General features: G+C 35.2%; 1 protein-coding gene and 1 pseudogene across 1 annotated transcript; one reads left to right on the top strand and one right to left on the bottom strand.

The window, feature by feature from the left end:
• The first annotated feature begins 10860 nt into the window (after positions 1-10860).
• Positions 10861-11501, top strand: LOC113178534 (B-cell CLL/lymphoma 7 protein family member A pseudogene; annotated as a pseudogene).
• A 26541-nt stretch (positions 11502-38042) lies between these two features.
• LOC144256538 (uncharacterized) lies at positions 38043-66686 on the bottom strand. The gene is given in 6 exon segments (XM_077801651.1): positions 38043-39232; positions 39234-39658; positions 39661-39804; positions 39806-41700; positions 46372-46498; positions 66577-66686. Coding segments are annotated over 6 exon segments (2913 nt in total). The 5' UTR covers positions 66637-66686; the 3' UTR covers positions 38043-38970.
• Positions 66687-72089: the final 5403 nt, after the last annotated feature.

Genomic DNA, 72089 nt, shown 5'->3' with positions numbered 1-72089 from the left:
AATGCATTCACAAAAGAGGAAAATAAAAATTTAAGCTTTTATTATGCATTTGTAGAAACTGTTTTGTAATCAAATGTATGATACACCCACACAATAAACAGAGTCTAAAATTACAGTGACTGTACATATGAGAATACAGCCATATTCTTCCAGAGTTGAAACAAAGGGGCATGGTTAAAGAGGAAGAAATAATTATTAAATTTTATAAATAGTAAATTCTAGAAGCTAGAATTTTTCTGATGTATTATATCCAGTTTGACAAACAGTATAAAATACCATGTATGTTTTATGCTGATGTCACATGAATATTGCATTTCATATGCAAGTATACTTAAAAAAGGAATATGCAGTATTTGAGAAAATAAAAATACAGAAAAAGCACATAAAAGACTCAAATATTCAACATATTTACAAAGAAACCTATTATAAAAATGACCATTTTCCCTAATTTAACCTATAATAATAACTGGTCAAAATTTTACCATGATTTACTTTTTGTTAAAGAAGAAATCAAAACAAAAACTTCTAAAATTCTCCTGGAAATTTAAATGTATATAAAATTAGCCAAGAACTCTCTCATATAAAAGAGCAAATGAATTAGTGATCATTACCTGACACTAATACATGTTATAATATTAAAATAGTGTAGTAATTTTAAGATAAAGAAATCATAATACAGAAAACTACATAGGGTAATTCATATGTATGCAAATATCATTTTATTGTTAAGTCTTGTAAGTATATTAATCAAAACATATCAATAAAAGTATTTAGTGTGAATGAATGCTACAATCCAACCTCAAAGTAGATGTTAGAACAAGAGACACAGATCACAAGTAGGGACTTGTGTGCAGAATGTGTGTAACACTGGAATTACACACAAGCATTCACCAAACAGCAGATATAAAGAAAGATAATTTTTAAAAAGATAAAATAAAAATAAAAGCAGGATACAAACCTCCCTCCATTTATGGATACACCAAATAAATATATTTGAGTCCTTCTTAAAACTGTAAAGGAATTATAGGCACACACGTTGGAAAACTGAAAAAAAAAAAAAAATCTACCAAGAGCTGAGTAGAATGCACTTGAGCATCATCCTGATTTGAGCAATATGCCATATTACTAGAACAAAATGCCCAAATCCAGTTTTAATAGGAATAAAGGAAGACTGATTTGGGTTTGAAATACAGCATATTTAACTCTAAATTTCCTATAGTCTAGCACAGTGTTTCCTTCTTCCATATCCATAATTGGAGTACTACTTACTCTTCCACTTTTTGAGAGTAGCCATTCTAACAGCTGTGCTCAAGCTGCAGAAGATCTTATAGTTGGCTGGTGCACTAAAATTCTGATGCAAGCTTTTTAGATTCCAGGTTTGAATGCTAATTTATCTGTACACACAGAGGAAGGAATAAGATGTATACAAGTATCAACTCCAGGAGGAAAAAAATGTAAGTGGTTTTCTAAGGCCATGCAAGATCCATGAGCTTTTTTCCATTAGACCAGAGTGGAAGAGGTGTTAAATCTTAAGGGAACCTTTAATCCCTTAGAGGGATTTGCCAACATTCTCTAAAAATGCAAAGAGCTGTTGCTGATAGTTGAATGTTTATCTAGACAGTACCAAATAATTAACAGAAAAATACAGACTACCACTGAAATCCAAAGTGGCAGTTTAGCACTTCCTGAGCTCTCGCACCCAGCTCACTTCAGTAATAACACCAGACCTAACCAATTCTTTCTGTAAGTAAGTTGTCCCGATATTAACTTTTTACATTCAATGGACTAAATCTGAAACCTCAAAGCATTGAAAGCACTGGCAACTGTGCAGGTGCAAATCTCCCTAGATCAAAAAGGAGTTGTTTCACATTGGTGTGCAAACATTGTAATGAGCTAAAATCTCTAATATTAGTGAAGAAAAATTATTAGAATCACAGATCCCTCTTTATTTCTAAAATAGGTGTACATCAATTTTTTTTCCAGTGAGCATAAGGCACCCTGGAATCTAAAAAGCTTGCATCAGAATTTTAGTGCACCAGCCAACTATAAGATCTTCTGCAGCTTGAGAACAGCTGTTAGAATGGCTACTCTGAAAAAGTGGAATAGTAAGTAGTACTCCAATTATATGAATATGGATATATATCTCCACAACATATCATTAAGTAAACAACAAATTATGTATGAATATTTCTAGGATTGGCCAAATTGTATTCCATATGATTTTATATTAAACCCCAAAATCCAGAAATAGAATTCATGATTCACTGCCAAAAATATTACAGAAAAAAAATTTTTTAAGGAGTGGATGTTTAGTGAATATGTCATTGAAGAATTTTATTACCATATGATTTTAAAGAAATTTATTCATTTTCCTGCAGCCATAGTGTAGATCAATTTCTTATTTAATTTTCCCATAGTAACTAACAAAGATAAGCCCTAGAATCAACTTTAAATAACCTACCCTTACAATCATACAAGAAACTTATAATAAATGATGAGTAAAAAAACAGTCAATTTAAAAAAAATAATTTAAACCTTTTTCTTTTTCTTGAAATCAATCTCTAGCTGCATTTTTGGATCATTTTCTCATCTTTTAAGCCAAAAAGATATAAAGGACAGAAATTTGAACTGCAAATTTATACATGAGATATGTTTATTAACTATAAAAACTCAAAATCTTTAGAAATTTAATAAATACAAAATAAAAACCCATCATGGGAAAAATTAAGTAATATTGATGAACATTTAAAACAAATTAATAATCATTAACTCAAAAGGAGTTTAAATTAGTATCTATTTGTGGAAACTATTTTGATATTGAATATACATGATACTCCCCATCACAGAGATTTACTGAAATTAGAGCATATGTGATCATGATAACATATAAGTATGCAATGATACTCACCCAAACACCTGAAACCCAAGGGCATGGCGCAATACAATATACATCTTGGAAGAGATAAATAATAATCTGTAGAAAAAATGGTCGCTAGAGCCAGTCTCATTTCATAATATATCCAGTTTAAAAAAGAGCATAAACCACTATGTATAATTTTTACATAGGTGCCTGATGCAAGTGGTATTTCACATGTGTACATTTTTAGAAACAAAATATGTAGAACTTATGAGAAAATAAAAGTCACAAAAGCACATAAAACACTGAATTATACATCCCATGTATAGATGATAAAATTAATCATTATAAAGGTGATAATTTTCCTTCAAATTAACCCACAATATATCTCACCAAAATTGCTATGTACAAATATGAATATATCACAGTGAAGTCTACTTTTATTTATATTCTATAAAGCAATAATTAAAATAAAACTATAAATAAATATATGATAGAAGAAGTAGGAGAATAAGTAAGGAAAGGGAACTACTGGATATTGAAGGGGAACATATTATATTCCATGTATTATGGTTATGTCAAAATAAACCTGACTATTAAATACAACAATGATGCAATAATAATAAAGAAAAAAAAACCAAGCTTTACTTTAAATGAAATAAGAAACCAAAGCATAAATTTTCAAAATTCATCTACAAAGTTATATGTAACTTTAGTCAAAAACCTTTTCAATTATAAGAGCAACAAAAGAACTCATCATGACCTACTACTATTCATATATATTGTGAAATTATAATATTACAATAATCATCAAAGCATCACAATATAAATAAGATCCCCATATGAATGCATATGTATGTAAAAACAGTATGTTTTATTGTAATAGCAAATTCTAGATAAATCAAACCATAACAAAAATAATCTCAGCAACTTAGATAGAATCTTTCTCAAAATAAATTTATACCTCTTAGGGCTGTTTACTGGTGAATAGTCCTTGCTTCCCCAATGCTGAAGTATAACACCAGAGAAGTGTGCCAAGGCAAGTTTAGAGTGGAAAGTAGAAGCTTTATTAAAGGACAGCAGAAAAGACTTCTCCCCAGAGGAAAAAGGGGACCCAAGAGGTGGAATCCATGAAAGGGATTTTCTTTTAACTAAGGTCTTTTTAGCTTTTTTATAGCTAAGGTTTTCCTTCAGCTATCCTGCATTCCTGTCACATTGCTGTCCTTTGTTCTGTTATCTTGCAGAGATGGAATGTAGGTGGGAAGGCCCAAAGTGTGGGGGACAGGTGGGCTGAAGGAGTTATCTGGGCAGGAAGGGCTTTTGGATTACCATTTCCATGTTTGCTGTGAGCTGCTTCATTAAAATTTCCTTGGGATGGGCTCAGGGCCGTGGGACATTTTCAATTCCCCTTTTCCTGGACTCCATTCTCAATATGGTGTTCATTCTTGATTGTATTGAATATTAGACCCAATTTACCTAACTACACTAACTACCTATCTGTAAATCTGGCTTCACTACCAAGGATATGGCTAAGTAGTACAGTATCCCTCAGTTCACCTAACTTTAACAAAATAATAACAATGAAGAAAGTAAAAATAAAAGAAAGTCAAAATGAAAATTAGCTGGCTCAAGAGGAAATTAGGTACCCAAAAATGACAGCTCCTCTCCTGCAGGAAATGGCCCTTGGAAATTTGATTTTGATAATTATTCCACCTGTCAATCTCCAGCATCTGGGCTGCAGGAACACCCCTGCCACATAGTATTTTATGCAGGTGCTGAGGATGCCCTTTGAGCATAAGGAAGGCAGCAAAGAGTCTCTGCCATTGACATGTTCCCCACCTGGTTGGCCAGTAGGACTGAGGACATAGTGGCTCAGTGGAGGACTTAAGCCTGCAGACTCCAGAGACTGCCCAGAGTCCCAATCTGCTAGCTCCTGTTTTCAACACAGCCAGTCTTGTGGTTTCAATAGTCTTTCTGCCCCAGCCTCCCTTGCTAGGCCAATGCACACTCACCATTGCCTGGTTCTCAGGAGTAGGGCTACTTGGGATCCTCAATTCCTGCACAGCAGAACAACCTGTGACTCTGAAGTGTGAGATTCAAATGGAAAAAATGGAGGACTCCAGAGATAAGAAGTGAAAGCCCACCCTCCTCCTACCTGATGACACACAGGATTGGACAGTTCCCACAAAATGCTCTTGATTGGAAGGAGCTTCAGATCATGAACATTGAATGTGAGAGAAGTGAGCCCTCTTTTTGAGTGACAGGGAATATTATCCAATTCAGGCATGAATAAGGGCTAGAATCTCAGGTCGTTTAGTGCTGCTTTTTTTTTTTTTTAATCTGAGAAATGTACCCTAGGCTGCTGTTATTTTAAGGCAAGGTTTTTTCCCATAAGTGGGAACTAACCCAACCAACAGAACATTTTCATTTAAACTTACATATAAGGTCATTTCAGTTTATGGATTATATATGCTTGTATATTATTCAGGAATTAATATAAAATAATGACAATAACTATCAAATTTTATTTAAATTTTTTTTTATCTCTGTTCTTTTTAGGTGACAGATTGAACTTTGAACTGGGAAGTAACCCCCTAAAGTAAAAATGACCAATAAAAACAGGTGTAAGGTGTAAGGGTCCAGCGAACGTCGGAGGAAGAGACCACCAAGAGACCGGCTCATGCAACAGCAAAAGGGGTTTATTGAGGATACAATCCAGCGCGCTGGGGCTCCAGGCTCACTCAAGAAGGGAGAGCGGCCAAGAGCCCCGAGCAGGGGTTGAGCAGTGCTTAAGTACACTTTTTGGGGAGGGCGGGGGCTTTGCATACATCAGAGCAAATCATCATGAGGCGCGGGAAAATTGGACAACTCTCAAACAGGATTAGTCCATTCATTGGCAGGAACAGGTCAGGCGGGGTTGATAGGTCAGTCCTAAGGAGGGGGGGTACATTCAAACTGATTGGTTTGGGCCCTGAATGCCTATGTGCCAAACTGCACAGGGTCCAGGTTATTTAACAACTAAATGGTCAGTACCGGGCATTGTCTTAACTGCCTCAGGAATTTCAGGTTCTGTGTGCAGTTCAGAAACTTTACAATACATAGTCCTTTACATTTTAACTCAGGCTTTGCAGATTAGAAACTTTACCCTTTCAAAGGGGCTGGATTGTGGCTCAGCAGTAGAGTGCTCACCTCTCATGTGCAAGACCCTGGGTTCAATCCTCAGTACCACATAAAAATAAATAAGTGAAATAAAGGTATTGCGTCCAGCTACAGCTAAAAAAAAAAAAAAAAAAAAGAAAAAAAAAAGACTTAAAAAAACATAAGGTACAAGGTGAGAAACCAACCTCTACCTCAGAGCAAAGACTGTCCAAGGAAGGGGGCATGACTCTTGTCCTTGCAAAGACCCACAGAGCACTCCTAGGCTCATGCCCACCCTGCTGTGTTGTTTATCTACAAATAACAGGAGAGATCTGCTGTGCCAGGTGTCCCTGACTCAGTCAGGCTAGGTGGGGACCCATAGCAACCCACTAGCACCCACCAATCAGCATGAGACAGGGAAAATTCCTGGGATTCCAAATGACCCTTCCAGTAGTTTATGGTGGTTGATAACATTTTGGGAAACCATATAGTTCAGCACATACTCTCCTCATGGCCTAAGCCAATCACTTCAAATGAATCCCCATCTTGTACTAACCAATCACCCTTACCCAACTTGTTCCCACCAGTGAATGGGCTAATCATGTTTTAGAGTTGTTTATGATTTTCCCAAGGTGTGTGATGATTTGCTAAGAGATGCTACGATGTATGTGGGGTACCTGCCTTCCCCAAAGAGTTATAAAACTGCTGCAAACCCCGGGCTCAGGGCCTCTAAGCCACCAGTTGCTGTGTGTGTAGAGGACTGAGCTAGCTTGCAATAAAAACCTCTTTGGTACTTACATCAATCTTGGTCTCTGATGGTCTTTTGGGGGTCCTGCATTTGAGCATAACAGTCTCTCCTGAAACCCATGGGAAAAGAAGATAGCACTCCAGTTCTCTAGGACTGCAGTTTCATAGCACAAAAAGTTGCAAAAGTGGGGTGTCTTGAGAACTTACACAGATAACAGGGTTTTGACAAGCATAATACAAAGGCATGTAGTAGGTTAATGGTCTAAATGGTTTAGCACTTAGGGAGTAAATTTAGATCACAACATCAGAATGTATGATGCACCACTAAAGTTTCAGAGTGAGTTGTTATTTGGTCAGGGAAAGCCAGAATTTATGAGTCATCACTAAAGTTTCAGGGAGGGTTGTTATCTCATCAGGTAAAACCAGACATGGGTGAGTTTGAGGAACTGGTAGGCATTTCAAACAAGTTTACAAATCATGGTAATTTATAATGAAGCAGAAATTAACTTTTCATGCCTTTGTGATGAGATGGCTTCCAATCTTAAAAGGAAATTAGGCTGTATTTTTCACTTGCTATAGCCATAGCTTTCAAAGTATATGTTTCATACTTTAACAAGTATGAGAATTAAATTATTAATATTAATTACTACTAATTTTCTGCAGCCTATGCAGTACTGTTGGAATGGCTATTATAAAAATCTAAATTGTTATGTATGGTGGCATATGCCTGAAATTCTAGAAGCTATGAAAAATGACACAGGAGAATTATTAGTTCAAAGGCAGCCTCATTAACATAAAAAGGCTACAATCAACTTAATGAGAGCCTGTCTCAAAATATAACATAAAAAAATGTGGATGTATCTCAGTGGTATGCACCCCTGGGTTCAATACTGAGCACCAAACCATACAAAACCAAGCAAATATCTCATAATTAATAGGGATTCCAGGGTACACAAATATGTAAAAATGTTGGTGACAATATAAATTTAATAAATACATTTTTATAAAAGTGTTAAGGTTCTTTAAAAGCCCAAAATAAAAATGCCACATAATCCACTAGTCATAATTTGGGGTAGCAGTGCAAGGTCTTACATGCCTGTACTCCCAGTGGCTTAGGAGAATAAGAGGTAGAAAACTAGGGGTTTATTCTCAAGTTAAAGACCAGCCTTAAGAACTTGGCAAGGTCCTAAGAAACTCAGTAAAACCCTCTCTCAAAAATACATAAATAAATAAAAGTGTTGGAGACTGGGTATGTAGCACACTGGTAAAGTGCCCTGGGGTTAATCTCCAGTATTTAAATAAATAAAAAGATATAAATAATAATTCTTGGTAAAAAAAAATGCCATACAATCCAGTAATAATAACTCTGGGTATATATGTAAAAAATTTGGAATCCTTTTGTTAAATATATTGCCACACGTCTATTTTTATTGTACCTTTACTCACAGAATCTAATAAAAGGAAACAAATAAAGTACCTTTTAGATAGAAAGTATATCAGAAAATGCCTTCCAGCTGCAAAGCATCCAATTAATCCATCCCTTCAGAAGCTGCACACTTAAAATTCAAACTGGTCCCTAGAAGGCAAGACTCAGAGAGTAGTGTTTTCTAAATACTCCAAAAAATTTGGAATCTCTGGGAACCTTGTTTCAGATATTCTAAAACTCAGAACTAGGTCATATGGGAGGTCAGAATGAGAACAGAAGACATAGTAAATTCTTTAATGGGGAATCTGAACTCAGATACTGTCATAATCAAAAGCAGTGTTGGAGATAAAAAATAGATTCTGTTTCACTGATTTCTGGGTTATGGATTCAAATCAAATATATATTAGAAAAAAAGTTAAGGCTACTGGTTAAAATCTATGTAAAACAGGTATTAAAAATGTTCCAGGGGCTGGGTGTGTTGGTGCAAGCCTGTAATCCCAGTTGCTGAAGATGCTGAGGAAGAAGTATCAAAAGTTCAAAGCCAGCCTCAGCAGAAGCGAGGTGCTAAGAAACTCAGTGAGATCCTGTCTCTAAATAAAGTATAAAAAAAAAAATCCTGGGGATGTGTCTTAGTAGTCAAGTGCTCCTAAGTTCAATCTTCAATATCCCCCATAAAAAATGTACCAGGGGGCTGGGGCTCAGTGGAGCTCACTTGTCTGGCACATGTGAGGCACTGGAATCAATTCTCAGCTCCACATATAAGTAAATAAAATATAAGGTCTATCAACAACTTTATATATATAGTACCAAGATATTGACATGGACTTTGATCTAATTTGCTGTGTACTTTAGCCCTTACGATTGAAGTTGGCCAGGCATGGTGGCGCATGCCTGTAATATCAGCTCTTTACAAGACTGAGACATAAGGATCATGAATTCAAAACCAGTCTCATCAATGGTGAGGCACTAAGCAACTCAGTGAAACCCTGTCTCTAAGTAAAATACAAAATAGGGGTAGGGATGTGGCTCAGTGGTAGAGTGCCCCTGACTTCAATTGCTGGTCTCCCCCCCCAAAAAAAAAATGGGGCTGAGTAAATAGCTCAGCTTGTAGAGTGCTTGCCTTCTAAGCATGAGGCCCTGGGGTCAGTCCCCAATACAGAAAGAGAGAGAGAGAGAGAGAGAGATATTGAACTTGCATGTAATTTAAATTCAAGTTAGTCCCACTTTTATTTTTTCCTGCCACACTGGAAGAAAAGAATTTCCTGAAATGTTTGGCATGTTTCTGTGGGTTACTTATTTATTTATTTATTTATTATTTACTTATTTTTATGTGGTGCTGAGGATCGAACCCAGGACCCTGCACGTGCTAGGTGAGTGCTCTTATCACTGAGTCACAACCCCAGCCCCTTCTGTGGGTTATTTTAATAAAATGGTCTGACCATTAATAAATAAACAAACAAATTAATTAATAAATAAATAAACCCTCAATTGATGACCCATTACAGTTTTTAAAAATCCTTAAATGGGACACATAAACCTCATTTAGGAGAGATTCATTCTTTTTAATGTCACCTAATTTTATTCCGCTTTCTTCTCATGTGAAAATCTCAGAATGAGAAATTAAAATATTTTAAAACTGCCCTCCAGTTCTTGAAGAAAAACATTAAGAATGATGCATACATTTGAAATAAAACATGGGAAAATAATGATTAATAATGCTGAAAGTGGAGTTTTGAGATGAACCAAAATTTCTCAGTTTGCCAATTGAATCTGGGTGCTTGTCTCATAAATTTTGAAGAAAAAAAAATCTATTTAAGCAAGAAAAAATAGAACGCCCACCATGTGGTATGAGGAATGATATCAGAAAAAAAAAAATTCATTTTTGTGTGCCATCTTAGAAGTTTACTCATGGTTTTGGGCAGAACACCAGGTAGCGGCCAGGTGTGTTTGAGTGAGGCCCATTATCCGCATTACATGGTCATTATACTATCTATTCTATTTTATACTTATTCTCTGTGAACAGAGAACCCTAGTTTTGGATATGTGAACAGAGAGCTAGAAAACTAGGGGTTATATTCTGAGACCTATGGAGAGCTAAACTGAAGTTCTGGATTTCAGATGTTTGTTCTGGATTTGAGATACTGCTTCCCCTACATTTAAAAATCTCAGGACTCATGAAGAGAATGAGTTAAAAGCCAGCATCATCAAATTTGTGAGGCCCTAAGAAATTCAAAGGGACCCTGTCTCTAAATAAAAATATTTTTTTAAAAAAGGGGTGGGAATGTGAATCAGTGGATGAACACTTCTGAGTTGAATTTCTGATACCAAAAAGAAAACCACACACACACACACACACACACACACACACACGCACACTAAATAAATATATAAACAAACAAACAAACCCTCATGAGTAACAAGCCCTAAAATCAGCAGCCTCTCTCATGCATGAGTACAACAAATGGATTTGGTGTTCTCCTGATGATCATCTCAGTCTTCACTGTGCAATCTGGAGTCATGCTGGACTCCTGGGACGTGGAAGCCCACAAAGGGCTTTAGGAAGAAGCTGAAGGCACTGGGCCCTGGCGCCAGGTGGCATCAGGCTTTGTGTGTGTGTGTGTGTGTGTGTGAGTGTGTGGTCTGTGTGTGAGTGAGTGAGCGCACTCCCCCAGCCTCTCTCCCTGCCAGAACCATGTCAGGCAGGTCAGTTCGCGCCCAGACCAGGAGCCGGGCCAAAGATGATGTCAAGAAGGTCATGGCAGCTATGGAGAAAGTGCGCAATTGGGAGAAGTGGGTGACTGTGGGTGACAGGTCCCTACGAATCTACAAATGGGTCCCTGTGATGGAGCCAAAAGTTGATGATAAAAACAAGAATAAGAAAAAAGGCCAAGACGAGAAGTGTGGCTCCCAGGTCACCACCCCAGAGAACAGCTCCTCCCTAGGATGATGGACATGCATCCCGGAGGATGGATGATAACAGCAACCAGAGCTCCCTAGCAGATGCCTCCCGCATCCCACAGGGGAACAGCAGCGACCCCAGCCCGGCCCCAGAGCCCAACCACAGACGCCCAGCTATGGCGCAGAGGCCCCAGGGACTAGGCGCAGCTGACAGAAGGAGCACTCTGGGGCCGAAGCCGCTTCTGATGAGCAGAACTCAGTCTTGGATGGAAGCTCGAGGAGCAGTTCAGAGAAAGTAGGCTGGCGGCGGAGTTGTCCACAATCTCTCAGGACTTGGAAGGAGTGCCACCCTCTAAACAGATGAAGCTGGAGCCTCTCCCAGAACTCGGAAGAGACGTAGACGCCGGCCGAGCTCGCTCCTCCTGCTCACCCTAGAAAGCGCTGTGAGCGCCATTCCTCTTGGGCGCGAACAGGACTCCTAACGTTTCAAGTTTACCAAATGCAAATCCAAGAAAACCCAGAACGGCGAACTTCTCAGACACTGAAGAACTCTGGGGTGAAGGGAAACATGCGAACCCCGAAGCGGCTGTCCTGGGAGGCGGGCTGACCGCTCAGGAGCATCCACACTGTCTTGGAAGCCAAGGTCACATAGGTGTTGCTGCTGTTTCCCCCCCCACTTCTCTATTTATCGATATCAGCTATTGGAGGGTGGTACCCATCAGGAATTCGCTTTTCTGTCAGGGGGGGGCGCTTTTCACTGTTCTACCAATTCCTTCCACTTTCTTTTTTTGTGCCTTGTGCCCTTGAGGTGACCTCTGGCATTTCCTGGTTGTTTTGCATCTCCCTTTACAAAGTGCGCTCTCAGTCCGGATGAGGCAGTGGCCACCACCTTCCTTGCCCTGCTCCTTCTGGCCCAGGACTGCTGTGGAGTGGGCAGGCTGGAGCTGCAGGACAGTAGACACTCCTCAGCTGGCCCAGTTTTGGAAAGGGGGACTTGGGCCCCCTCTGAGCCCTGAGTGGTGTTGACACCAGCCTCCAGGACTCCAGGAATTATAGGTGCCAGGGCCCAGTCCTCAAGGGCTGGCCTCCTCAGGTCCAGGCCATGCCCTTACTTCCTCAGGGGCTTGGGGGCTGGGTATTTCCAAGTTCCCAGCAGCCCAGATGGACATGCAAAGCCCTTAGATTTTTTTGGCACTTCCACCCTCTTGCCCCTACTGTCACCACCACCTCTGTCACTGCTTCCTCCTGGACCTCCGAAGACCAAGTGGCTTCTCTGGCTGACTGCGTGTTTGTCTCCTTAAGAGGATAGCAGGGCCAGGAGGTGGGAGCAGGCAGCGGGAGCAGCTGGTGCTGAACTTTCTCATGGGATGTTGCTTGGATTTCAAATCCATAGAAACCTGCTGCCCTCTGACCAGCCCCCAGCCCCATCCTTGGCCTCCCCCAGCCCCCAGAGGCAAGATTGCAATCGGAGGAAACCCACTCACTTCTGCAAAATGTTCTGACTCCCAGAGCCGACAGTTGGATGGAATCTCATTCCCAGGACATTTATGCCACCAGGGATCAGGCCTTGATGGTTGGGCCTTAAAGGCCAGAATGAAGGCACCAAGGAATTGGAAAGATTTGCACACCCTCCAGAAAGGAGCTACTGAATTCCCCTCCCTGTGACCGGCCTGCACTGGGACGGTCCTCTCAAAGCAGAGATGCCCCCTTGGATGAACTGCCTAGCTATTGAGTTTTGAGGCCTGGTTTGCTCTTAATTAACATACGGACTCCTCATCAGACCATAAACCTTTTTCTCAGCTTTCTTTACTGCACTGGAGTTCTGACTCCCTTTGAGTTGTGTGTTACTGGGGGGTGGGAGGGGGACTTCGGGTTTTGTTGGGCGTTTTTGTTTGTGTTTGTGTTTGGGTTAATTGGTCTATATTCAGGTACCACTTTGACATGTGGATCTTTCTCCTGACCACCATGGGAAGTGTCTGCCAGGTTCCATTTTCTAAGAGTTTCTGAGGGTGAAGCTCCTATTGCTTTTTGTTGTTGTTGTTGTTTTTGTTTTTTTAAGGGAGCGTATACATTTCCTGCACTTCAAGAAGAATCAAAATGAATGTTCCTGAATTTCAAATACCTCATGTAAAATGTCTCCTGAAATAAGGGAAGGAAAAAAACAAAAAAAGAAACCACTTTGAAAAATCTTAATGTTGAAGTGAGCAATGCCGAAAGGTTCTGTTTAAAAAAAAAAAAAAAAAAAAATCCTTGTACTTATCACTTTTGCCCCTCAGGCGGTCAGTTCTGCTGAGAACTGTGTTCTGTGCCTCAGTGTGGAAGTGACCCCAGGCGCCAGCAGTTGGGACCAGCTGGGCCCTGCCAAGGCCACACCAGGCAGAGCGCCAGCAGCCCTGCACTCCACACTGGCCGGAAAGGCCTTCCCTGTGGCATGGTTAGCTTCCTTCCCCAAAGCAGTCTGCTCCTTGGAGCTGCTGCTCCCCCACCCACCCTGCACCCCTCACCCTCATCCCCACGACGGAATCTAAGACCTTTTAGGCGGCGGAGCCAAGGGTGGGGGATCCTAAGCGACTGCCTTCCATGGACATCAGGCCCAGTGGCCTAATGAGCTCCCAGGGCAAACTTAACTCCCCCACAAAACTTGAAGGTAGGGGAGCTGTGCTACACATTCCACAAAGTGCTGGCACTTACACCCATAACCCAGAAGGATGATGACGGATTCATGACCTCCCATCATCAAAAGGTGTCATGGTTTGGAATGTTCATGATGGCCGAGGACCTGGTTAGAGGGATAAAGAGCTTTATTCACCGTTACCTAATTTTCCTCCCTCTTAAATGATTTTCTTCTTTGGTGTGTGGTACAGCAATATAATTTTTCACTTATTTATTCCATCAGTAGATGGTTTGTACAATGTACAATGGTTCCATTTCAGAAAGTAAAAAAAAAAAAAAAAAAAAAATTCAAAAAAAAAAGAAAGAAGCTGAAAACACCATACAATAATGAAACAACATGCCCAGGTTTTCAACTGCTGATGTAAGCCTCACTAGACTAGTAAGAGGGAGGTGAAGGCTAAGCTGCTACAGAGAGACCCTCTGGCCACAAGACTCTGGAGAGGACCAGGAGGAGTCCCTAGCCACGACTGCCAGTTTCCACCATTGCCACTCCTGTCAGCCTTAAGCCACCTTCCTCCACAGTCTCAAGATAACAAGGCACACTTACCATTTCCTGGCTTTCAGGGTTCTCAGCGGTCTCCCTGTGGTTTGTTTTCAGCTTCTCCATAGCACAGAAACCTGGGCTCCGGATGCAGGACAGAAAGCCTAAAAAAGATTGAAAAAAATGGCCAGCTCCTGAGGCGAAGGGAACGGAAATTGGTGGAAGCCCGCCCCCTCATCACCGGCTGTGAACAGATTGGACAGTTCTCGCCTAAGAGACTGATTGGCCAAGGCTTCAAGCACTGCCTCCAACCTGAGCCAAGTGGGTGCAGAATCAGTCTGAATGACAGGCTGCTCCATTGTCAATGTTAAAAGACGGCGAGCCAGGGGCTGGGACATGGCTCAAGCGGTAGCGCGCTCGCCTCGCACGCGTGAGGCCCGGGTTCGATTCTCACCCCGACCTACAGCTGCGACTGCAGAAGTACACAGGGTGTTTCTAAAAGGTTTTTTTTTTTTCTTAATTTTTTTTTAAAAAAGACTACAGATCAGGGCTGAGGATATAGCTTAGTCACTAGAGTGCTTGTTTTGCTTATATAAGGCCATGGATTCAATGCCCTGCACTACACACATACACTCCCACCAAAAAAAAAATGAATTAAGTAAAGGATTTGGGGGCTTAGGGTTATGGTTCAGTGGTAGAGTGAACCTAGCATGCTTGAGATACTGGGTTGAACACCCAGCACCACATTAAAAAGCCAACCAACAAACAAACTACTGATGGTATTGTGTCCATCTACAACAAAACCTATTCAAGAAACAATAAAGACTGTGTATTGGACTTGTGCACCCTGACTACAGAACCCGTAAACACTTTTTATAAATAATATTTACATATATGTCTTCAGACAGTGTATAAAATTCTCCTGTGATGGCTTTTCAAGTAGCTTATATTACAGGTATGTTTCACAACCCTGAAAACCCCCACACCTCACTTATTATTATTATTTGATGGCCTGTTAATTGCATTAAATGCCTCTGTATGGGGTTATTTTAAGGCAAAGTTTTCTTCCAATAATAGTACCTAACACAAGGAGAATTGCATTAACACTTATAACTGATTATAAGGTTAAAGCAATTTGTGAATAAATATGTATATATTTTATTTATTAAAATGATATTACAATTACTTTGATATTTTTTTAACTTTTCTGTTCTTTGTCTCATAATAAAAAAACAGTTTGAACTTTAAACTCATTAACAATGTCCTTATATCCCTTCCCCCCAAAAAAGTGACTCACAGGTATAATTCAAATTATTGAGACTCATAAATTTTGGATCCTTTATTTTAACTAGTGAAGTCTAAAGATTTTCTTTTTATTTTCATCTTTAAATGAAGCCCACTTTTATAGCTTTCTTGTTGTGTAACTGACCTTTAATATTCTGCAAATTTTACCCCCATTCTGATCACTTTGGACTACTGATGTTTTGATGGAGGGGATCTCAAAGTGGTCATGCACAAGGTAGGAAATGGATACAGTAAGATATAAGACTAGTGATTGCTGAGTATGTAGATTTTGCTATACAAAATAAGTATTGGTGGACGATATGGGGGTAGGGAGAAAAAGAGCAATGAAAAAAAAGAAGAAAAACTTGAACAGTAGATGGGTTCAGATGCTACAAGTCTACAATGATAGTGTGAATATATATATATATATATATATATATATACACACACAATTGTGTGTGTGTGTGTGTGTGTGTGTATGTATCATTGAATACTCACCAGGGGAACATACAAAATAACAGTAAAGCAAAAGTGAATTAAAAAAATGGAATGAATGAATGAATGAATGAATGAATAAATAAATAAATAAATAAATAAATAAATAAAATAGATGAAAAAGTACAAAGATTTTATGTGACTGGAATTTTCAAATGTTGATTGTGGCCACACAAATTTGTAAAGCTACTTGGAAATGGTTTTATACTACTTACTTAAACATACTCTGTGAATTATCAATTCCACTCCAAGGTGGGAAGAAATAAACACATAATCCATTCATCTGACTCTTTCTTTTGGGGACTGTGACAGAGTTACCTTCTTCTTTTGCTTCTACCTTATTTCTGCCTCCAAAGAAACTACCCCTTACCCTCATGCTACCATTGATCCACCACTAGACTTATTAGGTCTGAACCCTTGAGCTTGTCATTCTTTCCCTCTTTCCCTCTCAGCACTTTTGTTCTCTTCCCCTATCTACTCCAACAATACTTTTTCATGAATATTCACTACTACATACTCAGCATCCACCAATCTCACATCCTGACCCATCCCGATCCTGCCTTTTCCATGGATCACTTTGAGATCCCCTCCACTCAGACATCAATAGTCCAGAGTAAGGTCAGGTTAGGGTGTTATAGATGCAGGTTTTTAGAAGTCATTTACATAAAAATAAGCCTATAAAAAGTGGGATGTATTTTAGCTGAGGTTAAAAAGAAAATCTACAGACTGCACTGTTAAACTGAAGTGCCTAAAATTCACTAATCTCAATAATTTGGAAAAAGAAATTCTACAAACAGGAGAGTAAAGAAAAGAACATAATACATAAAGTGACAAATTTGATGACACACCAAGTATATATATCCAAAGAGTGTCATATATTGGTGCTTTCAAAAGACAAATTAATTTGAAATCAATTTGGTTAATGTGAGATGTAGTAATCATTTATTAATTATATATAATGGTAGTATATATGTATATGTACCAAATGCATCTCATATAATTATGAGTACATGTTGCAAGAAATGAACTCTACCGTAATTTTTTTAAATTTTTCTGAAACACTATAAATACCTAAATCTGGGTTTATGTATTGCCAAATATTCAGGATACATTTTATACTTTATAAAATTTATCACTGAACAATAGACCTTTTTTTCAATTTTTAAAAGGAGTAGTATTTATTTCCAATTAGAACATAATGCCATCTTTTATTTTTTATTTTTAATTACTTTTTAATTATATATGACATCAGAATTCATTACAATTCTTATTAAACATATAGAGCACAATTTTTCATTTGTCTGGTTTTATACAAAGTATATTTACACAAATTCACTTCGTTATACATGTACTTTATATAATATACATCATATTCCACCATCATTTATTTTTAATAAAGTTTTTTTTTTTTAAAGAGAGAGAGAGAGAGAATCTTTTTTTGTAGATGGACACAACACAATGCCTTTATTTTTTTGTGGTGCTGAGAATTGAACCCAAGTCCCACCCATGCTAAGTGAGCACTCTACCACTAAGCCACAACCCCAGCCCTCCACTATCATTTCTAACCCTATGAGCCCTTCCCTTCCCTCCCAACCCTCAACAGGTCATTTTGACACACACTGAAGTATGCGATGAAGTTATAGAAAAGAGTATATACCTTATAATAATATGAACAGATAAACTTTTGTAACTAATACATAGCATACTACTACTACTACTACTACTAATAATAATAATAATAATAATAATAATAAACTTTGCATATAGAAAACAATAAAGTATACATCTGGTACTACTGACATCTTTCCCCCCCCAAAAAAAAATGACATCTTTTCCAAAAAAGGGGGGGGTTGTTTGTGGGAAAAAAATGATATTCTATGCTTTCTTAATATCAAGAATAAATTATTTTCAGAAGTAATATATTTTTCAATATAAAAAATAAATAGAACAAGGTTCCATGACACACACCTCTAATCCCATTGGATTGGGAGGCTAAAGCAAGATAATCCTGAGTTCAAAACCAGCCTCAGAAATTTAGCAAAGCCCTAAGCATCTATGTGTGACCCGTCTCTGTGTGCCCCTGATTTAAATTTCCAGTAAGAAACAACAACAACCAAAAGAATACAGAGTACTGATGAGGACACAAAACAAATTCTCATGAAGAAAGATGGAGTAGAAATTGCTGTTATTTCGTCATGAAAACTGTTTATGTATATATGAAGTACTCCTCACCAAGCAGCATAGACCTGTAGAAATTATAGTATGTGTGTACCATAACAGTGTACAGTTACAGAATAGCATAAGCTTAGAGCTATACTTGTCAACACAGTGGAAATCTATGGCCTAGGAGGAAAGAGGAGGTACATTCAAAAAATAAAAATAAAAATAATAAAGTTTGAGAAAAATTGGTTTCTAGAGCCCAGAAAGATTTTTGGTTTAATTAGAGTACAAAATACCCCATAAGTTTTATATTGAAGTTACATCTGTCAAATACATTATATGTATAGTAGCTTTTGAGGAAAATATGTAGAACTTGTCAAAAACTAAATAAAAATTTACAAAAACACATAAAATACCATGTGTGTAAATAAAACTAATCATTACAAAGACAGCTATTTTAGCTATATTTAATATATAATATTTTTCCATCAAAAGTTTAGCATGTTTTTCTTTAAATACAAGAAGAGAGCTGGATGTGCTGGTGCACAATTGTAATCCCAGCACCTTGGGAGGCTGAGACAGGTTTATTGTGAGCTCAAAGCCAGCATCAGCAAAAGTGAGGCCCTAAGCAACTCAGTGAGACACTATCTCTAAACGTCATACAAAATAGGTCTGGGGATGTGGCTCAATGGCTATGTTCCCCTGAGTTTAATTCCCAGTACCAAATAAAAGAAAAGGAAAGAAGGGACCAAAAAATCATCTTGGAAATAAAATATGTAAAATACCACAAAAACTTTAATAAAAAAACAAATAATATAGTTATTGTTATGTGACACATTTAACTATATTGCAATAATACAGAAGAATAAATCATAAGATAAATCAAATCTGAAACCATATATATGTCAATAGTATTGTTAAGAGTAATAGAAAGGCATATGTAAAACCATCCATATGAAAAATAACATTAGATTGAATGAATGAATCTATCCAACCTAAAGTTAGAATTGGGACCTAGTGGCAAAGTTCACTGTAAGAGTGTGTGTGCAGAATGTGCAAGGTAGTCAGTTCCAACCTTAGCAACACTATAAAAGGCAAATGTTAAGAGGGAATGATGTTGAAAATAAAGCAGAATATTAAAATGAGACACTCTCTCTCCATCTATAGATACATTTAAGAAAAAAACTACTATATGAGTGTCTCTTTGGCAAAATTATAATGAGTAGAGAGATTTAGATACAGTGGATATTAGTCCTGTCTTGAACAATGTACCACATTTGAGACAAAATACCCAATTACCATCATCACCTCTAGTGAACAGAAAGGTGAGAGAGGGGCTGAGGATGTAGCTCAGTTTTTGGAGTGCTTGAATTGTATGCACAAGGTCCTGGGTTCAATCTCTAGCACCACAAAAAAAAAATATGGGAGAAGTGATACAAAACAATTGCAGTGATATCCAGGAGCCATAAAAGGCTTTTCAAGTGTTTCATCAGCTGTAATCAAGATACATAAATACCCAACTATCAAAGCTTTCAATTTATCTCAAAAAAACATTTGTCAGCATATTTTACCAACTGCTGATGCTGACAGATGAAGTTCACATTAGCTTGTATTTTAGGGGAAATAGGGAGGAATCCAGTAATCTACTTTTAGCTTGAGTGAGATTTTAGCACTTTCTGAATCCTGTCCCAACCCTGACACTCTAGGAATAATGCCAGAACTACTAATTGCTCCTAGAAAAAGTTGTGTGTGTATGTGTGTGTATGTGTGTACTGAATGTCTCAACTTTAACATATTGTGTTTACATTACTATGTCCTGAGGTTCCAAGCTCTGGAACAAAAGGTGACTGAGTACCACAAACTGAGCACTTTATAGAGAACAGTAGTTGATTTACCTCAGAATTCCAGGGGCCAGAAATTCCCAGGTGTGGTATCTGGTGCATCTCTGGCTGCAACACAACATGGCAGATGGCTTCCCAGGCAAGACAGGTGCTAGAGAGAGCTCACTCCAAGGCTAACCCATTAAACCATTAATTCAGGAATGGTTTAATCCACTAATTCAGGAATGGATTAACCCATGCATGAGGGTTCTGTTTCCCAAAGGCCACACCTCTGAGAATTTTTTTTAATATTTATTTTTTAGTTCTCGGCGGACACAACATCTTTGTTGGTATGTGGTGCTGAGGATCGAACCCGGGCCGCACGCATGCCAGGCGAGCGCGCTACCGCTTGAGCCACATCCCCAGCCCAAGGCCACACCTCTGAACACTATGACAAGGGTAAACAAGTTCCCTATACATGAAACTACAGACCTAAGGTTTGAGAGGAGTCACCAGCTCAGTCTTTCCCTGGAAGTCTGATGACAGCAATACAAATAGCTATTTTTTGTGGAGGACCTGCCACAGGCCAGGTACCCTGTGAAATCCTTGACAGACACATCTCCCTCTCTTTTTGAAAAAAAAAAAAACCTCATAATTCATTAAGCAGCTCATTTATTTTTATTGCCCACATACTGCATGCCAGAAACTTTCCAGGGCTCCAGGCAGACAGCAACAAGTGAAATCAATCCAAGTCTCTGTTGCCATGGGGTTGCATCCTAGTGGGGGAGAGAGATGATAGATGCATATACTGATGTCAGGTATTTATGGGGCCTGTGGGTAGAAACCAAGAAGGCCAGGGAAGCAAGAATGGCAGAATAAAATGTGGGAACTTTAGGGTATTCAGAGAGACCTCTGGTGAGGGCAAAGAGCAAGAGACTGTCCCAGGTCCAGGCAGAGAGAGCAGCAGATTTCCACTTCTATGGAGGGATACCCAGCAGCTCCAGTGTCTCTTGTTTAATGAGAGGTGATGATCCCACTACATCCCAACATGGCATCTGCTTCCCAGACCAAACAGATATGGGTGGGGGACAGCTGGGACCACATGGGGCCAGCAGCTCTGCTTGCAACCCCACACATTAGGCCAGTCTCTTAATGCCAGTACCCTGCCTGGAGACTGCCCAGGGTGGCTGAGCTCTTCTGCTCTCTGGGGACAATGGAGTAAGAGCCAGACACACAGACAGGACAGAGAGGAACTTCACAACTTTTGGGTGGTTTCTTTTTCCTTATCCTACCCCAGAGCCTCAGGCCAAACAAAGAGACACTGGAGTGTGATTTTCAGACAGTACTCAAAGAGTGACCAGGTATTCTGCAAAAAGACATAGAGATTTTTGCCACAGGTGACAGGGAGCTCATTGGCTGGAGCTCCAGGCTGCTCTACAGGACACCAGGACCTGTGTCTGCCCCACAAGGACTTTGTAAATGAGATTTCTGGGATTGGCACCATGTTTCACCAAGAGTGAAAGTGGAAGCTCTCCCTGTGAAGAGATATTTGAGGGCAGGGATGTAGTTCAGGTGAGACACTGGTCCAGTATGCCTAAGACCCTGGCTTCTATCCCTAGCACCACTACACAAATTGATAAATAAAGTAATAAAATAGAACTTAGAAATTGGCTTTAAATGTAAAGTTTCTGAAAATGTTCCCAATGGAATTAAAGCCTCCAGGGGCAGCTTTAAAGGTAGATGGTGGGCACAGCATTATTCAGGATGAGGATGCCTCTGTTCCAGGCACTCTAGGCAACCCTGATCCAAGCAAGGTTTGCAGGGGCCAAGGGGGCAAGATCACCAGGCAGCCACACCCTTTTCTCTCTACCCTGTGCACTGATGGATATGATGATGGGTGTTATGGTTTGGATGTGAGGTGTCTCCCCAAAGCTCCTGGGTTAATGCAGAAATATTAAGAGGTGAAGTGATTGGACTGTGAGAGCTGGAACCTAATCAGTCCATCCCAGTTGGAATGGACAGGCTGGGTGGTAGCTGTTGGCAGGTGGGGCATGGCTGAAGGAGCTGGGCCTTCCTGCAGCCTCTTCCCCTCCCTCTCTGTCTCTGTGCTTCCTGATCCCACCATAAACTGAGCAGATTTCTTCTCCGGGATCCTTCCCCCATGATATCCTCCAGTCTCTCCTCAGGCCTGGAGAAATGAAGTCTGCCGTCTATGGACAGGAACCTCTAAAACCATAAGCTCCTGATAAACTTCCCCTCCTTTAAGTTGTTCTCATTGGGTATTTTGTTCACAGGGATGCAAAAGCCCACTAAAACACTGGGTATGGCACAGCACATCCATGAAGGTGTACACATGTACACACACATACACAGAGAGGATTTTATGCATGGCATGAAGTTTAGTTATTTTTAAAAAAGGTTTAGTGCTTTACAATCAAAATTGGGTGAGGAAGGATTTCTTCTACTGTGTAGACTTCAGAAAGCATATAATTCTACCCTAACAAAACAAGAAGTCTTATTGATCAGGTGTATAAATAAAAGGAAGAACCTTAAAGAGATGCTAAAAGCCAGAGTTTGGTGTATAAACTACAGCTTAGAGGGAGATGATTTCCCCTCCATTTCATGTTGGAGTCTGTTTAAAAGGGTGTCTAGGGCATATCCAGGTTTTCAGGCATCTCTGGCATAGCTCAGGTGGTGCTGGGTTGTGCACCTGTGGTCCCCAAAGAGAAATACTGTGGAGTCTCCCAGCCCTCTCTTAATGGCCCAGGGAGCAGTGAACAGTCACTGGTCTCCAATGAACATTGGCTTTTTCCTCCTTTTGGTGATGACAATTTCCTACTTTGGGGGATCACATGGCTGCGAGTTAGAATTGCTTCACCCAGCCCACTGAGGCCATGGGACAAGCCATCACTGTGGGGCAAGCACTGGCAAGAATGTGCTTCTGAGTGGCCTCCTCAGATATATCTCCCCTCCTTTTCCTCCTGGGAGTGGTGATGTGGGTGAGCAGTGTGAGCCACATGCATGCACTGGCAGGAACCTTGCTAGAGGGCCAGAGAGCAGCAGGGAGCCTACTTTTGGTCTGTTTCAGCTACTTCTCTAGTTGCTATTTTGTTCCTACTTTTTTTTTGTTTAGCAATTTTTTTTCTACCCTGATCATAACCTGTTGGGTTGATAAGACACTGAAGTTCAACTTGGACCCAGAATGCTACAGTTTTGCATCCCTCTGTGCCTTCCTTGAGTGCACAGGCTGAAGGTCTGGACTGGGGTCTTCACTGCTGGCTCTGCAGCTCTCAGGCCTCTGATCCACACCACCTGCCATCAAGCCTCCAGCTTGACCGTGGCTCTTCTCAGACTGCATATTTATGTGAACCAGTGCTTCATGCTGTCTCTCCTCCCTTCTCACCTCCCCTAGTCCTTCTCCTCCTTCATCCTCCTCTTTCTCCCCCACCCTCAAATCGATTCTGATTCTTTGGGGAATTCTGACTCATGTGTGCACCACCACCATGCTCGTACACATACACAAAATCTGCATGATAAGGCCCTAAAGGCTCAGGAAATTTCGCTGTCTCTTGGAATGAAACTAATTTATGCCAAAGCTCTATGGTTTGATGGATGTTTTTGAGTCCCTGTGAAGTCCCATACTAAAACACAGGGCATCTAATGTAATGATTTTGTTGGTAAGATAAGTCAGTTCCAGGACACATGCAAATAGATAGGGAGGAAGAAGGTGCAAGCCCCAAAGCAAGTGACAGCTGGCCCAATGTCTGAAGCAGCACCATGTGGGCCACTGATGAAAAGATACACTTTATTCATATAAATATAAAAAATAGATATTAAATATATTAAGATATATCTATGTATAAATGTGTAACTGAAATGATATAATTAGCATAAATATAAAATATATAAATAGATATGTATTTATTATATAGGTCTATATACACACATGCATATACATACATGCACATGCACACATATGTGTGTGTGTATATATATATATATATATATATATATATAGTCATTAGATCAGGTTCTGCTTGGTTCCAAGGTATTTATTATGATACTAGCTTCCACCTGGGGATTTCTTTCCAGCATTTCTTGGGAAAATGATATAGGTGCATTTTTCTGAATCCCACATTCTAAGAAATTGAGCTTGGGAAGTGAGAGAAATAAGAAAAAGGATTACAGTTTTCCGCTGAGAACAAAAGAGCATCATTCCACACAGAGATGTTGCTCCTCAAAGGGACCCAGTTGTGCAAGAAGAAAGAGACAACAGGGGGCGCCAACAGGCAGAAAGGAAGGTCAGAGTCCTGGTTCCAGCCAGGGCAGGAGAGAAGGGGCCACCATGCTGGCTCTCTTTGGGGTTGTGGGCAGCCATGACCACATGATAAACACATGTCATAGGCCCTGTCTGCTGCTAAAGGTGACATCTTACAAAGTAAGCACATTAGTTAAAAACCACCCAGCAATACCTGCACGTGTGTGCCTATGTTTGTATATTCAACCCAGGCTACAGCTCTCTGTGAATAGTACCAAACATACATATGTTTCGTACTAATTACACAATTTTACTGTCTCTCATAACAAGTTAAGCACACGAAGAGTGTCAGAAGCATTTTAACAGCAATTGGTGATTTAGGTGGGTATTTAGGGGTGCCAATTCTGGTCTTTTGTTTCTAAATCCCTAACATCAATATCAGTCTGGAATTGGAATACCAACAATCACAGGAAGTGGCATCATTCAGAGAGCAAACAGGGAGATGCAGAGTATCCTTCTCAAGATGGGACATGTCTTCCCCATTCAGTGCAGGAGACTCTAAGGAAGGAAGCCAGGGAAGGCAGGGCAGTTTTGGCAGGGAGGTTGAGACAGAGACACTGTGTATTTGTGTGAGGCAGAGCTGTAAGGAAGGAAGGAAGGAGGGAAGGAAGGACAGAAAGAGTGAAGGAAGAAAGGAAGGAAGGAAGGAAGGAAGGAAGGAAGGAAGGAAGGAAGGAAGGAAGGAAGGATGAAGGGAAGGAAAGAAGATTAACTCTCTCCAGGGAGCAAGGAAACCCTTTAGAAATTCAACTTTTTTTTTTTTAACTTTGAGTGTCTAGGATTACATAACTGCTCTAACATAGCTCTCTTTTTTAAAATGTAAGAACATTTCACATTAAATAAAAAATTGCCTTGGAGACTACATTTAAAATATGCTAGAAAATTAATCTTATGGACAACATTATATTCTTAGTTGGAGATATTACCTACTGGATTACTGTCCTGGAAAAGACAGGAGTATTAACAATTATTACACCATACAAGGCATTTTCCCTGAAATATGACATTGTCATACACTTGTCCATTCAATTAGAATGTGCAGTCTCAAAATGTGAGTTGTGGTTAAATGGTAAGTAATAGGCAAAGTGCCTACTTTCATATGACTATTTTGATGTTTTACCACAGACAAAACTTAAGTAAAAACATTCAGTATAGAACATAGGCTTAAAACATCAGTTTTCAATTGAGAATACACCCTAGAAGATTTTTTTAGATATAAATATATAAATGCTAAACCCTTATCTGGTCACTTCATCTTCTTTCCTTGAGTATTTCACATAATATTCAAAGAACATACATTCTTAAACATTATGCTTTCACATTGACCATCTTGAATGTCAAGATAAGATTCAACAGATCTTAACTTTATGAACCATATAAATTTATTCACAATCAACTCTGTGAAAATGCTAAGGCTAGACTCTGGAATGAGGACTTCTTTTAGCCACTGTGCATTTTCTATCTTGCATGGTAATTGCTCTCTAATTTAGAAACTGTGTGATTACAAGCTTTTCTAAAACAATATTCTATAATTAGAAAGTTACATATAATTTCAAATTACTCATAAAAGCATATATTACATAAGTACATCTGAATAAATGAAGCATGTGAGATCACAAAACAAAAATATGGACCTAAAATTCCTCACACAGCTATGAAAAGTGCTCTAATTACAAAGCAAAATAATTGTCTTTTAGGTCCAAAGCATATGTTCTTAAAGTCCTGTAGCTATCAAATGTCTATACCTTCTTTATTCCAAATTTATTGCTGTGCATGGATTATTATAATTTTTTTGAAGGATCATGTGTTGATCTAGTGTTTCATTTCAAACAACTCCCTTAAAAGTACAAAGATTTTTTTCTTGTAAAATCCATCACTAATTGTATTAGTACCATAGTTATATGATGATTTTTGAGCCTACAGGAGAAATTTATTTAGAATTTTTAAATTCTGTGTCACTGAAAAGGAGAAAATATATTAAAGCTGACCTTATTGTGTAGGAAATAGAAATATTCAAAAGAAATTATTTCCAAGTATTTAGTCATTTGAGGTACTGAACTGTGTATAATAAGTAAAATTTAATTGTATTTGCAGATTTATGGAACTATGCTTCAAAATAAATGTGCCTTGAGAGAGAATATTAGTATATTTAGCTTCTACATCTATGTCTAGAAAATTTACATAATATCATAAAATTACATGATTTGTATAAAAATGCTATTCACTGTATCTTTGTAGTATTTTGAGGAGATTCATGGATTTGGTATATTTGCTTCAAATATATTTTGTCAAAAATAAACAGAACTTGGTCATAAAGCTTTTTGCTTTATATTATATCATTAATTTATGGTGACTTTATTATTCTCTTTCAAACATAACTATATATAAAAAATAGTGGGTTTTTTTTTTTTTTGGTGCCATGTTATCTTCCAAAATTCCTATCCTTTGTGAAAAACAATGATAACTTTGTAGTGCAGAATTACATCCTTATAAAGCCTGTTTTATTTTCTCCAATTTTAATCATGGATCTAAATTTATATTAAAATGCATTGAACATTTTTGACTGTGTATTATAAGCCCATAAACTAAACTAACTATTTTACTTAGAGATCTGGATCTTCAAATATATAAGTCTATTTTACCCACAATGAATTAAAGTAACAGTCAAAGAGAAACATAAAATGAGATAAACACCTACAATGAAAAGAAGAGGTGATCTCCAGTGATAAAAGACTTCAAAGAACTTCTGGAAAACAGAAAGTCTGGAAGTAAATGAAGGATGCATTTGAGTTCTAACTAGGGCTCCTCAGGAGGTAGATTAAGACCATGACTAGGCATCTTGGAAGTCTATAAGTGAGTGTGCTTCAGATCTGCACAATGGAAACAAAGGGAAGGAAGCACGTTTGGGCACACAGAATCTGGGGTTGCAGTCTAATCTCAAAGGAGGCTTCTGCTTACTCAAACTGAAGTTTTGGAGCTGTCTTGCACTTTATTTCTTTTTTGAGAGAGAGAGAAATTTTTTAATATTTATTTTTTAGTTCTTGGAGGACACAACATCTTTGTTTGTATGTGGTGCTGAGGATCAAACCAGGGCAGCACGCATGCCAGGCAAGCGCACTACCGGTTGAGCCACATCCCCAGCCCTGTCTTGTACTTTAATATTTGTTCCTACTTGAGACATGGAGTGTGATTTACATGAGTCTCAAACAGTCTTGAGTGTAGGAAGCCTTGCATGGTCATAGCCAGGAAAACTCTCTTCTAGTAATGAAAATATTTTGAAAAGACCACTTTAATCAATTGTCTGGAAAATGGATCCTTCAGTCCTAATCGTGCCATAAGGCACAGTTCCCTATAGTGACACCACAAAAATTCACTTTTCAGTCTAAGTTCTGTACTTAGTTTATGGTCTGGTGAGACTCTATTCCTGAAAAAAAAACTTATAAGAAGGGAAAACACTGCAATTAATTACACTTTTGACAGCTGTGTAGACTGAATGTCAAATTAATGGTCATCTTGTGTCTCTTCTGCTGTTCATTTAAAGCCCCTAAATGTACTTCTTTTGGTCTCTATAATTTAGCTAATTGAGTGAAACTCATATTCATCCCCAAATCATTTGAGCCTCCTCACCATAATTTTCTCAAGACACAACTACTGTACTGGTCCTTTTACAATTCCTGTAGTGCAAGTGAGTACTAAAAATTAGAGAATTGGATCATCCGTTTTCAAATTGAATCATCTGATTTTTATCTCCATTGCAACATTGAATCAATTTCCTTCTGGTAAAAGAGTGAATTGGCCTAGCTAGGATTGTAATTTCTCCTCATGCTTTATGTTTTCTTAGTACATAGAATTTAGAGTCCTCAGTTGCAGTTTAAATTTTAGTTGGAATCTTGTTAGACATCCTGTTGGAAAAGTGACCTCTTAAATAATTAAGATTTCTAAAACTGAAGGATGCAGAGGCATGGCATAAGAAAATATAATTGCCAAGTGGGTTAATGGAAGTGATCGTGAATGAAGACTCTTCAAATTTGATACTCTGGTTCCTGGATCTATGTAGTCTATATCTTGGTAGCAAAACCTGATATAATGATGTGAAATTTAAGAAGTGTTAGCAACACCATCACCTGTTCCAGAATTCTACCAGGCCAGCAGCTTTTTGTTTCTTTTGAAGATGATAATACAGTGGATACCATGGTCATAGACCAATAGTAATTAATATCTTTATTTTTGGTAAGTGTAGTCTGATTCAATTTTAGGCATGATCCATTGGCATTTTATTAGTGGTGCTTGCTTAGCATTTATTGTCTGTAAAAGCAAAATGTAAAAAAAAAAAGTTTGGGTTTTTCTGGTTAAAATTATTTCTGCATTAAAAGAGGTCCACTTGTTAATTTATTATAAGAGAATGATGAAAAGAATGATGCTGTCACAAGAACCAAGAGACAGACTTCTCCTCCTAGCTGGCTGGATATTTGGAAGAATCATTTGATAGATAAAATGCAGTGACTGGAAATCACTATGGTACTCACTCCTGGATAAAAACAACTAGTAAAGTCAAGTTGTCAATTTTGTTGTCTTGTACAATGTCCATGATGTTTGTGCTTTGGTATGTGATAGCATGAAATCCCATAATATTTACACTGCATTGTCTCTCTCAGAGACCAACCTGATTACTGTACCCTCCAAATTTTATACACTTCAAAATTTCTTTCTAGACCCTTGACCAGGTCTTGATCTTCCTATTAGTTTATATACCTTCTTACCTGAGGAAACTTTTTTTTCCATGTGAAATTAAGGAGGAAGTGTGCTGCCAAGTATTCTGCTCTTTGGAAAGAGGTTTTATTTTAATTAATTAATTTATTTTTTTTTTATCTTTCAAGGTTAACCCTGAAAGATACTGTACAATGGTGTTATTTCAGTTTACTTCTAAATGAAGCTAACTCATATTTATTTCTAGTAACATTTTGATAAAGGTTGCCCAATTTCCTCTTCTATCTGATTCACAAAAGGGACTTTTTCCAAAAGAAGGAAATGAATAGGTGTTGTATCACTTCTTTGCTCTGAAATTGATTGGTGTTTTCTGAGAAAGAGTGTAACCTCAGTGATTATCTTCTTGGTTAGTTATTTGCTTAGTTATTGGTCACATTCTGCAAGTGTGACCTCAGGTGAAATGCCAAGGAAGATAGAGAGTAAAATAAGTAGAAGCTATCAACAGATTATACTTTTGTAACTGAAGTAAGGTTTTTGAAGTAATATATGACTTGCATATCTCTCTGCCTTCCGTTTAAAATCAAATTATAAAATTCATCTTTATTTTTTATGTATCACCAATAAACTTCTAAAAATAAAATTTACATCAAGTTTTTTCTAATCCTGTTAATGATTTCTCTATTTTATTCATTATATAATTTTTTTATAACTGATTCTAACTTGATAATCTGTGTCATTTCCTGGTTTACAAATATTTATTGATTTTTTATTCTTTTTAGTTATAGTTGGCCTCCAGTGACTAAGGGAAAGACCCCTTCCTGTTTGCTCCTCCCAGCCCTGCTCCAGACTCTCAACTTCCCAGACCCTCATGCAAGTGGTTGTAAATTTTTCCAGAAGCTGTTTTACTGTCTACTTTTCAGAACTAAAAAAAAAAAAAATCAAAAATTAAAAAAAAATTTAAAAGGCAAAATATGGAGGGAGAAAGCAGCAAGATATTTTTTGATAATTAGGCTTTTAAAAAAAATTTTAACATTTGTCTGTTTTTAATTGTGAGTCAGCCACTGATAGTTCATCAAAATAACAGTTTCTTTGCTGAGCTCAGGTGACCAAGGCATAGCCACACCCTCAGAACAAAATAAAACACACACTCAGACACACACACACACACACACACACGCACAGAATTATCTTTAACCTAACTTTTTATATGATGTCTCAGATCCCCGTAACTCTGCACACAAGCTTCTGTGTTCAGTTGAATTGTAACTGCTTTTTGTATTTGGAGAGAGTGTGACTATTGAACTTGAAACTTGAGAGTCTTGGTGGTTTCTTGTGAGGTTAAGTGGGTGAGAGGGTGAAAGGAAAGTGGGGGGTTCTTTATGATCATAACAGGAAATTTCCCCCATAGTCTGCTCTCAGGTGCCAGACCTCAAGTTTTTCTACAGTGGTATACTTTGATTATTCTTACTTCCCCTTTACCCATAAGTTTTAACAGCATTTTATCAAACTGCACTTATTAAGAACAATTTTAAAAATAAAGTTATAGTTCCCCTCACCAGTCTGCACTTATTGCTTATGGTTTCACTCACCTGCTATCCCTGTTTTTGGTGTCTGAAAAACAGACATATTATTTTCCATATTTTATCCTGTTTCCTACATGTATATGCTGGAAAGAAAATCAGGTCTGGAAATATTCCATTTTGATTGAATGCTATAATCAAGAAAATAATATTTAAATATGATAAATATATATCCAGAATTTCTCAAGTAGCTATGCTTAAAACAAAGAGAATATTCTGAAAAGAAAAACCACGGTCAGCTTCAAGAAAGCAAGAATAGAACCCAAGTACTTATCATTAATGATGGCTTATAGATGATAAATAAATAATAACCTCAAGATTTAAAGGACCTGTATTCTAAACTGAAGCAGACTGTCCATCAATGATGAATAAAAATAGATTTTCATAAATGATAAAATTCTAAAAAGCTATTTTCTGTGCCTCATTTAAAAGAGAGTTACTCAATATAGAAGAAATATAAAACAAAGGGAATAGAGTTTGTGGACAGAAACAATGGCTCTAACTTCAGAGCTCAATAAAGTTATGCTGATTCTGCAGTAGACCTTGAAAATAGCTGTGTTAGCATATCTCAGTCCTACCTTTAAAATGATGGTTTAATAGTAATATTAGCTAGTGAGTATTAAAGTGATTGAATGTAGTAAAAGATAGAAGATTCTAGTGATCTATTTTCCTCACCACAAAAAATTGAATATTAGAAAATACAGGAAAAACAAAGTGATGAAAAAGAAAGCAAAAACCCATTAAACACAAATAATGAAAAGTCAAGTTCTGCATATGAAACCCAGTAAAATGTGCACTTTTTGTAACATTTAATGGAATAGAAGAAAGTAGTATTGATTTTTCTTGATGGTAAGAACATCCCTCCATGAGCAGCATTCATGTCCTGATATTGGATGTCAGAAAGGCTAATAAATTAGAGGAAAAAAATTATTCTTATTTCTGGTGTGTGTTTTGTGATGAAAACTATTTTAAAGTAAAATTTGTGAAAATGCTTACTGTTTTTTAACCTTCATAAATTTTCTGTTGACAAAGAATGCAACACATAATTATTTTTAAAAGAGAATAGCTAACTGATGAAGCATGAATGCAGGGAATTGTAACTATTAAAAAATAGAGTGGGGTGTGGTGGTCTGTACAGATGCTGATACTCAGAAATAATAGTGTCCAACATAGATTAAGCATGAAATCACAGAACACATATCATTATGATTACATAAATGATAATCAATTAAACACTAAAGCCTTTTAATATTTGATTCATTAGGCCTGAAGAGAAAGAAGTGGCCCCATAAGCTAAACTGGTTTTCCTCCCTCTCTTATTATAATTAGAAAAAATAATGGGAACACCGAATACATTGTGAAGGGTATTCTATGTATACATTTCAAGATTATGGTCAATATCAGACAACTAGTAGTAGTTATGGCTAAATTTAGTTGCCTATGAGAACTTTACATTGTTTCAGATAGAGTGGAGGTGGCTGATTTGTGTGTAAATTTTGGAAACTACTGTTTTATATGGTCCTGGGGATTGAACTCAGGGGTGCTTTATCACTCATATATATTCACAGTTCTTTGATATTTTGAGAGCTCTTCTCACTTAGTTACCAAGGCTGGCCTTGAAGTTGTGATCCTTCTGCCTCAGCCTCTATAATTTTTGAGATTGCAGGTATGTACCACCGTATCAGGCCTGGACACTACCTTTTTATTTTTTAAATGCATCTAATAACAAAATTATTTTAATTATTCCTGCCTTTACTTTTATATAAAATATTTCATGTTACCTTTCCAAATTGGTTTTCACCCTCACATTCTTTTCTTCAAAAGGCCAATCTTCATGTTGAGTAGCTATACTTTTTTTTTTAACCATAACAAAATATACTCATTAGATTCTATTCTGAGTTAGCAAGTCAATTTTATATATGTTTTAGAAAAACAAATTGCCATAAATTTTTCTGGTCATACTCTTAATAGAAGTACCTTCCTCTTAGTCATCATCAAAAGAAAGATAGGAGGAAATTTAGCAAAGTCAAAAGCTAAGATCCAACAGTTAACCAGTTCTTGTTTCAACCAGGTGTTTATGATTTGATGGTTTTTCTTTTAAATTTCTTCTTCTGATTACTGGGGTGGCCTTTCCTATGATATTTAATAGTCAGTTCCATTTAAAAGCACTAGTTTATGTAAAAAGTGGATACTAAGAGAAATAAATATCTGGAACAAATTAATCATACTCAATATGTTTCTCATGATTATATACAGCTTCCTCCCACAATTCTGGGATTGCAATTCATAGAACTTTAAATGACTTATATTTCTCACTATATTTTAATAATCAGCACATGCAGAAATAATTCCTCAACAAATTTATATTAAATAAGTAACAATTTAGAGAAAACCAGATATAATTTACACCTGTGAAATTGAAACAATATATTTGGCAGTTTGCCAAAGAATACTTGTCATATTCAAAGAATAAAATAAAAGATTTTTACCAGAATTGTTGCTTTCCTTTATGTGATAGGGCACAGTTTATTTTCATGTTGTTTTCAAAAGACATTGACAGTTTCCTTATGAAAAAATAGTTGTTATTCTTTAACATGGATTTTACTTGAATTTTTTTTATTTTTAACCCATTTATCTTGCACACTGAGAGGGTATTTGCTGGGGACAAACGCAGTGAGATGCTGATCAATCAATTTTAGTTTTAACTAATGTTGCAAAATGCATCTCTGACACATTTGTAATTGTTTTCATTTTATATAATAGCATCATGCACATTCAGCATGAGAAGAGGTTGCTCATTAATTTTGGTATCAATAGTGGGTTAGGTACATTGAATAGATGTTGAGAAAATTACATCTATAATGGTGGAATCTCCCAATTCTTTGTTTTCATTTTTCCTGTGGTGCTTCTGCTATTAATATTACTATGTTAACTTTAATCTGCATTGTCCATACAGTTTCTTAAAACAAAAGACACTTAGAATTGTGTAAATCACATATAGCAAGTTTATTTCATAAACTGATATGACTCAATGAAAGACTTCAGCATTATTAATGTACATTTTATCAAAATTCCATTTTATCACAATGTGACATACAGTATTAAAATTTTATATAGCTAAAAGCTTTTTAACAATGAATGATAGGCACCCTAAGCCAGTATGTAGTTTCAATTATTCATTTACTGAGCTTCATTCATCCATAATATAATAGTTGACAAAAACCACACATCAGAGTGTCTGTTTTTGAAAATATTTTTTGGTGAATTACTAACAATGCAGCATGCAATTTTTATATATTATTGTTTCATCATACCCACATCTCACTCACATAGTAAGATTGTTATAATATTCAATAATTTGTAGCTACAATCATGAAATACCACATACCACATTGTATAGATTATATAAATGCTCTTATTATTTCTTCATCATTTTCACAAATATTTATCAGGCACTTACTATATGCTAATTAGAAATAAGTCCATTATAATTATTTCAGATATTTCAAAAAAAAAAAAAAAACCTGCAAGACCTCATTTGAAAAGAGCAATATAGATTTCAGAAGTAACTACTGTTTCTCTAGTGAATAATGTGTATAGAAATCTGCTAAGGTCTTGGGGTATGTAAATATATTTGAGTTGCATCAGAGAGTACATATGAAAAAACAGTACTATTTATCATGTTATATAAATGAAGTGAAATATCATACCAAAAGGTTAAAAAAATAACTTTTGGGGGAAAAAGCAAAAGGGTACACTATTATTTGAAATAAGGTAATAATAATTTTTACTATAATTAGTTGTTTGAGTCTCATTTCACTCTTTAATTATCTATCCATTTTGTTAAGAACTCCTATAGGTGTTAAACTATATAAGGTACATATACTGTGGTGTGAGGTGTTATTGGAAAATATTGGCATTTAGTGAATAATGCCATCAACTTTCTGTTCTGCAATATTAAAGAACTATTTCAGATTTATTGCAATGGATAGTTTTGTTTAAAGGTAACAGTAGTTTTTCAATGTAGAAATTACTAAGATAAATTTAGATGTTCTCAAAAAGTCTGAAACAACCATTTTTGATGAACTTTGTGTCATAGTGTATAAGAAAAGTTAGTTCCCTACCCCAAACCAGACATCATTGGAATAACCTTGTGTAGTACCAGCACATACAAGTTTAGATGAGGACTTTTGCATCTTTTCTCCTTTTACTTCCCACCTACTACCTGGCTTTTTTTTTCATAAGCAAATTTCTATGCTTGTTCAACCTCTCGCACATCTCAGAATTCACTAGGAGGGATCCCTGACAATCTAGAAACAAACATATATGAGATAGTGTATAGATTAATATATGAAGAAGTTCAAGAAAATATTGATCTGGCCATGAGATGGTGAGGTAACTATATAGAAAGCTAAAAATTGAAATTGAAAGAAAGATAATACTCCTGAGAGTTACTATGAATCATGTAGTATTTGGAAGCAGGTATTTTAAGTAGGAAGTTTTTGAGACTGATGTCCACAGCATCTTTCATATGAATATTTGCTCTGGTTTTGAGGGCCACCAGATTTTAGTCAGTAAAATTTGGCTTGATATAGCATAATCAGAAACCCCAGCATTCTCTTTTTATACCTAGGCATGGTTTACTAAACATCCATTGAGTTTTTGCACAGACTTTTCCCTTATTTTAATATACCTAGCCCATTAGTCTTGTCACATTCAAATTCATTCATTCTTCAAAAAGTAATTTAGTGAAATTCTCTATTGTCTTTAAAATATCAAAATAAAATAATTTCTATACTCTAAAGCATTTTATTGTAGTATCTAGAATCTTTATAACTACTAAGAAATGACATTCTATGTCTCATTTTTACCATTCTCTCTCTCATATTACTTTCATTATGATTTGAGTATGTCCCCCAAATGCTCATGTGTTTGGAACTTATTTTCAAAGGGAGAGATTTGGAAAATAGTGGAATGTTTAAGAAGTGAGATCTAGTAAATTGTGGTTAGATCATTGGGGGAGATGCTCTTGGAAAGAGTTAATGGAACTTTCATGGGACACAAGATAGTTCTTATTAAAGCTGGTTGTTACGAAAAGAGCAAGTCTTCTTTCTGAATTTCTCTGACTTCCTTTCTCATTATGTTCTCTCTACTTCTCAAATGAGCCCTCACCATAATGCCATCTCAAATGTAATGCAGGTGAAGGGGATGTCACAGGAGCTGAGAAGATTCTGGTACAATGCACTTAAATTTTCAGAACTATGTACTCAAAAAATATTTTTATTTATTTATAAGTTGTAGTTGAACACAATACCTTTATTTTATTTATTTATTCATTTTTATGTGGTGCTGAGAATTAAACCCAACTTCTTGCATGTGACAGGTGAGCACTCTACCACTGAGCCACAATGCCAGCCCCTCAGAAAATATTTTTATGCATTTATATCTCTTTATACATTGGCCTGTTTCTGGCATTTTGTATAGCATTATAAAACAGACTAAAAAAGTTCTGTCTTATTTCTAAAGAAGACAGGTGAGACTTTGCAATGTATTATCAAAAAATTCTGTAAAAGCTTTAGAATAAGAAGTGTTATGCATTCACTGAGTGATCTTTAGTGAGTGATTAAATATCTTTGAGTTTAAGGCCTCTTACTATGAGAGTGAGTAGAACATCTAAGATTACAATTTAAAAGCTCTGGGATAGTTTAGATGATAATGGCTTAGCATTTATGATTCTTATTTTTTTTATATAATTCAAAGGTGATATGTTGTATTTCTTATATTCCTCATGGTGCTTAGGTTAATGTATTGCCATTTACTTTGGGACTCAAATATGTTGAATTTATTTTGTTTAGTAAAGCAAAAGCAAGAGTTGTTCCTTGGAATATAGCAAAGACTCTATGAGAATGTTTTTATTTTTAATGGGAAGAACTGTCTCATTGCTACTGATCAGAGGGAATTTACACCTTGATGACACCCATTAATCAGAAATGGTCTGAACTGACTAGATCAAAACCATTAGAAAACCATGAATAAAGAGGCAGATTAAAAAAATAGGTTTGTCTAGCACCATTTTGAGTCTGCTATTAGAGTACAAATTACAGTAATTTTTACCAGTGAAAGGACTCAAAGACATGTAGCTGCATTTTAAGCCTCCTGTTATTACACAAGTCACCATCAATCATAATACCATTGTAGGAAGAGAAATATAGATCTTCACAGGCAGAAAAATCAAATACAAAAAGTGCAATTTGCCTTATTCAAAAAAAGACCTCGTTATTTATGTTATACTTCTTTTAGCTGCCAGGTTCCATATCTTTGGGCTCAATATATTCAACCAGAAGAAAGTGGATTTGTTTTATGCAAGATGAGTTAAGAACTGGTATAATTAGATTGTAGAGAAAACATATTTTAACTTGGGGTTCAGTTGTTTTAAGTATGATGGCTTGCTCAGGAAAGCAATGCAGGAGATTTTGTCCTCAACTTCACCCAAATTGTATGGAAAATAATTATTTTTTTAAATTAAAAGTGGAAGCCACAGGCAATTTACAGCAGATATTGTAATGTCATGATGAGACACCAAACTGCAGTTGTTTTTCTCATCTTTTTTGTATCATTGATTGCTGTGGGAATTGATTTGAATGTTTTAAAATATAAAAACCATATTTAAAAATAAACATTATTTTTTTTTAATTTTAAGGTAATTTAACGTTCATAGCCTAACGTCATAGTACACAGTATAATTACCTCATATTTTTCTAATGTAATCCCAAGACAAAGGAGTTGGGATATATTTTTCATGAAAAAAATGTTTACTAAGTAAAATTATGTTGTTCCATGTATCATACTTTTCTATGCAGTATATGTTTGGCCTTAAGATTAAAAGAAGTGAATGCCTTGATGGGGCTGCCAAAAGGTTTATATTATCTTGCCCTGGTGAATATTGTGGCAGAATATATGGAAGATGAACCAGAAGATTTCTGAAATTGTGTATTTTTGTGGCTGGAAACTGTTGACAGGTGCATCATTGTGAAGTTGAGTAGTTTCAGAAGTTTAAATTCAGTCTCAGCAACTTAGTGTGGTTTCAAGCAACTTAAGACAGTCTCAAAATTTGAAAAAGTGGAGAGGGCTTAGGAATGTGGGTCAGTGTTTAAAAATACCTAAATTTAAACTAAAATTTTAAAAAAATAAAGTTTAAAATATTACACTTCAGTGTTAAACATCAAAAATAGATTTCATATAATTCTTTTATCAGTATTCAAAAGTGAAAAAGTAAATATTGATTTAGAAAAACAACTATATTCTTTCAAAGATGAGGTTTCTTCACTATTCATGTATGGTATTTATGACTGATATTTCTACAAAATAACTTGAAAATGCTTAATAAATTTAAGCAAAAGTTAAAGACAACTACTTATTTTCTAAACTTAAATTTTGAGTTCTGTATTTTACTGATCCTCATATACATCAAGGTGTAATGTATAGATAATAAATTTACTATACTCTCACATTTATTATAAATGTTTCATTGTTATATAAGGCATACATTTTGGACAAAATCTGTTCAATGTTCACTACTAGTATGAGTTTTCAGATGTTCAATGAATTTAAAATTTAAATACGTTTTGGAAATATTATTTAACTTTTTAGGGTTTCTGGGCACAATGAATTCTCCAAAAATAAGCAGTGTTTAAGAAACATGTGGCTACAATTTTTTTTCCCATTTGTATTTTCTCTAACCAGTATGTATCCACAGGTACTGAGTATTGGTGAATAAATTTTGGAGGCATTGTCACATTGTCAATTTTCACATTTCAAAACTTTCTCTATGCTATGGTTATTGTGTTGATGATTAAATGTTGTCCCTTTCTTAGAGTAATGGTACAATGGTCTCATTTGTAGAGCTTCTCTCCAGTGTTTTCTCTGATGTCTAGTAATGTATGATATATAACTTAAAATGTTTCTACATTCTCTACATTTACATGTCTTCTTTCCAGAATAAATAGCCTAGTGGTGAAATGAATTGATTTCTTATTAAGATATTTGCTGTGTTGTTTTAATTTGTAGGGGTTCTTTTCTGTATAAATTCTGTAGTTAATAAGGTTTAGTCTTTCTTTTTTTAGTGTTTATTTTTTAGTTGTAGTTGAACACAATACCTTTATTTCACTTATTTATTTTATGTGGTACTGAGGATTGAACCAGGATCTCACAAATGTGAGGCTAGCACTCTACCACTGAACCACAACCCCAGCCCCAAGGTTTAGTTTTTCTTTAAAAGTTATTATCACTTTATTCACATTTCACATTCACCAGGATGTCCTCTGTTGTGGTGAATAAAGTTTTATTTTTTATTAAAAGTGTTGCCACATTATTTACATTTGTAGGGCTATTCTTCAGTGTTAGTTCTGTTGTGGTGTATAAGGCCTGTTTTATTGCTAAAAGCTTTGCCACATTCCTTATATTTGTAAGGCTTCTCTCCAGTGTGAGTTCTGTTGTGGAAAATAAGGTGTGATTTTTGACTGAATGCTTTGCCACATTCTTTGCATTTGTAAGGCTTCTCTCTAGTGTGAGTTCTCCTGTGGCAAATAAAACCTGTTTTCTGAGAAAATGCTTTGCCACATTCTTTACATTTGTAGGGCTTCTCTCCAGTGAGATCTGTTGTGGCGAATAAGGCCTATTTTTTGACCAAAAGCTTTGCCACATTCTGTACATTTGTAGGGGTTCTCTCCACTGTGAGTTCTTCTGTGGTTAACAAGGTGTGATTTGTGACGAAAAGCTTTGCCACAATCTTTACATTTGTAGGACATCACCCCAGTGTGATTTCTGCTGTGGTAAATAAGGCCTTCTTTTCTACTGAAAGCTTTGCCACATTCTTTACATTTGTAGGGCTTCTCTCCAGTGTGAGTTTTCCTGTGGCGAATAAGGTGTGATTTTTGACCAAAAGCTTTGCCACATTCTTTACATTTGTAGGGCTTCTCCCCAGTGTGAGTTCTCCTGTGGTAAATAAGGCCTACTTTTTGACTGAAAGCTTTGCCACATTCTTTACATTTGTAGGGCTTCTCTCCAGTGTGTGTGTTCTGCTGTGGCAAATAAGGGGTGACTTTACACTGAAAGCTTTGCCACATTCTTTACATTTGTAGGGCTTCTCTCCAGTGTGTGTTCTGCTGTGGCAAATAAGGGGTGACTTTACACTGAAAGCTTTGCCACATTCTTTACATTTTGTAGGGCTTCTCTCCAGTATGAGTTCTGCTGTGGCGAAGAAGGTATGATTTTAGACTGAAAGCTTTGCTACAATCTTTACATTTGTAGGGCTTCTCTCCACTGTGAGTTCTGCTGTGCCTAAAAAGGTCTGTTTTTTGACCAAAAGCTTTGCCACATTCTTTACATTTGTAGGGCTTCTCTCCACTGTGAGTTCTGCTGTGCCTAAAAAGGTCTGTTTTTTGACCAAAAGCTTTGCCACATTCATTACATTTGTAGGGCTTCTCTCCAGTATGAGTTCTGCTGTGGCCAATAAGGTGTGATTGTAGACTGAAAGCTTTGCCACATTCTTTACATTTGTAAGGCTTCTCTCCAGTGTGAGTTCTGATGTGGCAAGTGAGGTTTGATTTTCGACCGAAAGCTTTGCCACATTCTGTACATTTGTAGGGCTTCTCTCCAGTATGAGTTATGCTGTGGCGAAGAAGGTATGATTTTAGACTGAAAGCTTTGCTACAATCTTTACATTTGTAGGGCTTCTCTCCACTGTGAGTTCTGCTGTGCTTAAAAAGGTCTGTTTTTTGACCAAAAGATTTGCCACATTCTGTACATTTGTAGGGCTTCTCTCCACTGTGAGTTCTGCTGTGCCTAAAAAGGTCTGTTTTTTGACGAAAAGGTTTGCCACATTCATTACATTTGTAGGGCTTCTCTCCAGTATGAGTTCTGCTGTGGCCAATAAGGCGTGATTTTAGACTGAAAGCTTTGCCACATTCTTTACATTTGTAAGGCTTCTCTCCAGTGTGAGTTCTGATGTGGCAAGTGAGGCATGATTTTCGACCGAAAGCTTTGCCACATTCTGTACATTTGTAGGGCTTCTCTCCAGTGTGAGTTCTCCTGTGGCAAATAAGGTTTGATTTTCGACCAAAAGCTTTGCCACATTTTTTACATTTGTAGGGCTTCTCTCCAGAGTGAGTTCTCCTGTGGCAAATTAGGATTGATTTTAGACTGAAAGCTTTGCCACATTCTGTACATTTGTAGGGCTTCTCTCCACTGTGAGTTCTGCTGTGGTGAGTAAGGTTTAATTTGGCAACAAAAGCTTTGCCACATTCTGTGCATTTGTAGGGCTTCTCTCCACTGTGAGTTCTGCTGTGGTGAGTAAGGTTTAATTTGGCAACAAAAGCTTTGCCACATTCTGTGCATTTGTAGGGCTTCTCTCCACTGTGAGTTCTGCTGTGCCTAAAAAGGTCTGTTTTTTGACGAAAAGCTTTGCCACATTCTTTACATTTGTAGGGCTTCTCTCCAGTGTGAATTCTGCTGTGGTAAATAAGGTATGATTTTCGACCAAAAGCTTTGCCACAATCTTTACATTTGTAGGGCTTCTCTCCAGTGTGAATTCTGCTGTGGTAAATAAGGTATGATTTTCGACCAAAAGCTTTGCCACAATCTTTACATTTGTAGGACATCTCCCCAGTGTGACTTCTGCTGTGGTAAATAAGGCCTTCTTTTTGACTGAAAGCTTTGCCACATTCTTTACATTTGTAGGGTTTCTCTCCAGTGTGAGTTCTGCTGTGGCGAATAAAATTTGATTTTCGACCAAAAGCTTTGCCACATTCTTTACATTTGTAGAGCTTCTCTCCATTGTGGGTTCCTCTGTGGTAAATAAGACCTTTTTTTTTACTAAAAGCTTTGCAACATTTTTCATATTTGTAGGACTTCTCTCCAGTATAAATTCTCTGGTGGTGAACAAGGCCTGATTTTTTATATGATTTCTGGTGTTCACTCTCATTGGTAGTTTTCCATATTTTCTTTTGTTGTAAATAGTCAAGATCACAACTTCTATATTTTGCACTTATCACTTCATGAAATATATGTTTTAGGCCCTTTTCTGGTGAATATTCTTGGATGGGATTAGAAGTCATGGCTGAAAGAAACAAAAATTAAAAAAAAAACCACAATGCCTATTAGACTGGGATAAGTATATTTTGCATACATAACATGAAATTAAGGTAAAATAAGTACATCAGGAATGTAGCAGATTAGTAAGTCCAAAGTCACCATAAATCCAAAAAAATATATTACTTCAATAAAAATGTACAGACAAAATTACCTTGAGAATATTACCCAAATTCTTGTAGAGACCACAGTATCCAAGAGGAGTACATCATGAAGAAGAGTACTATAATAAAGTGTAGTTAACAAACTTTTGTCCTTCGTAAGATAGTATTGTGTATTTAGGAAATATCTACCAGCTACCTTCACTGTCAGTAGAATAAGAGAAATGTAAAACATATACAAACATTTCTGGCTTTTTCAAATAGTGTCCAAAAAATGGTTTTTGTCTACCGTGACATAGAGACATGAAAATAACTAGTAGATTTTGAGTGATAATACCATAAATATTCAACAAGGGTAAAGAGGCAATGGACTCTTAAAAAGAAATATGAACAAAAAATTTACTAAGAAATATATACATATATGTCTATAAAATTTTTCATAAAAGACATTTTAAAAGACTATAAAAACCTTGCATAGCCTATGGCCACAATACTTGGATGAATTCAACACATGACCATCAAGTATAATAAATTGATTTTTATATTTTTACATTCGTGTGATATGAGAATTTCCCTTATTGACAAATTTAACTTTGTTTATTTATAAATATATCATGGTATTTTATACTATATATACAAGGTAAAATGACTAAATAGAATGAATTAACAAAATCATTATTTCACATAATTATCACTTTTGTTCTTACAAGGTATTGTATTCTTCTACTAGTATTTACGAAGAACATAATACACTCACCATTAGGTAAAATAAAACTCTTCACCCTATTATGCTCCATAAAATAAAAATATGGAGACTTTGACTATAATATCAACCCTACACAAAACACAGTACCTGGTGAGCAAAATTTTGCTCACTAAATTTCTGACTTCCACATGTGAATCAAATGCTCCTATATCTGCCTGCCACCTTTCATTTAATTGAAAGTCGTGCATATATTTCTTATAACACTTTAAGAGACAAAATATTTTATAACTAAATAATAATAGTATATAAGTACATATTTTTACACATTTGACATTGATGGGCACACACATTGAGTCCCTAGCTTTAATACTGAGAAAAATGTTTGCACTAACACAAAAGCAGAGGTATCTCTTCAATTTTCAGATTTAATTATTCATGGATACATATTTAGTACTGGAAATTCTGGGTCTTTAGGTCATCCAACTTTTAATGTTTCATGTGTAATGCTTGAGATTACTCCAAAAATTCTATATCACGAACTACAACACAAGTCTTTTTAAAATTGTTTGAGCCATGCTGTTTCTAAATTTCTGTGACTTCTCTCAAACATGAATTACTTTTGCATGGCCTCCCAATTAGCAAATATTACAATGATGCAGCACTGTTCTTGCCTATTTTTATTTATTAAAAAGTTTTTATACTTTTTTCCGAAAAATGGACTATATAATCTACTGATGGCTTCTTTAATAAACAAATAAAAAATAGTACAGCAAATATAAACGAGAAGCATGGCTAAATCCAAGTGACAAAAAAAGAAAAAAAAAAACATTAAGAATTTAACATTAGGATACTGAAAGTTATGAATTACTCAAAGAAAACTAAATAACTATTTTTAAAAGTTTAGAGAGTGAAATTAAAAAATATTAACATCAATGAGCACAATGTTTATGTGAATAATTCCTTAAGAAAAAAATGAGAGGGGCATTTCTAGTGTGCAAATCTGAAATTGTACCAATATGGGAGAGGCTTATCAAGCAGTACCAAGTTTAAGACAAGTCTAAGCAAATTGTAAAATACTATAAAAATTAAAAATCACTGCGTTTTGTGTAGGATTGATATTATAGTCAAAGATATATATATATATACATATACATATACATATATAGTGTGAAAAGAATCCAAGCATGCCACAATAAAAAAAATGATCCAGAAATTAAATCAGTAATCAAAATAGAAAAAAACAAAAATATAAAAAATTACAAAGTAGAAGTATAATGATTTATTCACTTCAAAATATTTATGATTACTAATGCATTATTGCAAAACACAAAACAAAAGAAAAAAAATTTACTAACAGAATTGAATTTAAAAAAAGAAAATGTCAAGTCAGTTCCAGCAGAGAGCATGGAAAGAAACCAAGCATGATCTGCTCTTAGAGGCCCTATTTGTTTAAAGATGAATAATGCCCCTGCCTTTACATCTCATCCTTTTGCACAAGTTTTAATCAATGAGATACAGTTTTAAATCATGAAATTTCTCATAATTCTTTTGGTCGAGCTTTGGTTGAGTGAGCAAATTGTATCCTAATACTTGCCTTTTAAAACAGAAACAAAGATCTAGCCTCTCTTATATTAATATGTATTAAATATCATTTTATTTACAGTTAATGTGCTCAATATACAACATAAAGTAAGTACTCAAAATTGGTCATCTGCATTGAATAGACATTTTATTCTCAAACAGCCATTACCAAAAAATTATGTAATATATGAGGTTCCACCTCACCAGCATGACAAGATCCTATGCCTTTGATCACATGCCAACATGTCCTGTTTGGACTCTAGCTTCATGTATGAAAAATAGCAATTATAAATGAACATCAGGGACTTCACAAGCTGATCTCCAAGTTTCATTTAACCCTGGATGAGAAGAGTCCATCCAAACAAGAAAATAATCATTCTCAAAAGAGGAGATACATTAAAAGAGGACCCCAAGATACTTGAATTCTAGTTACTTGGGGGGGTATAAAACCATTAACAGCCTCAGCTCAACAGGTGTTGGCTAAAATGGGGTTAGAATGTACTCTAGATAATTTTGTTACTTCTTTGATTGCTAAACTCACACAAAACTCTGTAAAAGCTTTAGTCTTAATAACAATGTTGCTCTGTGTTTTGTACATCAGCTGTGGGAAATTCAGTACTGTCAGATCCTTTACTTCTAGAACCCATTACAATATCTTGACTCACTTGCATGAAATTGTTATATACCTGTAAAAATGTCTCATAGTATTCATTGTTGTCTTAGCAGAATAATGTGTCCTTACCATCCACAAAGTATTTAATAGGTCACCATCCTGTGGAATTTATTCATAAAAGGTCTATTCCTCTTGATAAAAACTGTAATGATTCAATAGTTGTGCAAACTACTATGAAACTCGCCTGTGCTATCATAAACAGTATTAATCATGCCTCCATGGATGTAAATAGGCTTAATGAAGAACAAAAACAACATTGTCAAGCCATACTTGACAATCATGCTGCAATTGATTTTGTGTTATTGTTACATCATAAAGGATATCAGAAGTTTAATAACATGTGTTCCTTCAATTTAAGTTATAATAGTAATTTTATTTCAAAAGACTTATATTACCTTAAAGATATATTTAAGAAGGTTCAACAAGATGATGGATGTTTAGACTTGTTGGAATAGCTAACTTCATGTTTACTCAATTTCATCTGGGTCAAAAATATTCATAGGTGGATGTTTACTGATGTTGGAACTTGCTGTTGTCTATGCCTACCCTATTTTTTGCCCCCATCAGCATTAAGGAGATAAGTAATATTATTTATTCAAAAGGCCTTTAAAAAGAGGGGAGTTATTAGGTATTCTGACCTTGGAAATAGACAGGAAAGTGTGGGGGTGATGGTAACTGGCACCCTGAGTCCCACAATTGTAATGCCCAGCAGTTTCTCCCTGAAGCTATTAAGACAACTCTACAGGTGCACTATCTAGTTTCTGTGGTAATGTCCTCAGGGAGAAGGGGCTCTTTGTTTGTATTAACTGTACCCAATCTTGGTAATCTAGCACTTGGGGTTAAAGAAACACTGGGTTAGAATGTAGTCATGGTATCAGAAGCTATGTAATTTTGGGGTATTATATGTGCAGCTGTTAAGAGGGGTGGCCAGGTTTTTTTTTTTTTTTCCCCCTTTCACTGTGTGTGTGTCTCTCTCTTCTATTTTCTTCTTTAAAGGCTTCCTCACAAGAGGATTTGAAACAGATCATGCTGTCCCTCACAACAAAAGGTAAGTTTTAGTGGTTAATCTGAATAAACTGGGACATCACTAAAGAAGAAAATAGAGAACAACAAGGAATTTGAAAATGTGATAAATATAGGGCAGTATGTACTCAATGATTACAATCAAAATAAATAAACCTAAGCTTCTGAAAATTTATTCTGCTGGATAACTACTCTTTCAACATTTTTTAGTTTGGTTTTCTCCTTGACATTTGAATGACTCAACTGTGTCCCCTGCTATGTGTAGTCTACAATAGTTTACATCACTAAATTATACTAGGTACTACATATCTAAAGTGAAGGATGTATAACACACAAAGAAAGAGACAGATTAAAGAGTAAAATTATATATATATATATATATATAGAGAGAGAGAGAGAGAGAGAGAGTAAAATATCTGTATAAAAATGCCCTTTTTCTTTGAAACAAAAATCTGAAACTCATTCTTATTGAGAAGTTCCCAGAAGATACTCTGCAACGGAAGTAAATTAAATAATAATAATTAATTAAAAATTTTAAAGGGAAATCAAACTTACCCAGGAAGGCCAAGTTTCTATAGTTCTCTAGCATCACATCTCGATATAAATTTTTCTGAGTAGGCTGAAGGTATTCCCACTCCTCTTCAGTAAAATCAATGACTACATCCCTGAATGTTAACAGTTCCTAAAATAAGAATAAGAATAGGCAAATAAATAACACATTGACCACATGAACATTTGCACAGTCTGTAATGTAATTGAAGTTGAAATGAGAGTTAGTAGACTATCATGTAGGTGGTGTTTTGGAACACCATGATACTATTATCTACTTCTGCAGAAAAAGTGATTTAAGTTCAAAAAAGTATATATACTCCACATTTATGAAACACAATATAAAACTCAGGCATTACCCTAAAAATATATACTTTCTAATTTTCTATATCATGATCTAAATTATGTATATTATTCAGATGAGAAAATTATGGTAATTAAGAAAGGAAATCCTCAAATTTTAATTGTACAACCACTAATCAGAGATTTACTAATGTGTAGAATCTTATTTGTTATTTCTCTGATAGAGTTGGCTGTTTTGAATGTGTAGTGAGATCTCTAGTAATTCCAATACCAATGGTATAAGAAAAATTTTGAAATGTAACAAGGTAGACAGACCACTTAATGGAAATATTTAATAGTTTATTTAAGTTGAAACATTTTATAGTATTTATGTATGTTATTAATATAAAAATAGCAACAACAGTCCTGTTTAAATTTTCCTTTTTATAATTTAACATTTTAACATAATATATATATATATATATATATAAATTTGAATTTTCCTTTTTATAATTTAAGATTTTTAACATACTATATATATATGAACTTTATATATAAAGTTCATATATATATAAACTTTGATTGATGTTTATATTGTATGATACTTATATAGAATATACATAGAGCTCTTCAAACAAATATAATTTGTTTTTTATTTTATTGGTTCTTTCTAGTTCTACTTGACAGTAAAATTGATTTTTATGGTATTATGCAAGCATGGAATATATCTTATCCTAATAAAAATTCTGTTCTTGTTGGTGGATACAATGGTAGGATTCACTTAGAGATATATATTTTATATTTCTATCCCTGTCCCTTTTATTTATTCATTTATTTATTTTTTGTTTACTATTGTGCAACCTACTGATCTTCTTTTCTTTCCCTTCCCCACTTTATGAGCTTTAGATTTCACATATCAGCAAAAAACTTTCAACCTTTGGTTTTAAAGAAATGGTTTGTTTTACTTAGCATAAAATCTCCAGATTCATCCATTTCCTGGCAAATGTCATAAAGTCATTCTTCTTTATGGCTGATTCATAGTTTATTGTGTACATAAGCAATAGTTTTTTATCCTGTCATCATTGAATGGACTAATTCATCATTGAATGGTTGGTTTTATAGCTTAACTATTGTGAATTGTGCTGCTATAAACATTAATGTGATTGTGTCAATGTAGTATGCTGATTTTATGTCCTTTGGTCATATACAGTGCAGTCGAAAAACTGGGTAAAATTGTGGTTCCATTTCTTTAACAATATCCATACAGGTTATTATGTTTCACTTAGACCTCCATACAGCTGCAAAAATTGGAATTCATCTATACCTGAGGTGAAAATAAAACATAAATGATTAGAATTTATTATCGAATTATCCATCCCAATAAAAAGTAAAATTTAAAAACTAAAAGTAAAGAAAGTCTTAAGCAAAAGAGCAAAATTAGAAGCTATTAAAGATAAACATAACACAGAGTTACCAATATCAATGTTGGTGCTTTTAAAAAGCAAATGAGCCCAGTCTAGTGATGGACAACTGTAGTTCCAGTGACTGAGGAGGATAAGAAAAAAGGATCATAAATTCTAAGACAATATTATATATAATATTGTCTTATATATATTGTATTGAGCTACTTAGTGAGGCACTTAGCAACTCTGTCTCTAAATAAAATATAAAAAAAAGGACTGAGGATGTGGCTTTATTGTTAAGCACCCCTGGGTTCAATATTCAGTACAAAAAAAAAAAAAAAAAAGCAGATACAATTAAAAAAGAAAGCACTAGCAAATTTGAAAATTCAACAAATAAAAATTATATCAATTATACAGTGTATAATTGCAAATATAGGCAAATATAATGATTTCTCACTTTATGGAAATACACTCTGGAAAATTTATCCTAAGAATCTTGTGCAATTTTCCAATTCCCTGAGTGCAAGGACAGAATCTAGATGGTATAGACTAGTACATGGCTAAAATATTTGCGAGATCCATGACTGTACATAAAGTCTACTGTTTTCCAAAATACCATGATGCCATATGATTGATGTTATGAAGTAAAATCAATCAGGGTAAACCTCATAATAAAATAAATGGTGGAACTACAGAAAACACCAACAACAAAACTTTTAAAACATGCTAGGATATTGGGAAAACAGTGCAATAATAAAATGCTATTTTATCCCTTCACTCATAAAACATAACAACATATTTTGACACACTAAATGGTGAATATAAGTTATTAATAAATAATACTGAAATATTTAAGAAAGTACAAAGCTCAAAAGTTTACATACAAAAGATAGGGTTCATATGGTGGTTCACACCTGAAATATCTACTATTCTGGAGTCTAAGGCATAAAGTTCAAAATTTAAGGCCAACTAAAGAAATTGAGCAAACCCCATAGAAACAAAATTTAAAACAGAGCTGAGCATATGCTCAGCATTAAGACACTTTGGTTGAATCCTTAATATCACAAAAAAAAAAATAGTTTTTTTTCAAAATTATAGAATAGGCTTAAACTTATGAATTACAAAATATTAATACAAAAAAATATATTCATCAAATGATTACATTAAAAGGTGCAAAACTGACAAGGTAATAAAAAAAATCCTATTTTCCTCACATATAATCAAACGCTTATAAGAAGAAGAAATAATACAGATTGCAAAAGAAAAACAGAAAAAGTTCTTGAAGAGTCACTTTAAAAAGGATACATCTAAGTGTTCAATAATTATAAAAACTCAAAATCTTTAGAAATTAGGTAACATTGAATAAAATCACATATAGATGAATTAAATAGCATTGATGAATATGTGGAATAAATGCATTCACAAAAGAGAAAATAATAATTAAGCTTTTATTATCCATTTGTAGAAACTGTTTTGTAATAAAATGTATATGATACACCCACACAGGAAACAGAGACTAAAATTACAGCAACTGTACATGAGAATACAGCCATATTCTTCCAGAGGTGAGACCAAGGGGCATGGCTAAAGAGGAAGAAATAATTATTAAATTTTGTAAACTGTAAATTCTAGGAGCTAGAATTTTTGTTGATGTATTATATCCAGTTTGACAAATACTATAAAATACCATGTATGTTTTATGTTGATATCACATGAATGTTGCATTTCATTCGCAAGTATGTTTACAAACGGAATATGCAGTATTTGAGAAAATAAAAATACAGAAAAGAACATAAAAGACTCAAATACTCAACATATTTACAAAGGATAAAACTATTATAAAAATTATCATTTTCCCCAAGGTACCCTTTAATAATAACTGGTCAAAATTTTACCATTCTTTACTTTTTGTTAAAGAAGAAATCAAAGCAAAAACTTCTAAAATTTTCCTGGAAAGATAAATGTATATAAAATTAGGTAAGAACTCTCTCATATATAAGAGCAAGTGTGAGCTGGGGATGTGGCTCAAGCAGTAGTGCGCTCGCCTGGCATGCATGCAGCCCGGGTTCAATCCTTAGCACCACATACAAACAAAGATGTTGTGTCTGCCGAAAACTGAAAAATAAATATTAAAAAACAAAAATAAGAGCAAATGTACTAGTGATCATTACCTGACACTAATGCATGTTATAATATTACAAGAGTATAGTAATTTTAACATAAAGAAATCACAATATAGAAAAGTACATAGGGCAATTCATATGTATGCAAATATCTTTTTATTGTTAATTATTATAAGTATATAAATCAAAACATATCAATAAAATATTTAATGTGAGTGAATGCTACAATCGAACCTCAAGGTAGATGTTAGAATAAAAGGCATAGATCACAAGAAGGGACTTGTGTGCAGAATGTGTGTGACATTGGTATTATACACAAGCATCCACCAAATAGCAGATATAAAGAGATAATTTTTAAAAAATAAAATAAAAATAAATAAAAGCAGAATATAAATCTCCCTCCATTTATGGATACACCAAATAAATATATACTCCTGTATTCAGTCCTTCTTAAAACTGTAAAGGAATTAGAGGCACACACATTGGAAAACTGGAAAAAAAAATCTACCAAGAGATGAGTAGAATGCACTTGAAGATTTTCCTGATTTGAGCAATATGCAAAATTACTGGAACGAAATGCCTGAATCCAGTGTTAATATAAATAAAGGAAGATTGATTTGAATTTGAAATATATTATTTAACTCTAAATTGCCTGTAGTTTGAATGCTAATTTATCTGTACACACAGAGGAAGGAATAAGATATGCATGAGTATCAACTCCAGGGGGGAAAAATAAGTGGTTTTCTATGGCCATGCAAGATCCATGGGCTTTTTTCCATTAGACCAGAGGGGAAGAGGTGTTAAATCTTAAGGGAACCCCTTAATCCCTTAGAGGGATTTGCCAACATTCTCTAAAATTGCAAATAGCTGTTGCTGACAGTTGAACTTTTATCTAGACAGTACCAAAAAATTAACAGGGAAATACAGACCACCACTGAAATCCAAAGTGGCAGTTTAGCACTTCCTGAGCTCTCTCACCCAGCCCACTTTACTAATAACACCAGACCTAACCAATTATTTTTGTAAGTAATTTGTCCTGATATTAACTTTTTCCATACAATGGACTATAACTAAAACCTCAAAGCATTGAAAGCACTGGTAACTGTGCAGGTGCAAATCTCCCTAGATCAAAAAGGAGTGGTTTCACATTGGTGTGCAAACATTGTAATGGGCTAAAATCTCAAATATGAGTGAAGAAAAATGGTTACAATCACAGATCCCTCTTTATTTCTAAAATAGGTGTACATCAATTTTTTTTCCAGTGAGCATAAGGCACCCTGGAATTTAAAAAGCTTGCATCAGAATTTTAGTGCACCAGCCAACTATAAGATCTTCTGCAGCTTGAGAACAGCTGTTAGAATGGTTACTCTGAAAAAGTGGAAGAGTAAGTAGTACTCCAATTATATGAATATGGAAGAAAGAAACACTGTGCTAGACTATAAAATTAGTGAAGACATTTAAAAAACTGGAAGTTGAGAGTTCTCTCAGTTACTTCTTTGAGAAACTAAGCTGTCTACATTTATACTGCTCTTGAACAAGAAAAGCCCCAAGTACTGGTCTGGACTTACGAGAGACATTAGATTTGCCAGCTGTGGGGTCCTCATATTACATAGTTCTGAAACACAGTTCCAGAAAAATATCAGAGTAGGGAATGAGAATGCTCTCATATACATTCCACAAAAGGAAATCTGAGCATAAAGACACTCTGACAGGTTGTCTGCCTTTGGAGACACAAAGGAAGAATAGAAACACATGATTTTTCCAAGATCAAGCAATTCTTCTTTACTTTTCAATCATGTAAAATGCTCATAAACAACAACAACAACAAAAAAATTTGCTTTTGATTTTTTTTTCTATGGTACTGGGATTTGAAACAGGAGCATGTTAATTCTGGCCTACGTACCCAGCCATGTTTTAAAATTTCGAGACAGGTTTTTCTAATTGTCTAATTGGTCTACCTAAGTTCCTGATGCTTACCTTGAAACTGAAATCTTACTGACTTAGGCACTTGAGTCTCTGGAATTAATATGCATGCATCATTGCACTCAGAGAGAAAAAAAAATACTTTAAAGTCTCATCCAGTTTTGGTATAACAATTGAAAATACCATGTTCATTTGAAATATAAGATGGGTAAAGTAACTGATAATACTGCAAAAATGTAACTGATAATACTGGGAAAGGGGGAAGTTGTCATTGAACAGGAAGCTAAAGTTTTATATATAAATACAACTCACAATACTAGTGCACAAATTTAAAAATCACACTCAGCAACTGTCTGAAGATAAAAAAAAAAAAAAAAAAAAAAACCTACCAGGTATGTAGCTAAGTGGTACAATACCTCTGGCTCAATCCACAATACCACAATCTCCAAAAAGAAGGAGAATGAATTCAGGAGGAAAGAAAAACTGAGATACCTATAGAGTATCTCACCGCCCTCCTGGAGGAAAAAATACATGGAGTTGTGATTGTGATGATCTCCCCACTCCAGAATCCACAACACAATCTGAGAAGATTCGGAAATATTGCCACAAATGTTCTCACATAGAATTTAAGGTAGGGCTGAAGATATTCTATAGGATACATAGGACTTCCGGGTCTACTGTTAATATATGGTCCAGTTGACTGGCCAGTGGAGACTCATAGTTGACCTTTCTCAGAAGACGCAGGACTGCAGAAACCAAAGATTACACCAGGGATTCTAGTCCACCATTGCCAGTTCCCACCATAGTCAGTGCAGCCAGTTTCAACCAGACTCACCATCCAGTCTCAGGATTTCACTGCACACTCATCATTTACTGTAGTTTTAGGAACCGCATGTCCTCTCTATAAATCACAAAGTACTTACACAGGAGAAAAAATCAGGTGCACTGAACATAAGTGAGGGAGCCTAGAAATGGATACCCACTCTGGCAGACTTTACACCAGATGATCAAAACTTGCTTCTCTTTACTGAAATGTGTAGATTGGACAATACTTATATAAGGGCTCCCGACTGGACACAACTTATGTCTTCATATGCTCAATTTGAGCCTAGTGAGTTTTTTGAGAGACAGGACATAACCTTAAATCCAGAAATAAATGGTGTCACAATTGTAGGATCTTGTCTGTACATTTATTTATTTATTTATTTTGAGGCTCTGGAAATTGAAATCCAGATCCTCAGGCTGCAGCAAATTTAAGGCAAGGTATCCTTGGAGAAGTAAAATCTAGCCAACCCAGAAAAGTATTTGCATTTAAACTTGTATATGAGGCCTTTTGAATTTGTAGATTATACATGTAAATACATTATTTATGGATGGAAATAATACAGTGACAATCCCGTAAAATTTTAGTTCACTTCTCTTGTATGGAAACAGATTGAGCATTAAAATTATATGAGGTAGAAAGACAATTATTTTTTTAGAATTCATATAAAAATAGTAAAAATTGAATTTTATAGTATAACCCAAAATTTCCACTATGTGAAAATTACCATTATGTATTTAAAATATTACTAATAAAGTATATGTATTTTTGGAACAGCACCCTCAAAAACTATGTCAAGACTACAGAAAATCTCAGTTCACATAACCATATTTAAGAGTAATGCTTGTCCTGAGTTCAGGAAGATGAAGGACATGATCACTTCTTTTTATGCTACAGGTGAAAGATACATTTTTTTTAACCAATATTTCTCCTGAGATATAAACTAGAGAGAAACTGCCCTGATTGACAGCAAGGAGATTTAACCAGAAAGTATATGGTGTGTGTGTGTGCGTGTGTGTGTGTGTGTGTGTGTGTGTGTGTGTATTTTCCCCAGATCCAAAGATTTCAGTTTATTATTTAAATTGATTAATGGTATATTTCTTATTTTATGACATGGCCTTAGACCCAATGGCCTGTCTATAACATTTTCTTTTCTTAAGGGTTGGAGAATATCATGTTAAGGCAAGTAAGCCAATCCCCCTAAACCAAAGACCTAATGTTTTCTCTGCTAAGTTGGTGGTGATCCACAATGAGGGAAGTGAAAGGTAGCATGAAAGAAATGAAGAAACTTTGAATAAGACAAAGTGGAGGGAGGTGATGGGAGATGGTATAGAGGTAGGTAAGATGGTGGAATGAGATGAAAATCTTGTTGTACACAAAGTAGAGTTACATGGGTTTTGTAACTATACATTCTGTACAACAAGAAAAATAAAATTTTGTGCTCCATTTGTGTACTATGAAGTGAAATGCATTCTGCTCTATTAGCAAGTTAGAACAAATTAGTAAATTGATTTTTAAAAATTCAGGAAAGAGACTTGCCTTTCCCTAGATCTATATATAAACATATATGTGCATATATATATATGAGTATGTGTATATATATGCATATATTCTATATATAACATGCACATATTTAATGTATATAATTTATGAACACTTTTTTCATATTTTTATCGATTTTTTTAAATAAATGACAACAGAAGCATTAAAATTCTTATTCCATGTATAGAACACAATTTTTCATATCTCTGGTTGCATATAAAGTATGGTGGTACAAATTTGTGACTTCGAACATGTACTTTTGATGATGGTCTCTATCACATTCCACCATTCTTGCTAATCCCCTGCCCCCATTCTTTTCCTCCCACCCCTCTTCTTTATTGAGAATCCATCTATTTCTCTCATGCTCCCCTTCCCTACCCCATTATGAATCAGCTCCTCATATTTGGCATTTTTTTTGAATTGGCTAACATCACTTAGCATAATCTTCTCCAATGCTATCCATTTACCTGCAAATGCCAGATATTATTATATACCTAGAAGACTCAAAAAGCTCCATCAGAAAACTTCTAAACTAGTAAATAAATTTAGCAAAGTAGCAGGGTATAAAATTAACACCCATAAATCAAAGACATTTCTGTATATCAGTGAAAATCTTCTGAGAAAGAAATGAAGAAAACTACCCCATTTACAATACTTTCAGAAAAAACCCAAAAAGATACTTGGGAATCAACTTAATGAAAGAGGTGAAGGGTCTATACAGGGAAAACTACAGAACCCTAAAGAAAAAAATCAAAAAAGACCTTAGAAGATGGAAAGATCTACTTTGCTCATGAATAGGCACAATTAATATTATCAAAATGGCAATGCTACCAAAAGCACTATACAGATTTACTGCAATTCTGATCAAAATCCTAATGGCATTCCTCATAGAAATATAAAAAGCAATCTTGAAATTTATCTGGAAAAATAAGAGACCAAGAATAGCTAAAGCAATCCTTAGCAGAAAGATTGATGCAGGTGGCATCACCACTATACCAGACCTTAAACTATACTACAGAGCAATTGCAACAAAAACAGCATTGCATTTGGAAAAAAAAAAAAAAAAGACTACAGACGAATAGTACAGAATAGAGGTCACAGAGATTACCCACAAAATTATAATTATTATATATTAGACAAAGGTGTCAAAACATGCACTGGAGAAAAGATAGCCTCTTCAACAAACCACTATCTCTCACCATGCACAAAACTCAACTCAAGTGTATCAAGAACCTAGGAATTAAACCAGATACTCTATGTCTAATGGAATTGAACACAGGCTCTAATCTTCATCATGTGGGATTAGGCCCTGGTGAAGGCGATCCCCCACTCACTGTCTTGACAGGGTCACAGTGAGAAAAAGTGTTGGCAAAGCTGCTCTCCCACTGTCTTGACAGGGTCACAGTGAGGATGAATGCTGGAAAAGCCATGCTGGTTGGTGGGTAACCGAAACCATGAGACCCTTTTTTATGTAATTGGGACTTTGCATTTTCATGCTTATGTTTCTCACAGGAGGCCAAACAAATTAAATTTCAGATGGCTAGAACATAACAGGTAGTTCATGCCTTGGAGGCTGTTCTACCACCCCTCAGCATATCAAGGACAAAGTAAAAGGCTATTCTTCTATCTTAGTACATTGTGGACAAACCTACTAACGGACAACAATCATCCTCTGAAAGGTCATGAGAACTAGTGCACCTTGGCTGAGAAACAAACTCTTTGAGAACTAGTGTACCTTGACTGAGAAACAAAGAAACTCTTTGAGAAAGCAGCTCAACCAGTTTTATGAGAATAAATTTAGAAATTAATTAAAATAGCTTTATAAGACACAGTTTTAGAATAATGTTAGAAATATTATTTTATTTAGATTCTTAAGTTTAGAAATTCTTAAGTCTTTAGTTGTATAGGTTTCTGATATGTTTTAAGGATGATTCATAAACTTTAGGATATTTTAAATATAAGATTTAAAGGGACTTTTTTAGATGGGAATTTTAGATTAAAAATAAAGTACAAGTGCACTTTAGGTCAATGATTGGTTAGGAGACTTATTAGAGTCTGGTTACGTAGTTTGGCATTAGTTAATAAGAAAATAACATATCTTCGGAAAAATAGTAAATCTTGGGAAAATCTGAAGAATGTAAATTAGTGACATATTTTATTAATGATTCTGTACTTTTAATAATTATATAACTGAAGGTCACATCCTGGAAAAATGTAAATTAATGTACCCTCAATCATGGTTAAGGAAATGTCATGTCTTGGCAAAGTTTTAAATTATATAATTAATGATGTATTGTGAATCTATAATGATGAGAAAAATTGTAATAAAAGGGGACCCAGAGAAAGCGGCTTTAGCTCTCTCTCTGGAGATTGCTCGAACAGAACAACTCCTGTCTCATCTTTTTGCCGACGCCATTCATCCTTCAGGACTCCCTGGACCCTGCTAGGGCAGGACCCCGGCAAGGCCCCAATTTCTATAATAAGACACTGATAGCACAAGAATTAAAACAAATAATCAATAAATGGGATAGAATCAAACTAAAAAGTTTATTCTCAGCAAAAGAAACAATCCATGAGGTGAAGACAGAGCCTACATTTTAGGAGGAATATTTTACTTCTCACACATCAGATAGAGCACTAATCTCTAGGGTACATAAAGAAAACAAAAAACTAAGCAAATAATGATGATGATGATGATAATAATAATAACCCAATCAAGAAATGGGCCAAGGATCTGAACAGAGAAGAGAATATACAATCAATCAACTTTTTTTTTTTAATATATCTGATTGGTTATGGTCCTCCATTTTCAGGACCAAAACAGTTCTGGTTCAGTTTCTAAGGAAGGGAGACACAAGCAAGAGATATTCTCAACTCTCCTTTATAAATTATCAAATACAATTATCTATATCATATTTTAAACAGAGCTGGACATGGGAAATATAGGTTTGGAGCTGAGAACATTTTTATTAGAAACACAGTATAAAAAAAAAAGGAAAAAAGAAACATAATTATTTGTACCAATCTGTTCAAATGAATCCCCATCTTGTACTAACCAATCACCCTTAATTAACCCAACTTGTTAACGCCAGTGAATATGCTAATCATGTTTTAGAGTTGTTTATGATTTTCCCAAGGTGTGTGATGATTTGCTAAGAGATGTTATGATGTATGTGGGGTACCTGCCTTCCCCAAAGAGTGTATAAAACTGCTGCAAACCCCGGGCTCAGGGCCTCTAAGCCACCAGTTGCTGTGTGTGTGGAGGACTGAGCTAGCTCACAATAAACACCTATTTGCTGCATACATCTATCTTGGTCTCTGGTGGTCTTTTGGGGGTCCTGCATTTGAGCATAACAGTCTCTCCTGAAACCCATGGGAAAAGAAGACAGCACTCCAGTTCTCTAGGACTGCAGTTTCATAGCACAAAAATTTGCAAAATGGGGGTGTTTGATACCTTACATGGACAACAGGATTTTGACAAGCATAATACAAAGGAATGTAGTAGGTTAATGGTCTAAATGGTTTAGCACTTAGGGAGTAAGTTTAGATCACAACATCAGAATTTATGATGCACCACTAAAGTTTCAAAGTGAGTTGTTATTTGGTCAGGGAAAGCCAGAATTTATGAGTCATCACTAAAGTTTCAGGGAGGGTTGTTATCTCATTGGGGAAAACCAGACATGGGTGAGTTCAAGGCTCTGGCAGGCATTTCAAGCAAGTTTACAAATCACAGTAATTTATAATGAAGCAGAAATTAACTTTTCATGCCTTTGTGATGAGATGGCTTCCAATCTTAAGAGGAAATTAGGCTGGATTTTTCACTTGCTATAGCCATAGCTTTTAAAGTATATGTTTCATACTTTAACAAGCATGAGCATTAAATTATTAATATTAATTATTACTAATTTTTTAAAAGACTGAGTAAAACAGGAACTAAGCTATTTGTTATTAAATGCATAAAAATTTTGATTAATATATTGATAATATAAACGTGGAAAATTTTGACAATGATAAAAAGACATTTAATATAAGGGCTTCAATACTATAAGTCCCTCATGTTCAGTGGGTCAGTCCTTCAATGATTTTTTCATTTTTTTAGGTCATTTTAAATTACACTTCTGCAAATGTTTGTTAAGTATACAAATTTAAGATTTTGTATTTTGTAAAGTAGAAAAATGGCAGATTTGAGCTCCTGTCAGGATTTTAAAACTTATAAGCCATGTGGGGCATCTTAGTACTTTTCTTTTTCATATTTGCACACAGTCCAATTCTAGAGAGGAATGAGTTGGAGATATAGTCTACTGTCCTGAGCAAAAGAGAAGTTGCCTTAGGCTATTTCTAAATCTTTTAACTTTTCTAACTTTTTAGAATTTTTTGTAATTTAAAAAAATTATTTATTTTAAGAATTGAATTGTTTTAAATTAATCATTTACCTTTCCTACATTATTTTTCACTTTCTTTGATTTTTTTTAAGAACTAACAGAACAGAATTCCAAAAGTGTTCCATGTAAATTTAAAGGTATGTGTCTAATGATCAAGATAGAAAGCAGAAGCAAAACATCATCTAGTTTGATGATTCTGCCTCAAACTAGAGAATTACTTATTTATTTCTGCCATTATTCACTAGGTTCCTGAGGTTGCAGAAATCACCAAACAACAAAGAGAAAAGTCTCATTAGTTTGTTTTTCACAACCAATTCATACTAAAATACACTAGAATCAGTGTAGTTTAAGACCAAACTGTGTTTCTAAATAATAAAAATAATGTGTGTACATAAATATATAAATAAATATAAAATAAAATATAATATTAGGTAGATTTTTTTTTTCCTGAATAATCATCTTGTACATATTTCCCTTTAGACACAGTTCTGGGAACAAACTGTCACAAATAAGACATGGATCCTACATTGCTACACAGAGTAATTAAGGCACATACTAAGAGCTTGGTATAAAACTTGGCACAGAGACGTAAATAACTAGAGAACACTATAAAAAATTATACCTAAAAGCTAAGCAGCAAATTTATAGTCTTTAAGTACATGAAGAGACAAGTTATCATAGCAAATTTTATAACTCAGTTGCTGCTAATATACAGAGATAGAGATATTTATTAAGAGATGGTTTTATGCAGATTTTTAGTTTAAAAAGGGAAAGATCAAATAATGTAGGTGATTTAAACATGAGCAATAATATTTTTCTGCATTCAGTACCTTTTTCACAGATATATGAATTATAATTAATTCCAACCAGTAAAATGCAGAAATAGTGTAAAGATTATTCACTATGAGTAAAACTACTTAAAAAGAGAACCAAAACTTCCATTCCTGTCCAAATGTTTATTCCCTGACAAAAAGACTGCTTCTTTTGAACCATTTCTGTAGATATGATTTTTTTTGTAATAAATATTTTGGTGATTTTTTTCGCATATTATTTAATATTTATACTTCACATTTTCTTTTTCCCTATTTTACTACCTATATTCTGAAAGAAAAAAAAATTTCTAACTCCTAAACTCCCTTGATATTTGAGCTATCTTTTAATTTTTAAGCTTATATTATTTCTTTAATGACTACTGTGCTTTCAGGAAAGAATGACTATTATTATGCACCTGGCTCATTTACAGGAGTTTTGTTGTGTTCTTTGGTTTTATTTACAGTGAAGTTAAAAAAAAAAAGGTTAATGTTGAACCAAAACACAAAGAAAAGACCACCAACTCAAATTTTAAATCAAATTAAATCAAGATTGTATTGTGTACACAAAAGCTGGCCAGGACTCTCTCTTACAAGATCCCATGCTAGAGATCATCCCCTTGATCTTCAGGAAAAAGTTTTTACAGCACAAAAGGTTACAAAGGAGGTGGGTGTCTAAGGTCCTTACAGTTAACAAGATTTTGAAAATCATAATACAAAGGCAGATAGCTGGTTAAGGATCTACAAGGCTAACATTTCAAGGGAGGGAATAAATTCAGCTTCAGACATTAGAATTTATGAGCTGCCACTGAGATTTAGAGAGAATTGTATTTTGGTCAGTGGGAGCCAGGATTTATGAGGCACCAGTAAGGTTTTAGAGAGGGTTGATATCTGGTAAGGGATAGCCAGGCATAGGTGAATTCAAAACACAGGTAGAAATTGCAAGCAAGTTTAAAACATCAAAATATTGTCAGGCCAAAGAGAAATTTTAGTTTTCTTACAGAAAACAGAAATAAACTTTTTACCTCTGAAAGCTCTAAGATTTTTTTTTTTTTTGTATTTTCTCACATCTAATGGCTTCTGGCATTCCTTGGTTTGTGACCATAAATGCTTCTCTTCTGTGTTTATGGGGCTTCCAAAACATAAAATATAGATAAACCCTTCTCATAGGGAAGGTGTTTCTAACATAGCAAGAAACTACCCTTTAACCCACAGGGTCTGACAACCATATTATAGAATATAAAAGACCTCCAATATCCTTGTTCTCCCTACCATTGTTTGCAAAGATTGACAAAAGTCAATTCATTGCACAGAATGAGTGAGGTGAGTCTCTGCTCTGCAGTCCAGAACAGGTGGTAAAAGAGCCCCAAAGTGAGTTTAGGACAGGGCTTTACATGACATAGCTGACAAAATCCTAAAAACAAGAGAAAACATAAATTCAGAGAGAACCATACCCACATAATCTCATTTGACAGAATTAAATTTATAAGAAGAACAGAGGACAGAGGCAAATCTAAAGGGATTTAACTATATTTTCTTTTTCTAAATTGCTATTACTATCTCCCACAATTATAGAGTTCTGGATCCCTCAGTTACTCCTTTATCATTACCTTCAACATACAATGCATGAGGCACACTGAATTTACTCTCATACTCATGTATTTATCACTTATTTTTTCAATAGAAATGCATATGTATATGAATATATTTTCCCACATTTCCAAGATTCTACCCTGAAAATTTCTGTGATATCACTTCCCTGAAATGCATTTTCATTATTTCATGTCAGTTCATCTAAGTATTCCATATCATGCGTTGGAAAAGATGAGACAACTCTAAGGCCCTTCTTATTTGACTATTTATAAACTATAATTAAAGGTCAATCTTAGTACCTCCAAAGAACTTAAGTCTCATTCACCTTTCTCATTCATAGTGCTTTATTATTTAAGTAGGTAGTAGAAATTTTATTTTGAAGAAGAGTAAATGATTTAAAGCCATTCAGTGTACTTTAGAGGATCCCAAAAACCTACATTTGTAGTTCTTAAAAAACCTTATCACTGAAAGATCTGGATTACACTCCAGGTTGGACACTGATACTATGCTTCCATGGGAAATGGTTTCTTGGTTGTGAATATTGTCCTTTCCCTTTCCCCTATAGTCTTGAAAATGTGTGAATTGTAAACTTTTAGAATCATTATTTTCAACACACTTAGCATGGAACCATTTGATAATAGGAGACATCTACATTCTGAAAAAAAGAAGACCCTTCACCAAGCCCTAAAGAAGTGATAAAATAATCTCTGGAAAAAAATAACAGTCATCCATTAGATTATTTAAAAAAAAAATACTAAGAATAAGTTTAGTTAGTAATACATTACTGTACTAGGAAAAGTGATATAAATGCAATTTTTAAAGTTGTTTCTGACTACTACAAAGAGAGTATAAAAAGCTGGGTACATGGACTGGAGTTGTGTCTCAGCGGTAGACTACTTTGCAAGCATGTGCAAAGCACTGAGTTTGATTCTCAGCAATACATATAAAGAAATCTTTAATTTGGTTTTATTTTTTAAATACATGACAGCAGAATGCATCACAATTCTTATTGCACATATAGAACAATTTTTCATATGTATGTTCACATCATAAGTATGTTCACATCAATTCCTATCTTCATATATGTACTTTAGATAATAATGTCTATCACATTCCACAATCCTTGCTAATCTTTACACAACATTCCTACATTGGCTACTTCACATAAACTTGCCTCAGGGATTTAATGCATTAATCAAATAAATTTTCTGCAGCCTATGCAGAAAATGTTGGAATGGTTATTATAAAAATCTAAAATTGTCATGTATGGTGGCATATGCCTGAAATTCTAGAAGCTATGAAAAATGATGCAGGAGAATTGTTAGTTCAAAGACAGCCTCATTAACATAACAAGGCTACAATCAACTTAGTGAGAGCCTGTCTCAAAATATAACATAAAAAGTAATGTGGATGTGTCTCAGTGGTATGTACCCCTGGGTTCAATATTCAGCACCAAACCAAACAAAACCAAGTAAATATCTCATAATTAATAGGGGTTCCAGGGTACACAAATATGTAAAAATATTGATGACAATATAAAACCAATAAATATATTTTTTATAAAAGTGTTAAGGTTCTTTAAAAGCCCAAAATAAAAATGCCACATAATCCACTAGTAATAATTTGGGATAGCAGTGCAAAATTCTACATGCCTGAACTCCCAGTGGCTTAGGAGGATAAGAGGTAGAAAACTAGGGGTTTATTCTCAAGTTAAAGTCCAGCCTCAAGAACTTGGCAAGGTCCTAAGAAACTCAGTGAAACCCTCTCTCAAAAATAAATAAATAAATAAAAGTGTTGGAGATTGGGTATGTAGCACAATGGTAAAGTGCCCTGGGGTTAATCTCCAGTATTTAAATAAATTAAAAGATATAAATAATAATTCTTGGTTAAAAAAAAAATGTCATACAATCCACTAGTAACAACTTTGGATATATATATAAAGGAATTTGAATCCTTTTGCTAAAGATATTGCCACGTGTCTATTTTCATTGTATCTTTATTCACAGTATCTAATAAAAGGAAACAAATGAAGTACCTTTTAGATAGAAAGTATATCAGAAATGCCTTCCAGCTGCAAAGCATCCTATTAGTCCATCCCTTCAGAAGCTACACACTTAAAATTCAAAATGGTCCCTAGAAGGCAAGACTCAGAGAGTGGTGTTTTCTAAATATTCCAAAAAAAATTGGAATCTCTGGAAACCTTGTTTCAGATATTCTAAAACTCAGAACTAGGTCATATGGGAGGTCAGAATGAGAACACAACATATAGTAGATTCTTTAAGGGGAATCTTAACTCAGACACTGTCATAATTGAAAGAAGTGTTAGAGATAAAAAATAGATTCTGTTTCACTGATTTCTGGGTTATGGATTCAAATCAAACATATATAGAAAAAAGTTAAGGCTACTGGTTAAAATCTATGTAAAACAGATGTATTAAAAATGTTCCAGGGGCTGGGTGTGTTGGTGCAAGCCTGTAATCCCAGTTGCTGAAAAGGCTGAGGAAGATGTATCAAAAGTTCAAAGCCAGCCTTAGCAAAAATGAGGTGCTAAGAAACTCAGTGAGATCTTGTCTCTAAATAAAGTCAAAAAAAAGAAAGAAAACAAACAAACAACAACAAAAAAAACCCTGGGGATGTGTCTTAGTCGTCAAGTGTTCCTGAGTTCAATCCAATATCCCCCACAAAAAATATTCCAGGGGGCTGGGGCTGGGGCTGGGGCTCAGTGGTAGCTCACTTGTCTGGCACATGTGAGGCACTGGGTTCAATTCTCAGCTCCACATATAAGTAAATAAAATATAGGTCTATCAACAACTAAGAGAATATATATATTTAAATAATGTACCGAGTTATTGACATGGACTTTGATCTAATTTGCTGTGTACTTTAGCCCATAAGATTGAAATTGGCCAGGCATGGTGGTGCATGCTTGTAATATCAGCTGTTTACAAGACTGAAACACAAGGAACATGAATTCAAAACTGGTCTCAGCAATGGTGAGGCACTAAGCAACTCAAACCCTGTCTCTAAGTAAAATACAAAATAAGGGTAGGAATGTAGCTCAGTGGTAGAGTGCCCCTGACTTCAATCCCTGGTCTCTCCCCCGCCCTCTGAAAAAAAATGAGGCTGAGTAAATAGCTCAGCTTCTAGAGTGCTTGCCTTCTAAGCATGAGGCCCTGGGGTCAATCCCCAGTAGAGAGAGAGAGAGAGAGAGAGAGAGAGAGAGAGAGAGAGAGAGAGAGATTGAACTTTCATGTAATTTAAATTCAAGTTAGTCCCACTTTTATTTTTCCTGCCACACCAGGCAGGAAAAGAGTTTCCTAAAATGTTTGGAATGTTTCTGTGGGTTATTTATTTATTTATTTTTATGTGGTGCTGAGGATCCAAACCAGGACCTTTCACATGCTAGGTGAGTGCTCTATAGCTCAGCCACAACCCCAGCCCCTTCTGTGGGTTATTTTAATAAAATGGTCTGGCCATAAATAAGTAAACAAACAAATACATTAATAAATAAATAAAACATCAATGGATGACCCATTACAGTTTTTAAAATTTATTAATTGGGACACATAAACCTCATTTAGGAGAGATTCATTCTTTTTAATGTCACCTAATTTTATTCTGCTTCTCATGATGTGAAAATCTCAGAATGATAAATTAAACTCTTTTAAAAATGCCCTTCATTTCCTGTAGAAAAACATAAATGATGCATCCAATTGAAATAAAACATGAAAAAATAATGATTGATAATGCTGAAAGTGGAGTTTTGAGATGAACCAAAATTTCTCAGTTTGCCAATTGCATCTGGGTGCTTGTCTCATTAATTTTGAAGAAAAAAAATCTAAGAAATAGAATTCCCACTATGTGATATGAGGAATGATACCAGGAAAAAAAAAAAAAAAAAACTCATCTTGATGTGCCATCTTAGAAGTTTACTAATGGTTTTGGGCAGAGTGTGGAGCATAATGCATTTAGAATAGGCTTTGGAAAAGGCATCCTGACTACCACAGGGGTTCACTTTCATTCTTTCTGTGACCAATTCTTTTATCTTCAAATTCAATCAGGAATCACCTCTGGGACAAAGGACTTTGTTGAATTGTTCCCACAAGTGGGCTTCAAGGTCTTTCACATTTTTTTTTTAAGAGAGAGTGAGAGAGGAGAGAGAGAGAGAGAGAATTTTTAATATTTATTTTTTAGTTCTCGGCGGACACAACATCTTTGTTGGTATGTGGTGCTGAGGATCGAACCCGGGCGAGCGCGCTACCGCTGAGCCACATCTCCAGCCCTTTCTTTTTTTTAAAAAAAAAATCTCCCAAACTAATTTTTTTATTTATTTATTTATTAGATTTCTGCGGACACAACATCTTTTGTTTGTATGTGTTGCTGAGGATCGAACCCGGCCGCATGCATGCCAGGCGAGCACGCTACCACTTGAGCCACGTCCCCAGCCCCAGCCAACTCTTTCACATTTAAAATAGGACTTAATGGTGCTAATTAACATATCTTTCAGTTAGTGGCCAGGTGTGTTTGAGTGAGACCCATTATCCACATTACATGGTTTATTATACTATCTATTCTATTTTATACTTATTCACTGTGAACCGAGAATCCTAGTTTTGGATGTGTGAACAGAGAGCTAGAAAACTAGGGGTTTATTCTGAGACCTATGGAGAGCTAAACTGAAGTTCTGGATTTCTGATGTCTGTTCTGGATTTGAGATACTGCTTCCCCTACATTTAAAAATCTCAGGACTCATGAAGAGAATGAGTTAAAAGCCAGCATCATCAAATTTGTGAGGCCCTAAGAAATTCAAAGGGACCTTGTCTCTAAAAAAAATATTTTTAAAAGGGGTGGGAATGTGAATCAGTGAATGAACACCTCTGAGTTGAATTTATGCTACCAAAAAGATAACAACACACAAACAAACAAACAAACCCTTATGAGTAACAAGCCCTAAAATCAACAGCCTATCTCATGCATGAGTACAACAAATGGATTTGGGGTCCTCTCCTGATAATTATCTCAGTCTTCACTATGCAATCTGGAGTCATGCTGGACTCATGGGACATGGAAGCCCACAAAGGGCTTTAGAAAGAAGCTGAAAACACCATACAATTATGGAACAAAATGCCCAGGTTTTCAACTGCTGATGTAAGCCTCACTAGACTAGTAAGAGGGAGGTGAAGGCTAAGCTACCACAGAGAGACCCTCTGGCCACAAGACTCTGGAGAGGACCAGAAGTCTCTAGCCATGACTGCCAGTTTCCACCATTGCCACTCCTGTCAGCCTTAAGCCACCTTCCTACGCAGTCTCAGGATAACAAGGCACACTTACCATTTCCTGGCTTTCAGGGTTCTCAGCGGTCTCCCTGTGGTTTGTTTTCAGCTTCTCCATAGCACAGAAACCTGGGCTCCGGATGCAGGACAGAAAGCCTAAAAAAGATTGAAAAAATGGCCGCTCCGGACGTGAAGGGAATGGAAGTTCGTGGAAGCCCACCCCCTCATCACCAGCTGCACCAGGATTGGACAGTTCTCGCCTAAGAGACTGATTGGCCAAGGCTTCAGGCACTGCTTCCAACCTCAGCCAAGTGGGCGCAGAATCAAAGTCTGAATGACAGGCTGCTCCATTGTCACTGTTAGAAGACCACAAAACAAGCACTCGGGGTGTGGCTCAGACGGTAACGCGCTCGCCTGGCATGCGTGAGCCCCGGGTTCAATCCTTGCTGAGACCTGCAAACAAAGGTGCGGTGCTGTGTACTGTAGGAGTACACTTTCTTGCTTTTTTTTTTGTTTTTATAAAAAAAAAAGACTACAGATCAGGGCGGAGGATATAGGTTAGTCAGCAGAGTGCTTGTTTTGCTTATATAAGGCCATGGATTCAATGTCCTGCACTACACACATACACTCCCGCCAAAAAAAATGAATTAAGTAAAGGATTTGGGGGCTTAGGGTTATGGTTCAGTGGTAGAGTGCTTCCCTAGGAGAGGTACTGGGTTGAACACCCAGCACCACGTTAAAAAACCAACCAACCAACAAATTACTAATGGTAGTGTGTCCATCTACAACAAAAATATTCAAGAAAACAAAAAGACTGTGTATTGGACTTGTGCACCCTGACTACAGAACCCATAAACACTTTTTATAAATAATATTTACATATATGTCTTCAGACAGTGTTTAAAATTCTCCTGTGATGGCTTTTCAAGTAACTTATATTACAGCTATGTTTCACAACCCTGAAATCCCCCACACATCAATTATTATTATTATTATTATTATTATTATTATTATTATTATTTGATGTCCTGTTAATTGCATTAAATGCCTCTGTATGGGGTTATTTTAAGGTAAAGTTTTCTCCCAATAATAGGACCTAGCCCAGAGAGAACTGTACTGACACTTATAACTGTTTATAAGGTTAAAGCAATTTGTGAATAAATATGCATTTTTTATGAAAAGGATATTACAATTTAATGTTTTTTAAAATTTTTCTGTTTTTTGTCTCATAAAAAAAACAGTTTGAGCTTTAAACTCATTAGCAATGTCCTTATATCCTTTCCCCAAAAAAAGTGACTCACAGGTATAATTCAAATTATTGAGACTCATAAATTTTGGATCCTTTATTTTAACTAGTGAAGTCTAAAGATTTTCTTTTTATTTTCACCTTTAAATGAAGCCCACTTTTTATAACTTTCTTGTTGTGTAACTGACCTTTAATATTCTGCATATTTTACCCCCATTCTGATCACTTTGGACTACTGATGTTTTGATGGAGGGGATCTCAAAGTGGTCATGCACAAGGTAGGAAATGGATACAGTAAGATATAAGACTATTGATTGATGAGTATGTAGATTTTTCTATACAAAATAAGTATTGGTGGATGATATGGGGGTAGGGAGAAAAAGAGCAATGAAAAAAAGAAGAAAAACTTGAACAGTAGAGGGGTTCAGATGCTACAAGTCTACAATGATAGCGTGAATATAGAGGGTGGTGTTCTTAGAAGCAGCAATAAAATTTGAGGGGAAAGAAAAAGGTAATTTTTTGCACAGTTCCCAAGTGAGAGAGCCAGGTGAATGGGTCCTGTGTTCAACTCTTCCCACCTAGGAGTGGAATTTATAGTTCATAGGGTATGTCTCAGTAAGTAGTAAAACACCATTTCTATGTACCTTTACACTTTTTCTTGGCTACAAGCTGACTTTGACAATTCCAGTCACATTACATCTTTGTACTTGTTAGTTATTCATTAATTAATTCATTCACTACATTATTTATTTGTTTTTTATTAATTCACTTTTTCTTTAGTTGTCATTGTTTTTACATTACTGGTGATTACATAATTGCATAAATATCCTGAATGTTGACTTTTTGTTAAATATTGTTTTATGTGTTTATTCATACATTTACTTTTCATTAAAATGTTTTTCCTTTGCCAAGCCTTATTTATATTATACCTCAATCTTCATTTATGAAGACTAGATAAAATCATATTATTCCAAATAACTCAAGGATTTATCATCTTGGCAGAACCCTAATCACCCGCTAAAGTTGACCCAGTCTGGATCAACTAAAAGGTGTGTCAAAACTCCTCTTTTTTCTTATGCACACTTTAATAAAGAATTCCTCTCTTACTTTTATATTTTGGAGAGCAGACCAACTTCCCAAGCAGTAGTTAATAACCTAGATGAGTTTTCCAACTAGCTCATTGTTACTTTGAAATTATTTACATCCTTGACACTAAGAGTGTCACTGATTACTTTTTTTTTATTTTTGCAAGATCTCTCTCTCTCTCTCTCTCTCTCTCTCTCTCATATGACAAATTGAAATCAGATATGCTTTTTTACTAAGAAACACTCTCAGACTTTAATAAATTATTCTATAAAGAAAAAGGGTTTTGCTGATTTTCTTAGACCCTCACTAAGTTGCTGAGGCTGGCTGACTATAATGTTATAGAAGTGTGCATTATATATATATATATATATATATATATATATATATATATATATATATATATATATTCACTCTTGCTTTTTTATTACACAATAATAGTAAAGCAAAAGTGAATGAAAAAATAAAATGAATAAATAAATAAATAAATAAATAAACAAAACAGATAAAAAAGTACACAGATTTTATGTGACTGGAATTGTCAAATGTTGATTGTGACCATATAAATTTGTAAAGCTACTTGGAAATGGTTTTATACTACCTAGTGAAACATACTCTGAATTATCAATTCCACTTCAAGGTGGGAAGAAATAAATACATAACCCATTCATTTGACTCTTTCTCTTGCGGACTGTGTCAGAGTTGCCTTCTTCTTTCACTTCAACCTTATTTCTGCCTCCAAAGAAACTACCCCGTACCCTCATACTACCATTGATCCACCATTAGACTTTTTAAATCTGAACTCTTGAGCTGGTCATTCTTTCCCGCTTTTCTTCACAGCACTTTTTTCTCTCTACCGGTACCTATACTACCAATACTTTTTCATTAATACTCACTACTACATACTCAGCATCTATCATTTCACATCCTGACCCATCCCTGTTCTGCCTTTTCCATGAATCACTTTGAGATCCCCTCCACCCAGATATCAATAGTCCAGAGTAAGGTCAGGCTAGGGTGTTATATATGCAGGTTTTTAGAAGTCATTTACATAACAATAAGCTTATTAAAATTGGAATGTATTTTATCTGAGGTTAAAAAAGAAAATCTACAGACTGCACTGTTAAACTGAAGTGTCTAAAATTCATTAATTGCAATAATTTGGAAAAATAAATTCTATAAAAGGAGAATAAAGAAAAGAACATAATACATAAAAGCGACAAATTTGAAGACACACCAAGTGTATATATCAAAGAGTGTCATATATTGGTGCTTTCAAAAGACAAATTAATTTGAAATAAATGTGGTTAATGCGAGATGTAGTAATCATTTATTAATTATATATAATGGTAATATACACATACATGTAAAAATGCATCTCATATAATTATGAGTATTCATTGCAAAAAATTAACTCTACAGTATTTTTTTTTAATTTTGCTGACAACAGTATAAATACCTACATCTAGGTTTATGTATTACCAAATGTTCATGATACATTTTGTACTTTATAAAGTTTACAACTGAACAACAGACCTTTTTTTTTCAATTTTTTAAAGGAGTAATATTTATTTTCAGTTAGAACATAATGTCATCATTTATCTTTAATTTTTAATTATTTTTAAATTATATATGACAGCAGAATGCATTACAATTCTTATTACACATATAGAGCACAATTTTTCATTTCTCTGGTTTTATACAAATTATATTTACATGAATTCACCTCTTTATTCATGTACTTTATGTAATAATATATATCATATTCCACCATCATTTCTAACCCCATGATCCCTTCCCTCACCTCCCAACCCCCAAAATGTCATTTTTATACACACTGATGTATGCTATGAAGTTATAGAAAAGAGTATATGCTTTATAATAATATGAACAGATAAAGTTTTGTAACTAATACATATAATAATAATAATAATAATAATAACCTTGCCATTTAGACATTAATAAATTATACATCTGGCACTACTGACATCTTTTCAAAAAAAAATGACTTCTTTTCCAAAAAAAAGGAAGGGCTATTTGTGGGGAAAAATGGTATTCTATGCTTTCTTAATATCAAGAATAAATTATTTTCAGAAGTGATATATATTTCAATATAAAATTAAAATAGAACCAGGTTCCATGGCACACATCTCTAATCCTATTGGATTGTGAGGCTAAGGCAAGATAATCCTGAGTTTAAAGGCAGCCTCATAAACTTAGCAAGGCCCTAAGCAACTATATGTGGCCCAATCTCTGTGTGCCCCTGATTTAAAATTTCAGTAAGAAACAATAACAACAAAAAGAATACAAAGTATTGATGAGGACACAAAATAAATTCTCATGAACTAAAGATGGAGTAGAAATTGCTGTTATTTCATCATGAAAACTGTTTATATATAGATGAAATACTCATCACCAAGCAGCTTAGACCTGTAGAAATTATAATATGTGTGTACAATGACAGTGTACAGTTATGTGATAGCATAAATCTAGATCTATACTTGTGAATACAGTGGAAATCTGAAAAGCCTAGGAGGAAAGAGGAGGTGATTCAGAAAAATAAACATAATAAAGTTTGAGAAAGATTGGTTTCTAGAGCCCAGAAAGATTTTTGGTTTAATTAGAGAACAAAATACCACATAAGTATTATACTGAAGTTATATCTGTTAAATACATCACATGTATAATGGCTCTCAAGGAAAATATGTGGAACTTATTACAAACTAAATAAAAATTTACAAAGGCACTTAAAATACCATGTACATAAATAAAACTAATCATTACAAAGACAACTATTTTAACCCAATTTAATATACAATATTTTCCTATCAAAATTATAGCATGTTTTTCTTTAAATACAAGAAGAGAGCTGGACGTGTTGGTGCACAATTGTAATCCCAGCACCTTGGGAGGCTGAGACAGGTGTATTGTGAGCTCAAAGCCAGCATCAGCAAAAGTGAGGCCCTAAGCAACTCAGTGAGAAACCGTCTCTAAATGTCACACAAAATAGGTTTGGGGATGTGGCTCAATTCCCCTTAGTTTAATTCCAAGTAGCAAATAAAAGAAAAGAAGGGACCAAAAAAAAATTATCTTAGAAATAAAATATATGTAAAATACCCCAAAACCTTTAATAAAAAAAAAACAAATAATATAGTTATTGTTATGAGACACACTTAATGTATATTATGAAACTATATTGCAATAATGCAGACCAATAAATCATAATATTAATGAAATCTGAA

Source organism: Urocitellus parryii, chromosome 8 (genome assembly GCF_045843805.1).
Source record: "Urocitellus parryii isolate mUroPar1 chromosome 8, mUroPar1.hap1, whole genome shotgun sequence".
NCBI classification, from domain to species: domain Eukaryota; kingdom Metazoa; phylum Chordata; class Mammalia; order Rodentia; family Sciuridae; genus Urocitellus; species Urocitellus parryii.
Note: the sequence above shows the minus strand (reverse complement) of the source record. Positions and strands in the feature narration are given on the sequence as shown.